The sequence below is a fragment of the Gasterosteus aculeatus genome, chromosome 13, assembly GCF_964276395.1.
Source record: "Gasterosteus aculeatus chromosome 13, fGasAcu3.hap1.1, whole genome shotgun sequence".
NCBI classification, from domain to species: Eukaryota; Metazoa; Chordata; class Actinopteri; order Perciformes; family Gasterosteidae; genus Gasterosteus; species Gasterosteus aculeatus.
The window spans coordinates 15429346-15495634 of record NC_135701.1 but is presented as its reverse complement, the minus strand read 5'-3'; the positions used below and the strand labels follow the sequence as shown (position 1 = coordinate 15495634).

Sequence of the window (66289 nt, the reverse complement as noted above, 5' to 3'; positions counted from 1 at the left end):
GTGTGTATTTTACTAATGTAAAGTAAAAGTTTGAAAAGTAAAACCGTATATAAAAAAATATATTATAATAAGTATTTGTATGCGAGTCATCTTCCATTAATTTCCTATTTAAAGAATACACCATGTCTGGTATTTCTGGCACTGATTTCTATATGCTGTGAAATTCCCCAAAATAAAAGTAATCCCACGACGTTTCACTAAAAAATGTTTCTTTGTAATGAAACAATATGCATATTTTAAAATTTCACAACCATTAATTTCACGTTTTTTTAATCTGAATTGCAAAAATGCACGACATAACCACCTAGTGTGGTATTAAATATATGTACTTAGATATCCTTTTGGGGAATTAATGTTCATTATAGTGTATCGGTTTTGACTTGTAATCAACCAGTTTTGTTCATTCAATTTATGAGATAAATTATGTTTGTTTTTTATCAGCCACACTTTTCACACCTGGAATTATTCTTATATTTGTATTCTTTTTATGGGTTAGTTGCCCTTCATCTTTTTTGGTTCTGAGACAAAAGAAGTAAACATTACAAACATATAATGAAATATCCAAATGGTTCTCTGAGATATTTTTAGGTTGACATGAGTTTTAATCACATTCAGTTTAATTTTACATAAATAACTTACATGACTTCTTACTGTTGGTTCAGTGCATCTGTATTGAGCATCATATTTGGAGTATGATGTACTTTTGTAAAAGCACAAATTATTACACAATAAAATATATTATTTTGCATTTCAAGAATTTAGTCAACTGTCCAAATAAATTATTTACAAATAGTGTAGTCCATGTTTTCTTTAACATTTCCAATTGCAATTTACAACCGTTATATTATATAGAAAAAAATTGAATTGAACTGAATTACGTCATTTCTGAATTATCCCGTGGAATAAAATGCTGGCCAAATTTTTTATTTATTTTTTTAAACCAAATGGGAATATTTTAGTTTTCCCAGAAGATTATCTTCAAAATATCAACAAAAAGTTGGATGGATCGCAGCTGGAAACAAATGATCCATTATGAAACCCAGCAATAACCAATTCTGTTTACTGTGTGATGTGGGGATCTCTCGTTCCCTTCTGCTTCACTTCAAGCAGGCGACGCAAGTCCGCGTGTGAGCTTAAGCTGTTCAGACACGTGAGGAACAACTTACTGCGTGGGAATTTAAAACAAAATGAAACCAATGACCTCCAAATGTCACTCAGCGACATGTATTAGGGACTTTCTTTAATGCTAGATGAGGGACTAAAAAACATTAAATCTAACAAGGACCATTCCACATGCGTCACGGAGGTGCTGAGTGGAGGAGCGGCACGCGATACGGGGCGTTTGCTGTTACATGACGGTTTTCATCGTTACCAAAGTGTCTCAGCTCAGCTGACTTTTGCAGCGGCTCTCATCAGATGATGGAGTTTTTAAGTAGATTTGTCTCAGCAAAAGTAATGTTTCCTCTGATAGAACAAAGTGAAGGCCTTCCTTAGCCTGATGTGGACAGCACACGGGCCCGCTTAACAAATTGGAATGTTCTTGAAGACTTTGCGGCTAAAGTAATGAAAGAAAATTAAAAAACATTGTACATAAAAGTACCAATATGGCTGGAAGGGCTGTTTCCATGGCTCTGTTTTCCAATCGAACTGGTAGCAACTTCCACCACCTTGTTTTATGCATAAAAAAGAACAAAAAATGACAAGTAACATTTCCCAAGTGAGGGAAATTATCTATTCAAACATCTGCATATGAGTGATTTCTTTTCTGTTTCAGTAACACACGCAGGATGTGTTTTCTGTGTACTGAATGCGAGTGTAGGGACACATGTACGATTGTGGGTGTGCCATTAATGGGCCGCACTTCAGAGAAAAAGGTAGAAATCCAGCCAGATGTTTTGCAGCTGGGTGGATCTGGTAGTGAAGATCTAGACAGCATCTGTCACAGGCCAACTTTTTTCAATCTGTCCTGAACATTAGGCAGAGAGCACTAAAAAAAGATCACTGGCCGCATGTGCTGCTCAGTTCACAATGTGCAAACCACCAGCTTTGCAGTTTGGCCCGGAGAAAAGTTCCAAATTAAACACCAAAAAACTGCAGAGCAGCTGAGAGGAAATTCGAAATATTCCTTTACATTCCCTCTAAACTCGCCTCCTTTAAGCGGAGTGTAGCGGCTATACCTTTTTAGAAATCCAAACAAGGGGCTAACAGGCTAACTGAAGTTATTAGGGCAGAGCGCCTGAGGCCGAACACCAGCGCTTTGAACTAGAGGTACAGCCGAGCTTAGTGAGGTCAAGATGTGTCACACAGCGTGCAGAACCAACATCACCACGTTCTGCACTTTAAACAGAAAGTAACACCTATTGGTTGCAGCTGTGATATTCACTCCCATTCACACGTGTAGCTTCAATCGATCACTGTAGCTATTAACTAGCCGCCGCACAAATATTTCTGCAAAACCAAGAAAAATGTGGCAGCAAAACTGCATTTTAGAGCCGCCTCGGACGCGTTCAGCTTCCCCTCTCGGTTTGGGAACTGTGGGAATGGCTATAAGCTGACCTTGATGGTCTCTAGATATTCCCTTCCTGGGTTCGTGAGCCTAGTTACCAGTTGGTCAACCTTGTGCCCCGTGAACTGACCCCGTCCTCCCCTCCGAGGTTTGAAAGGAAAAGAAACCCAACTCCCCGGGGAGCGCTGCTACTAACAAGAAAACTGCTGGCCTGGATCTCTCAGAAGTGCTGTGTTTTCCCACTGGACCACTTTCAGCTTAATAAACATCTTAACTAGCCAGAGGTCCCACAGGGGCTGCTGGGAAATCCTCTGGGCAGCCAGGACTCAGGAGCTGGCCCTTTATTGCATCCAGGTGGCTGTTAAAAAAAAAAAAAAGCCGGCCGGCCGGCCCTAAATGTCCAATAAAATGCAAGTGGCACCTTCAGGGGTGGACAGGGTCAGTGCACCTGTCTGTGGACGAAAGATCCCTTCGCCCCCCCCCTTTGTCCCGAACGGCTTGATGTCAAAGCCGACACTGCGTCGTGCCACAGCCGTGCCCACCGTGCCAAATGGAGCCGGCACAAAGGCCCCGAGGGGTCAGGGGGCAACTGGGCCAGAGCCAGAACATCCTTGTCGTACTAAGAGACGGTTAAAACGGTTAAGATCTATACATACAGATTTAATTAAATATATATAGAGATAGGTATATGTGACTGCAAAGATATATAAAAACACCAAAACTAAATGCAACAAATAGATATAAATGTCTAGAAAGAGAACCGCATGGCAAGACACAATGTGCTGCAAGGGAAGACAAAAGCATGTGACCAAAACAAAGATGCAAAGAAACACAACAAACGACAAAAGAGACGCAAAATATGCTCAAACACAGACATAACAGCACGAAAGCTGCACAACGGCTAAAAGGCCAAAAACCACCACACCAACACAAAGAACGCCACTGTGGGAAGTTGTTGTGTGTCTCTTTCGGTCGGCGTGTCTTGCCCCCCCCATTTGTCTCATAATCCAACCGTGAGCCACGACACTCGTCATTCCACGTCCCCTTAAATAAGTCCTTCTTTTCCTTTTGTCCCGACTTCCCCAGCGGATGAACGAGAAGGTTTCTAATGCGCAGCTGACCGGTGAACTGGAGGTATGAAGTGGAAATGACGCTGATCACTTCCCATTTGTTTACAACCGCTTCACACGTGTATACGTGAACAGTGGCAGCAGCCCCCCCCCCCCCCCTCCCTCCTCCCTCCTCTCCGTCCAGCCTGGTCTCTGTCCAAAGGGAGATTTAATTGTCCTCCAGGTCGGTGGAGAGACCTGGCCGGCGTATTGGGGCTTTGATCTCACTTGAAAGGAGTTAATTGATTTCTGTGTTACGGATGAAAAAGGGGGGAAACAAAGGAGATGCTTGCTGGTCATTTCACAACATGTGGAGAAACGTCTGAGAGCGAAGGGGAGGGAGGGGATGAAGAGAGAGATCACCTCACACCCGACTCCATCCTTGCTCAATTACAATAACGTAACTCACATGGGCCGCTGGGGCAGAGGGGGAGAGGGAGACGGGGGGGGTCCCTCACTCATCTTACTTCGTACTTCGAGCTGAGGTACAGAAAGACAGATTTGACGTGAGCCACCCGGGGGGGCTTGTTAAGGACAGCGCCCAATCTCCCCCCCCCCCCCCGCTTTAAGTCTCCGGGGGGTGGGGGACACTCCGACGTTTGACGACCACAACGCGGAGTGAGGAGACAGCGCCGCTGGAGGTAAGCGGTGAATGACGGAGGAAGTGTTTCCACTTCGCCACAACTTGTGTGTCTCTGATTCTTTACAATCATCATTCTTCCTACGAGGCCTTTTTCCCGCCTTGGGTCATGGAAAGTTCAGCCTTTCCCAGCATGCACTGCGCCGAAGGAATCACACACACACACACACACACACAAGGAAGCACAATTCCGATGTTTTCTGCCATTTTTTTTCTTCTTCTCGTTACGAAAACACGAACAACTTCCGTCGGCGTGATTTGCGACGTAACCTGTTCCCCATGCGTCCATGTCTGGTCTGGAGCTGCTTTGACAGCTTTCCTGCCTTCACTCTTTCACCTCTCTGCGTCTCTGGTCACCCCTGCTCGGGGGTGGGGGGGGAAACGGGGCTGTCAGAGGGAGAGTGGCAGGCTAAGCCTGTCTTAACACAGCGCCTCAAACCACCTCATAAATACAGGCTTCCTTTTCCAATTTCCAAGCGGCCCATCCACCTCTGCCTACGCGCTCCCTCGGTGCCGCGTGTCATGCGCCGGGGTGTGAGTTTAAAAATGACCGACGGGACATCTGGCCGACGCGCACAGGGCGGGGCTTTGATGTGTTGCTCTGCAGTGAGCAACCCCCCCCCCCCCCCCCCACAGCAGCGAGGAGCGCGAAGCGGGTCGGAGATAGCGAGCGAGTCCCAAAGATGCCTTGAAACAGATTTGCCATATGTGGAATAATTAGAGACAAACAGGCCTTTGACGACTCGTGCGGCTTTCAAACTGCCGCACAGCTTACGGACGATAAAACAAAAAGGTTGTTTCCATTTTCATTTTAAAATGCGGTCTCTGAAAATCATTATTATTTTCCATTATCATAAAGTGGAGCGAAAGGAAAAGTGAAAGCATGTGAGGCGGCTTTTTTTTGGGGGGGGGGGGGGGGGGGGGCAGGGCTCATGGCGGCGTTGTGGTTGTGAAAGCTCCTCGGCGACCATCTGGAGAGTTTCGGCTTCACGGCGTCTCAAAGGCAACAAACCCAGAGCCGCTGATCAGCGTCATCCGAACACCCGCAGAGTGACGTCACGCTCTACCTGCTGATGACAGCAACATTCCGAGGGCTGCTCACATTGAGCACAAGATACATATATATATAAAAATAATGGTATGAATAAATAGGATTTGGAAATGGTCAACTTGTTTCTTCTGATGTAAAAACCTTCAAAATAGACCAACAATATTTACCTTTCTTGAGGGAATTATAGTTAAAAAGTAGCTATATTGCTCAATATTGTTTTAATTTTTCATCGTACAAATATATGCCATGAATTACTTCTAAACACTGTAAGATTAAACAACACAATCAAATTTTTTATTTATTAGACATTATTAGTTGTTGAGTTTTACTCACGTGTATCCCTAAGGAGTAATAGTGAAAAGGTGAGGCTTTGCTTGTGTGTGTGTGTGTGCATCAGGATACCCACGGCACACTGCATGCATGCACTCTGTGCACAGCAGGGAGGAGGGCTGTCTCAGCCCGTCATGAGTGTCACCTTCGTGAGGGAGCGTGAAAGCCGTTTCCCTGCAGAGGGTTCTTCAGGCCGTCGCGCTGATTTCAGCGGCAGAACAGAGGCGTTAACGCAGAGGCACGAGGATCGTTGTCATCCGCTGTATAGGCTTCATCGGTCACCTGTGAACGCCCAAATCCAGGGGAAGACAGTTGCTGTGAGTGTTAGCAGACTCACAAACAGGGACATTCATGAGTTTCTAATACTGATTAAATCTGCAGAAATGTGCAAATGGATTCAGACAAGTTAATTATTTGCAAATGACAGATGTAAGAGGATTGTTTTGGTGTCCAAGAGTAAATTCTGCTTCTGAACAAAAAATCATTTTCAGAAATATTTCTGTGTTTTGGATATTCAGGAAATGAGGGTTTGTGGATATAAAATATTGCAAAAAAAATTGGTCCAACCAGTCCAAACACCACACTTGAGTGCCAATAATGAGCCACAAAGAGGTGGAAGTGGGTTCATTCTCTTCCTTAGGGAGAGGAGTCAGTGCTGACGTCTCTGCTAAAAGGCGTCTCTGGGCTCCGCTCGCTGCCCATGATGAACTTTGTGACGGATAGATGCTTCGGCTGGAAAACGAGCATCAGAGGAGCCGGTTTGCGTGTGATGAGGCTGATCTCCGCTCCCTTTCGTCCTCCCTGACTGCTACTCACTGTCAGCACGACCCTGTAAACTCTGACGAGCAAAGTGTGAGTCACAGCACACAGGCTTTTATGAATTAATCCGTGCAGGGATACTTGTTATTAGCTGGTTTGCCTTGGGGATGACATCCTTTGTTTGACTATCGGAGTAAGATAAGACAGAACACATTTAGAAAAGTTGAAAATCTTTTAAAATTTTATGTGCACAGTTGTACATCCAAATACGTCCAAGAATTGAATCACTGTAAAAAATACTTTTGCTGTCTTAAATTACACAATTTACAATCACGGTGTAACTGGGACCTTTTCTTAATTCCAACATTACAATTATTCCGCCTGTAGTGTTTCAGTCTGGGTGGAAAGTCACACAGCAACGCTCCGCTCCGTGGTGAAGTTGTAGTGAAACTGCAGGAGAAGGATTAAGAGCAGAACCAATTTATTATCCAACTGCACCGCCTTAATGATTAATGAAAACAATTATCAAAAACTGGAAACTGAGAAAGCAACAAACATTTCTGCAGCTCTATTAAATGTATTAACTGATATTAAGTTGAGCTATCAACACAACATTTGTGATTGAAATCGGATTCCCCTTCTTCAAGACTAGAGGCCTAATATTACACCTACAGTAACATGCTAACACACGCGCGCGCCACTGATACCTTTACTTACAGTAAAATACAACCAAACACTGCCCCCTGCTGGCATAGCATGGACATGAAACGACAACCACATTCTTTTTTGCTGTTACATTGATTCTGTAAATCATGAATGTATCTGCATTATATATATATATATATATATACACACATTACTTATTTTGTCAAAATATGAGAAATGGAGGTAACACCGTTGTAGGGTGAAAGGAAACATAGATCCACCTCACATAACAATCATTTGTGAGTTTCCCTTCAAGAGGATGTAACAGTGAGCCCTGGTACTGGATCAGTATTTGGTATACAGATGTTAAAGAGGATGGAATAGTGAGCCCTGGTACTGGATCGGTATCTGGTATACAGATGTTAAAGAGGATGTAACAGTGAGCCCTGGTACTGGATCAGTATTTGGTATACAGATGTTAAAGAGGATGTAACAGTGAGCCCTGGTACTGGATCAGTATTTGGTATACAGATGTTAAAGAGGATGTAACAGTGAGCCCTGGTACTGGATCAGTATTTGGTATACAGATGTTAAAGAGGATGTAACAGTGAGCCCCGGTACTGGATCGGTATTTGGTATACAGATATTAAAGAGGATGGAATAGTGAGCCCTGGTACTGGATCAGTATTTGGTATACAGATGTTAAAGAGGATGGAATAGTGAGCCCTCGTACTGGATCGGTATCTGGTATACAGATGTTAAAGAGGATAGAATAGTGAGCCATGGTATTGGATCAGTATTTGGTATACAGATGTTAAAGAGGATGTAACAGTGAGCCCTGGTACTGGATCAGTATTTGGTATACAGATGTTAAAGAGGATGTAACAGTGAGCCCTGGTACTGGATCAGTATTTGGTATACAGATGTTAAAGAGGATGGAATAGTGAGCCCTGGTACTGGATCAGTATTTGGTATACAGATGTTAAAGAGGATGGAATAGTGAGCCCTGGTACTGGATCAGTATTTGGTATACAGATGTTAAAGAGGATGTAACAGTGAGCCCTGGTACTGGATTAGTATTTGGTATACAGATGTTAAAGAGGATGTAACAGTGAGCCCTGGTACTGGATTAGTATCTGGTATACAGATGTTAAAGAGGATGGATTAGTGAGCCCTCGTACTGGATCGGTATCTGGTATACAGATGTTAAAGAGGATAGAATAGTGAGCCCTGGTACTGGATCAGTATTTGGTATACAGATGTTAAAGAGGATGGAATAGTGAGCCCTGGTACTGGATCAGTATTTGGTATACAGATGTTAAAGAGGATGGAATAGTGAGCCCTGGTACTGGATCAGTATTTGGTATACAGATGTTAAGGAGGATGGAATAGTGAGCCCTGGTACTGGATCGGTATCTGGTATACAGATGTTAAAGAGGATAGAATAGTGAGCCCTGGTACTGGATCAGTATTTGGTATACAGATGTTAAAGAGGATGGAATAGTGAGCCCTGGTACTGGATCAGTATTTGGTATACAGATGTTAAAGAGGATAGAATAGTGAGCCCTGGTACTGGATCGGTATCTGGTATACAGATGTTAAAGAGGATGGAATAGTGAGCCCTGGTACTGGATCGGTATCTGGTATACAGATGTTAAAGAGGATAGAATAGTGAGCCATGGTATTGGATCAGTATTTGGTATACAGATGTTAAAGAGGATGTAACAGTGAGCCCTGGTACTGGATCAGTATTTGGTATACAGATGTTAAAGAGGATGGAATAGTGAGCCCTGGTACTGGATCAGTATTTGGTATACAGATGTTAAAGAGGATGTAACAGTGAGCCCTGGTACTGGATCAGTATTTGGTATACAGATGTTAAAGAGGATGGATTAGTGAGCCCTCGTACTGGATCGGTATCTGGTATACAGATGTTAAAGAGGATAGAATAGTGAGCCCTGGTACTGGATCAGTATTTGGTATACAGATGTTAAAGAGGATGGAATAGTGAGCCCTGGTACTGGATCAGTATTTGGTATACAGATGTTAAGGAGGATGGAATAGTGAGCCCTGGTACTGGATCAGTATTTGGTATACAGATGTTAAAGAGGATAGAATAGTGAGCCCTGGTACTGGATCGGTATCTGGTATACAGATGTTAAAGAGGATGGAATAGTGAGCCCTGGTACTGGATCGGTATCTGGTATACAGATGTTAAAGAGGATGGAATAGTGAGCCCTGGTACTGGATCGGTACCTGGTATACAGATGTTAAAGAGGATGGAATAGTGAGCCCTGGTACTGGATCGGTATCTGGTATACAGATGTTAAAGAGGATGGAATAGTGAGCCCTGGTACTGGATCGGTATCTGGTATACAGATGTTAAAGAGGATGGAATAGTGAGCCCTGCTACTGGATCGGTATTTGGTATACAGATGTTAAAGAGGATGGAATAGTGAGCCCTGGTACTGAATCGGTATTTGGTATACAGATGTGCTGAGGGACAGAATTGCTAATGGAAGTGAAGAAGTTTGATCTGCATTCCCCAGAAACCTTTGTAGCTTCCAGAAGTACTCAGACATTTTACAAAATCTATCATCTAAATCCATTTTTTGAATACATGATGATGATGATACGAAAGACAAAGTTCCAAAGTAGAGTGAATTATCCACAATGTCAATGTGAAAACACACACTGAACAATAACCTTTGATTAGGTGAAAGCCGAGCTATAACAATATAATGATTTTGTGTATTGGGAGACAAGGTGGTGCTCAAATCAACAAGTTGGGCCGTTGCATTACTGCAGAACAGCACTAGGTGACGCTGTATGATCACTGAAATAAGTTTCCAAATCTCAAACAGAAGCCACGGCGCCACAGAGGCTCAGACCGAGTTCCTGATCAAAACGCCACCTTCCCAGATTCTCATCTACTCGAGGGGAAGCTGCAAGTTACCCAGAACCTGTCACATATCACAAGCATGTTAGTTGGGAAGAAATTCAGCCCCCCACCACACAAAAATTCACTCTTAACATCTGGCCCGGTGAATAAATAAGGTGTGTGTGTGTGTGGGGATGATGGATGGGGGAATGGGGTGTTATCAGGGAGAGCATGTATCAATGTCTGCCAGTTTTATACACACGCTGACAGGGCAGTGACACACCAGAACATGGGCGGCAGTCACCCAGACGAGCAGGGCTTCATTTCCTGCCCCTGCTCCGCTGCCAAAAATATGTGACATGTTGTCTTCATTAATTGCACCTCTATTTGGAGCTCTCCCTCTCACACCCCTCACGTACCCCCCCCTGTACACTACTGCCCCTCGGTACATCCACACGGCAACGCACACCAGCAAACGCGCAGGCACAGGAATACACACGCAGCCTGGTAACTGCCGACAAACACCGAGAGCCCATCATACACAGGTGCTAATGAAAACCCTGTCGCGTGTGCGTTTCCACACTAGCGTCCTCCCTCTGAAAATCATTAGCCAGCCGCCAACAACATTTTTCAGGGGAGCAAACTACATAAAGATGTCACTTTAAATCGCGTACTAATTAACACTTAAAAAGACACAAATTAGATATGCGTGGCTAAAAGCAATTATAATATCCGCAAGTTTTGTGAGTCATTTGGGAAATGGGAAGAATGCCTAATTGCTGGAACCAACATCATCCGAGACACGGCTTAAGTGATGCCTGTTAGGAAATGCTCTTATCTGCAACTGTGGCTGCGATTACAACAGCTTTCCTCAATTACATGTGCATATGTACAATTCCTGCTATTACATCTCTTTCATAAATCTATCTTTTTTTAATGGGTTTAGAAAGAGGCAATTAGGTTTCTGTGTTCGCCTCCAGTTTAAATAAAAAGAGTCGAGCACAGACACAGTGACCTCTTCTGGACAACAGAAGAAGGAGCCGCTCGAAAAGATGACACCGTTTCTTTCTGGGGATCCATATATTGTTTTGTTTTTTTAATCTTTTCATATTACTTAGAATGAGCTGCTACGTCTGCAGGGGCCTTGAGTCCAGAAAACATTGTGGTTATTCAATTTAGGGGCCAACAGAGGAAAAACAGACAAAGAAAAAGGAGAAAATACCAAGATTCAGACAGGCATCACTTTCCAAAAAAAACACCTCTCCTGTCCAACATGTTTGCGAGAATATCGCTGACTATATGTCCCTCCTTGTTCTGCTGATATTGTGTGCTATAATAATAACAGGGGAGAATTCAAAATAACACAATGGTGAGGGATGTTTCCACTTGGAAACTAATTATCAAGCTAAGCTGTGACTTCATCCTCATCAGCCCGGCCCCGCCATTAATCTTGTGCTGTCGTCCACTTCACTAAATCCTGTGTGTTACACTATCTCACATTTACTTCATCAGCTCCAGCGCGGCTGTAATTAATGATTTCTCATGTCCTCTCCCTTCCCTTCCCCAGCTCAGCTCACCATGTGTCCTTCTGCTAATCACACTCTCTCCGAGAAGGAGAGGAGAGGAGGGAGAGACAAAAAAGACAAGACCGTATAGGATGAGCAGCCAGCCTGTCTCCACCCTGGAAAACACACACACACACGCACACAAACACACGCGCCATTAATACCTTCGCTGACAATGAGCTTCATTCAGATGACCATGTGACAAGATGGCGACTCCGTGTGATTTGGATAGTATGTGACAGAAGACAGAGGCAGAGTGCAGAACAGACACCCGGTTTGATGAGGGAGTGTTTGCTCTGTAACACATCTCAAACCCAACAGCACCTGTTCTTTTACAGTGGTCTGTCACTTCCTGGCAGTTCTGATACCAAGATACCGTGCTAATGAGAGAGAAGGGGGGTTGTCACTCTCTTTAAAGCGCACGCACGCACACACACACAGACGCACACACACAAGCCGACTCTTTCGCACCAACACATGGGCTGCACACAGATGATTATCCTCCTACGAATGCCTGCAGGCTACAACGTTTCATCAGAAACGGGGAGGACTTTGTAGCGCTTTTATTTGCTCTGCATGATCTCAAACTTCATTTTGGCAACTGGACATGAGGTTGATTTTGGAGACTCGAAAAGTTAGACATGAAGAATCTGACCGGAAAAAAAAAGGTCCCGGGGATCTGCAGCACTGTGCTCGATTGAGCTGTTTGAGAGAAGAATTGGAGAAGTCAAGTGTTTTGGAACAGAAGACGGCGCTTTCAAGAGAGAATGGCTGCCTTGCCTGGCCATGCTTTTATTCAATCGGGGCTTAGTGGAGCCAACAGGGCCTCGCTGTCTCAGACACTTAATTACAACCCCAAGACCGTTTGCTTTGCATTCTGGGCCAGCGGCGTCAGCGGCAGCCGAGCGTTGCAGCCTCTACTCACTTCCTCCTCGATCTCTGCCAGGGATTTGATCGTAATGCCCATTAAATTGACTCGCTGCATCTGAAATCAAAAGCAGGGAGAGGAGGAGGGAGAGGAGGACGAAGGAGAAGAAGAAGAAGAAGAAAAAAAAAGCACACAAGAAACATGGCGGTTAGGCTCGTGGCTAAGTAAGCATGCTTAAAATCTTTAATCCTCTCCCTCTCAGTGTCAATACAAACGGGGCTATAGTGACAACCGCTGCCAGCTCGCCAAATGGACTGCATTGAGCCGGCCCTGCCTGACTGCACGCATTCATCACTCAGTCTGGAGGAAAGGCAAGGAATGAAAAGGAGGGCACAGGAAAGGAAAGGAGAGCAAGGAGGAAGGGCTAATGGCCGCGTATTGTGAGGGAGGACCAAATACTAACACGACTACGCGTCGTGTTACAGGAAAAGTAACTTTCACAATCACTCACGCCATTTGTCACCAAGCAACCATTTTGCGTTTGGTCCCTCATTTCTCAAAGGCGTTTTTACCTCTTTGGGGTTTTCATGAAACTTCTCGGCGATCGCAAAGGGCACATCGTCCAGCGCTGTGAAGGAGGTAAGAAAAAACAGTTAAACAAGTTTAAGGTGGACAAATAAACACACAAACATATATTAAACCCCCCGTTCTTGAGACTAAGCGTGGGTTTATAGAACAACAAAGCTATCAAGCTCCCCTCCCTCCGTCTATGCAGAGAGGATGAAAGGCTCCGTCTATTGGAGCACCTCCACCCTCTCCTGCAGCCCAGCCCTTTCTCAACCCTCTCCCACTTTAATTACTCTTGATTATTCCCGATTCCGTCTTGTCGGGGAGATGTTCACCTCGGAAACAAAGACGGCGCTCACACTAGGCACAGAAAAGGGAAACAAAACATTCGCCAGATATCAAATTTGCATGAAAATAAGCGACACTGTTGAGCGGGCGAAAAAGTGGATTGAAATGAGGACTTGCCAAGAGCGTGGTGGTATAATTAGCATTTGACCAAACAAACGAGCTTCAACAGAGCTATAATTAAGCAGGCCTGTAATTAAGTGTATGCCCTTTATCATAATGATCGTGGTTAAAATGGTGCGATGGCTGCCAGTTGATTATTAATGGTGTAACCCCGTGCAGCATGCATCCTGCACTGGAATCAAGGTGTCACGACTGTCAGGCTAGAGAGCAGCTCTTTGTTTATAAAATACATTAGGGCCCAAATTAACACAGGGTGACAGGGGACACAAAGCCTCTCGTTTCCAGACTGAAGGGGGGAAAGCGCAGCTGCTCGGCTTCATTATAAAACTCCCAAATCTGGAGACACAAAACTTGCTGCCTGTTGGCTTCGACAGGAGCCCCCGAAGTATCAAGAGGCCGAGCTTCCTTTTACCCACAGTCCATCGGGCCGCTGGCACAGGAAGAGGAACTCATAAATGTGAGTCGGGGCTGTTCATGAGTCATCGTTTTGGAGCCTTTCCTGTTCACAGCAATATTACAAAGTATGAACACTTCGACACTTATGTGACCAGCTTTCCTTTCTTGGTTATTGCACAAGTCCACGGTTTGGCACTTTGCACACATGTGAAGTAGAATGTGATCTTTGTAATCACAGCATGACCTTCACACTTCTGACCACGGGGAAGCCTATTTACTTTCCTGGCTTTCATATCCCACAGTTAAAATGTGGTAATAAGAGAGTCCACGGCCGTGCGAGCCGCTCCGTGGGGCTGCACGCCGGCGCCGCAGTGCTTCCTTTGAGCTAAATAGTACTGACAACAACAACAAGGGCAATGCTAAAAGTAAAGATGAAACCTGCTTATCGTTAGCCCAAGTTTACCATGTCGCTGCGACAAATAAAAAGCACCACAAATTAAAAAGAACAATGTTGCTCGTATTTAGTCATTAAGCAAAATATTTAAAACAATTGTAATATGGTCATACAATTTTGACCTGATGATGGCGCTGAGTTATTACCATTCATCCAGAAGGGGGCATTAATGTCTGCAACACATTCAATTGGATTCCACTGATTAGGTGCTGTAATATTTCACTTAAAGATACAAATACAAACCTCATATTATCATTATCATGGTGGCTCTTTGGGGTAAAGTCACCAAAACCATTAGGATTGTCCGTACAAATTGATATGACAATCCAACCGCTGTTGGGATATTTACATCAGGGTCAAAGAGGTGGACCAATCTGCCATCCTCGTAGCTTTGCCACTAGCATGGCTGGTGAAAGGATGATCCCCCCCTTTCCCACTCACCCAGGGGCTCTTCCATTCCCCAGCCTTTACACCCACCATGCAGGGCCTGTGGATATGTGGCCATTTGAAGCAACAAATAAAACCAAGGCGATTGGGTAAGTGCAATGACTTGTTCAAGCTCATAAAAACAAGTGAACAAACATGCTCTCGAGTGTCGCTGGGAGCACCGGCGCCCGGCAGAGGCAGGCAGGGAGAATGCATTTGAATCAATAGCCAGCAACGGAAAGCCGAGATTGTAGCGGCTGATGGATCTGCGTGGTGCAGACGGATGAATGCAGAGCTGAAGGCCACAGAGTTCTTTTTTTTTTTTTTTTATTGCTCAAGGATTACATTTAAAACCAGATCTCACTTTGTATTCCACCGCCATCTATACCAGAGAGGCCATCTTCCACCCAGATAAATGGAGACGCGTGCGAGATGACTTGCGTGCTACGGAATGGATACCATGGAGAAACCCGAAGGTGCAAAGGGCAAAAAGAATGTAAATCCAATCTCCTGACCAGGAATCCCACTACGAAGCATGTTGTAGCTGCTGGAACGGCCAGGCTCCAGTCCATTAACTCATGATTGTATCGCAGTGTGGGGAACCGGGTAGTTATTTGGCTTTTGGACTATGTGAGTGCAGTCAATATGAAAACATCTGGCAGGAATTTTGGTACAATGGCGATCATGATGATGATGATGATGATGATGATGGCGGCGGCGGTGAGCGCGGAGGTGGCGTTAAGTAAGGAGGACCCTGTGGCTTGAGTGATTGCAGTGTAAAGAACGGAGTCAGCACGGGCCCCGTGTGGATCATCGCCTTATTAATGACTCCGTCAGGTGCGATGAGCAATGGCTGCATTGTCATCTGCAGCCCCTGGGCACAGATGAATGGCTGTTTCAGGGCGGGAAGGGCTCCCTCGTACGCTGGGCTGAGCACTAATCCCTCACTCTTCCATTGTTGGATGCACTGTCACCCAGGACTTCAGCGGCGCCATACATTGCACCTCCATGGCTCGAACAGACATGGCCGAGCGCACCGGCGATCACACACACACATACTTCTACACACACAAACCACACCAGAGTTGCGCTGAGACACTGACTGATGTAAAAATATGCGTGGGTGATGGAGCATACCCCGTATTAACTGAACCACAACTCAAGAGTAACACTTTAGGAATGTTGATGAACTTTTATTTTACGCTTCACTAATTCGGCAGAATTGCATTGATCTCCGTCTGGCACGATTACCTGAATCTGTCTCGCCTCACCTGCATTAAGTGGGAAGGTCACAGTCGGGGGAATAATATCTGCGAGCGCAAAGGATAGAACTCCTCCATTTCTATTGTTTGGTACCATAAAAATAACAGACATAATAAGTACAGCCGCTCGAAATAACACGTCGGCGCTTCATCCAGATTCTGCTGTAACATCCAAAACAATTGCATGTTTTTCTCTCTTTTCTCTTTGTGCAGCCAGACTAGACATCGCAGTGCCTTCCCTGTCGGTGTGACTCTCAATTGGAGGCGGATTCCTTATGCAGACCATGGAAATGCTATTCTAGACCCCGGCTCTCTGTCACCTCTGCAGATAATGGTGAGTAGAGAGCTGTAGGAGGACCCCCTATGCCCACTCACAGCCCTTAGCCCCTCTCTTGACATGAGAAATAGTGCCCAGGCCTGACAGCATCTCGGAGACATATTGTAGTTTATTTTGTCGCCCGGGCATGCCATCTGTGCCATTCCAATAGAGGGTGTGTGTTCAGGCTGCTGCTGCTGCTGCAAGAGGGCGCGAGGCTCCGGGTCCCTCGTAGCTCTGCAGCCACGGCAGGTCATTAGTCAAATTGCCTAATGAGAGAGAATACAAATGGCCCCCCTACTCTGACAGGGGGAATTTTGGAGGTGTCAGAGCTCCTGACCCGTGCTATGAGAACAGATGATAGCGAGTTGCTATTTTCAGATTCTTTTAATGACTATGGATCTATGAAACCCATTCTTTTTCTTTTATCTTTTTCGAGCCCTCTAGACAGACGAGTGAAGGAAAATTTCAATGTGTTGGAAAACTGGGATTGCAATGCTTAAAATCATTGAAATGTTTACTATGGAGTAATATAATATTGTACAATGTATACAAAATAGATAGCTAAAAAGAAACTACTGAAATTATGTTGAGTTTCTTTTGTTTCTGCCAGCTGTGTGCAGCGTGTCTCCCCGCTCTGTGCCGTGTGCACGCTTCTCTTGCAATTCAGTCAGTTAGCTTTTACTAAAATATTCATTCCATCTCGTCCAAATACGGACAAATCCAAAATGTCTTTAATGCTAGGAGCATTGTGCTAAGATATCCAGTGGAACAATGAAGCTGGGGCTGCTTCAGGTTTAAAGAGAGAAACTATGGAGGGAAAACAGAAGAGACCATTTTACACAAGCTTTCCGTTAATTTACCATTATGACTTAAAAATAAAACAGTGGTATGTAATTGTACAAAATGTCAACTTATTCTGAAAGGTTTAAGAAATGCCCCAACAAGTGAAAAACAATTCATGTAGATGTAGTTTTACTTACATGACGAATGCAAAAATGAGATTAAAAATACTATCTATATATCTATGGTCGCATTTCTCAGTCAAATTCAGCTAATTTCTTTTTCCCTACCAGAGGGATGCAACACGGCCAGCTTATGTAGAATGACCCACTTACTTTTCCATCTGTGACAAGCGGTCCTTGAGATCTGGTTGTGGGTTAGGCAGCCAGCAGGCCGCCCCCGGTCGGGCGCCGCTCCATCACTCTTCCAGAAAGTGGGCAGAGCCAGCAACACCTATGGTGAGTTGGCCAGCGACGCCGCTGCATAACGCAGAGTGCTATAAGGAGGTGTGTGCATCTGTGACAATGTGGTCACTGTACATGTAAAGGCAAAGTGCTAAAAGCCTTAAGTGGCCTGGTGTAATTACAAAACCCGCATTAAGCGTTTCTGAAAGCGGTCCGCCGCGGTCCGGTGGAGCAGTGGGAGAGCCGATCTCGCTGGCTGGCTATTGAAAGCTCGCATGAAATTAAATGGACAATCAGACTTTAATCGGCAGCACGGTGTCTTTTAAGACATTGCCATGGCACTGGAAGTGATCCCCAGCTGTGGCGCCTGGTAGCTGTGCAGCAGAATGTGTGCATAAACGGGCTACGCCTCTCTGGACAAGTGTAAAAGCTGGCAGAGGGCTGACGGTAAATTGCAAGTGCCGGATGGGACACAGCAGAAGGCACAATTACACAAATCCCCTCTTAATTAGCGGTTCTGTGGGCAAACTAACCCGTAATGATGCGAGGGATGTGGCGAGCCCCATGAAATCCTAACAAGAAACACTCACCAGCGCCGGAGAACGGGTCATACGCCCCCCCACCCCCCTCCCCCGGTTCCGCTCAAGTAGCGACTGACTTGTGATCCGTTTCGATCAGTGCAGCTGCAGGAGTCGACCCCCCCCCTGCTCCCCACAACCCCCGGGCCCTCGCCGAGCTGCTTGCCCTCTGGACTGTGGGCAGAGCAGCGGGCCCTGTGCGGTTCTGGTGGCTTTATTAAGTTCTTCATGCTCACAGTAGCAGGCAACGTAAAGTGGCATCTCACACGGTGAGTAACGAACTGTGCCAGGGTGGAAGCGGGAGGGGTGACAGCCAAAGAGGCCTCCTTGGCAGCCAGGAACCCGGGCATCCACTAATTCATCATCCCCTACAACCAATCCACCAATGCTGCGCTGCCATTTGTCATTAATTATGCTAATAAGGACGCCATTACTCTCCGGACAGAACAGGCGACTGTGATTAGTGCGCTGCATTTACATTTACGTTTGATACATATGCTTTCTCGTATTGGTTTTACTGCGTGTAGGTTAGTGGGCCCCCCGATGAAAGACTTCTTACATCACTCAAATATAAACACAATCATTTACTACTGACAAAGGAACTGTTCCATGATTAGGAGATTGTCCTCGGACCTCACCACAAACACGGCTCCGTCCACACGCGAAGATGCTGATGTGTGTGAACTTTTCTTGCAGCACGCCTTTAAGCAAACCAGTCCGATCAGACCTACTTAATGGAGCTTCTGGGAGCCCCAGATGCCCTTTTCCAAAACGACTTCATTCCCAGAATCTCATTGTGCTTTCTAAATCACACCACAGTATGTATTAGAAGATCATTAATTACAAACTTAACAAGTCCGCAGAGCCATTAAAAGATCTTTAAGGCATATTTGACCATAAATCTCCTTAAACTATATTTAATGACTAGATTTTTGTGAAATATTTTTTATCAAGTTCTAATTAGATGTGTGATAACAAACCCCGCTGTACATGGGGCAAACGAGGGAGCCGTGACAGGCTCATCCATTGAGGCTGTCCACGTCTGGACACTGGAACTAATGGAGCACTGCTACTATCTCAGGGATGGATAGAAGGCAATGAGGGATGAGACTCCAGAGTCCAGTCCGGCCTGCAGATGCACAGGCCATTTAAAGTCTCTTATTTGACTGCAATAAAAGGTCCTGAAACCCTGAGGGCTTCAAGGCTGCAGTCAGAAAATTCCATTACCATTCCTCCAGGGTTGATCCCCAACTAGTTGATGGCACCATCACTCTGGGATCGATCATGTTTCCAAAATAACCTCGGTAGCCCAATCAGAGTTTTGATCCAGTACCATAAACGCTGACGGGATTAAAGAGTGTTTAAACCGCTGAATCCTAAAATGCTTTTTGACCGAGGAGACAGAATCTGCATGAAAACAGAAACTTTGATCTTTGTATAACGTTTTGGGCTCTGGTCATACTTTAAATGTAATTTCCTCACAAAAAAGGTTACTTATATAAACGTATATAGTGTTTTTTCTGAAGTTTTCATTTTTCAGATTTGAAAATATTCTTAAAAGTACACATAAATTCCAGAATTATGAAATAGAGTTTGTCTGAAGAAGTCACCAATTTAACTTATTCCATGACCCAACATTTCGTTGCACGGAAACAATTATGAATTTATTATTCCCTTCTGTTTTTTTTTCCTCAGCATTGATTTTTTTTGTTAAAATGTTAAAACTATTCTCCTTTTTGAATAAGTGAAATGGATGAAAAGCTCAAACTAAATGAATAATTAAACCTTTAATTGAAACATTGCAATTTACAAGCCATCAAATATTAAGTCCTTCATATCATTAGTTGCAAAGAGTAGTACACAGTTTGAGGACGTGTGCGTGAGTCTACATTAGGTGTAAATAGTATTTCCCCATTCCCTTTCCCCCTTTACTCCCCCCCACCCCCCACTCTACTTTGCCTTTTGCTGACCAGGGGAATTAAGAAGCAAAACGAGGCTTTTAAGAGCGTTCCTTTCATGTCTTGATGTAAGCTTTGGCATTACTTCAGACATCAAGATCGGCTTCATAGAAATCCCATTCCATCTAAAGTAAAAGCTCGGCAGTAAATCTGCCGATACTCCCCCATAACACTTCCATAAATGATTCATTCAGCTCGGTTTAGCTGATGCAAAACAGAATGCTGGTGAGTTGTGGATGGAGCCCGAGCCGCGAGTGGATGACCAGCCTCGCTGCTTAGTAATTTCATCAATCTCTGCGGCAGAAAGAGAAAGGCGCACACCATAATAACTTTTGTGTCGCTATACGCAGAGATCGTGTTTTTTAATCCCTCAGACTAAAGAATTGTGTTATTCTAAAATATAACCCCAGCGGTGCAGAAGCAGTTTGAGATAAGAGCCTCCCCGTGCACAGCCTCGCCTGGAACTACACAGGCAGATAAGATGGAACTTTTGTTTGAAACCTGATGAGAACCCTCTTAATGAAAGTGCGGCGCCAAAAATAATCTTTTTTCTCCATGTTAGTCAATCAAGAAATGGTGTAGCTGGGGGAAAAAAAAGAGGAGAAATAAAGTAATTTTGCATAATCAGTGAGCACCATCTGGAACAATTAACCAAATTCCACAGAACTCAGAGGATCAGTCATATTGGCTTATTAAAGATCCAGAATTATACAAGTAATAAATCCTTGGAAAAACGAAGCGCACCCCTGCCTGTCACGACTATTTTAACTTCAAATACAGTGGAATACTTGATAAGGCTGAAAAGGGGAGATTAATATATGCAAATTATGTGGAGCATTTAAAAGCCCCCCAACAACTGTCCCGTTTTTTTTTTCTGTCTCTTATTACAGGGCTTTATGTTTTATTCATACACCAACTCACCTGTCATTTCATAAGCTATAATATTATGAGGGTATTATTAAACAGCATAAAGTGGAGCTTTAATTGGAAAGCTCTATTGCATTTTCCAATTATTTGCAGCAAATTAAAAGCAGATGCACGTAGTTTAATAAGAATTCCGATATTGTTTCCTGAAAATCAAAAATCACTGTCATCCTGCCAAGATATTTTGCAAACCCAAGTTAATTTTGAGCCTCCTATTTTTTCCTCCTCCTCCTCCTCTGAAGGATGAACTGTCTGCTGTATGTTAATTGAAGTCCCTCTAATGGATAGGGAAATAATTGCTCTCCATATTACGTTAGATCAGGGCCAATGTCAGGATTTATTTTTGATTAATGCAATAGATATGTAAATGTTGTATTTTTTATTACGTTTACCTTCTGATCAGGTGGACGCCTGCTGAATAGTGTACGTTGTCCCGTAGCTAATGATGAGAGATTGGAACGCAACACGTCATATAGGTCTATTTTAGGGCTTCGCACTTTCGCATTCATTTTTTATCAAACATATGCTTTTTAGACACATTTCATGAACGTGCGTTTAATTACCTTTAAACTCTCCTGCTTTTCCGTCAGAGAATGAATAACAGAGCTAATTGGCGAAGGGACTTGGCGTGGATCAAAGCAGCCCGGTGAAGAAAGCAAAAGGGCGGAGCTGCTATGAAAACTTGATAACTTTTCAAATGAGCTTGAACTGTCAAGTTGAAAAAAAAGGGCTGCAAAATAAATGTGAATTAGTTTTTAATATTCTGGTAATAAATGTCAAAGCTCCTGCGCATCACATCTGTACACGACGTGACTTCAGATGACAGATTTACCAGACGTGTTACCTCTCCTCCCCTCAACTCGCTCTGGGTTTTTTTTTTCTGTTGGGGTTTTTGTTTTGTTGGGAAGTGACGGAGGGTTTAATCAAGAAAGCAGGCAATTCATCAATCCTAAAGAAGGCGCCTGTACAACCCTGACAGAGCGCACATGGTTTTAGACCAACTCGAACCTGGCCAGCTGTCAGCCCACACACATACACACACACACGCACATACAAACACACACACCGGCCAACCACCGGCAACAATTAACACAAATAGGCTGTCGGCTACGACCTCACACTTGGTCCGCAGGCTCTGCCCGGTGTTAATGAAGGCGGCTCGCGTTCTCTCACACGCACAGTGAGATGCTGCAACGCCAGACGAGTACACGGCCTCAAGCAAAAAAAAAAAAAAGAAATAAAGTCAAGAACCATCTCCGGCTGACTCCATTATCATCTCTCCTTTATAACCGCGCAGGGACACGTGAAGGTAGAGTGTGCACAGCTGCAAAGGAGAGTTTTCTACAGATAAAGGATGAGCGCTGGCAACGCGCTGTACAGTATGTGCATGTTCTTCACTGTCACTCAAACGCCGTCCCAGCGGAGGAGTCGCACACCCGGTGCCACGGAGCACTCAGCTGTGTGTAAATGTCTGCTCCTTCAGGGCCACACTTGTCTTGACTAACTTATAATATGGCAGCCATAGCAACAGAGTTAATGTATTTCATTTCTTGTCAATTAAAATGCTTTTTTTTTTATATGTCAACATAAAAAAAACTAAATTAAAAAACAATGAGAATTTAGTCACTTTCAATTTAGATTTTTTATTTATTTATTTAAACAGCAGATTGTTTAATACTCTTTAATTTGGTGTTGTTTTAAAAAGGCCGGCTGTGCTGTGGCATATCGCCTGTGTGTGCCTGCATGTGAGCAGCAGGAGGAATCCTCGCCACATGGTGTCTCTCTCCAGCTGGATAAAAACCCGTCTGCCTGCTTCACCTCGTGTGGATCACACGCTCTCTTGCGTGGCTCTGTGGCCATCACAGCTAAGCTCTGCTTCCTAACGAATTATCCTCCCCTCTGCTTTAGTCCTGCAGCATTGTTCCCTTTCCGAGGTTTCTCTCCTCCGCCAAGAGAAGCGGCGAATCCGTCCGGTGCGACGCACGGTGCACGTATGTAAGTACGCCATGTGACAGATCGTCTTTGACAGCTGCTAAATGTTCTCTTGAGTGTAATGCCGAGCTCCTCTGGGGAAGTCACGCTCGCTCGGATAAGCAAAGCGCTGTACAGTATCCATCACTGAGGAGATCTAGGCTCAGCAGCGTTTGTAGATCAAGCTAACGCCTTCGTGTACACGTGGGGACGGCATTCAGTGTACACAGAGCACATGTGTTCAAACTTCTTCTCCAAATAGCTGGAGCGAACCCCAAAGCCTTCCAGCGGGACGATAAAAGCAAGCTGTTTTACGACCTACTGCATCTTGGGCGTTGCTATTAAATCCCTTTAATTGTCTTAAGTGAAGTCGTAAATAATAAGGAATTGCGTACATTTCAAATGTAACATTTACCTGTCATAGTGTAGTGGCCCCCGCTCGGGGGCTCGTGGTCCGGCCTCGTCGTGCTCCTCCAGCTGGCAGAAAGAAAAGAACAGCGTCATAAAAATATTCTAAATAAATAAAAACTATTATGCCCAAAGACCCGTTTCTGGGACGTTCAAATAAAACGCCTGGAATGTGTTCAGCATGCAGGGACACTCACTCGCTTACAAAAAGGCGTTTTTTTATCTCGTCACAAAAGCAAGCAGATGGATCTAAGAGGTGAAATACGGTAAAAGTTAAACTGGGCCTCAGCTGCCCAGGGGCTTGAACAGACCTTTTTACCGAGGGGATTCGGGGAGGATCTTGTAAATTCTGGAGAAACTGAAAGATTCCATTATTCAAGGGAAGTCTTGTTTTTTACCGTTTCATGGCCTTGTATTACGGAAAACAGCACAGAATGCACTTTGTGGGCAGTTGAAAGTTAACAAACCATATAAGATTGAAATCCTCATCAATCAAGCTATCATGAATTACACCCCGTGACTCACCCCTACGGATCGATAAATCCACAGCAAGCAGGGGAGAAAAAATTATTCACAGCTTGGAGAGAGAGAGAGAGAGCGCCGCATAACATGACACGCTCTGAGGGTAAAATGAGCTCCGGGATTGTATTATAAAACAAATGATCTCATAATGATGATGCAAAGTGGACGGCGATATCTTTATGGAGGGGCTCACTCTGACTGGTGGACACGGCGTCTGAAGAGTTTGTGGTTGAAGACGAATAGAACAAGGTAGAGCAGAAGAACCAAACCGCGATAATTCGTGGAAAGACAGAGAGATCTTGGGAGCGAGCCGGTGTGAAGTTGCAAAGAACAAAGTGTGCCGCCTGCGTCATGTTCTGTAGTTGGCCTGTTTATGGCAAACATAATTCTTATGTGGGGATGTAAAATCCCAAACCTTGAAATTCAAGACTAATGGCAGATCTGCATATGAGAGATGCACGTGAGTTGTGGGTTTCAAAGCCTTATCTCACCGGATGAGACAAATAAATGCAATCATTTCTATCAGAAGCAATAAAACAGGACTTGTGACAGGCTGTGGTATTTATGAGCTGGAGTCTGCAACTCTTTTTATTTGCAACGAAAGGGTCGACTCTTCTTCTCCTCGTCTACACCCGCATTTGGCCACGTTAAATCTGGGCCGATGGCGAATTTTTAAAAAGGTTGGCATCAATCTAGCGGGAACGATTGCCATATTGGAGGCAGACTTCTTTTACCTTTCAAAAGGTTGATTCCAGTGGTGAGGAAGAAAGGTACACGTCTTTCAAAGCAGAGACATCCGATGGACGGGGCTGTCTGCGTGTCTTTGGTGTGTTTGAACGTTTTTTTACGGCGTCTGTGTTGTTGATACTTAATTAACTATGAATAAGCAAAAGAGAGCAGAGAAAGTATGACGCCTGGTTATTCATCCATATATCTGAAAGAATAAGAGGTACTTAAAACCCCAAAGACTCTGCGTGAAACCGGGGAAATGAAATGCTGCTCATGAAATGCTTTTCTGCAGGCAACCTCCAGGGTTGCTTTCCCCATCTGTTTGCAACACAAAACTGTCTCAATCCAAATTGGTGATTTCTAAATACAATTTTAGGTACATTGGAGAGGGTAACATATGGCAAATCAATTAGACAACTAATTCTTAAAACAAAAACATGGCAAATGCATTCGCCGATCAACAGCAGTGTTGGGGCTCCTATTATGTCGGCCACTGGAGTTTTGACAACAATTAATCCTCATTTCAGGCAAAGAGAGCCATATTGACACATATTCCTAATTTGAATATTCAATTACAGTGTAGTTCCTCATCAAATTACAGTAAAACTGGGAACACGGCCTGAAAGATTCACGTAATTAAACGCGGATCAAGAGTCTTATGTTCCCATGAAATCTGCCGGGGTTAAAATCACATTAGTGCGGCAAAGCAAACCGCGACACGGAGGATCGCTTGACAACTCGAATTACGCCTCGACAGATTGCGTTTTGTCTGGTGTCCTCCAACGTGTTCCGAGCGGAGCGAGGAAGAGAGTCGCCTGTGATGAAAACGCGAGGCGGGAAAGTGGGAGAGACGGCCTGGGACAGACGAGTGGTAGTCAGCGGAGAGGTAAAACGGGGGATGAGAGTAATATCGCTGAGGAGCCAGAGCTCTTGTTTTGACACGCATCCAGCCCTTTTCCCCGTGACAACATCTCCGCACCTTCCTCGACGTGCCGACAGAGCTGCTTTCTCACCCATCATTATCCTCCTTTAAGCTCCGTGTCAGCTGTTGAAAAGGAGGATCTCTCCAAATTTGGTTTGCGAACCACTGAACAGTCTGAGCTCATCGGATCTCGGCCGATCATCCGATCACTCCTGACACCTCCGCTTGATCTGCGCTACTTTTTTTTGGGGGGGGGAACTTTTTCCCCCCCCAATACAAGAAAGTAATGAGCGGGGACGATTGTTCCCCCACCCGATGCTTCACACGGGAGATCTGTCAGGCGACAGTCGCAGGCGCGTCTTTCTCCTCTCCGGAGTCGCGTGCAGCGGGAAGTCTTGGTTAACCAGCGAGCGATGAAAGCTGATACAATACTCCTGTGGAGTGTCACAGGTAGAAGACGGCGCCATCCGAGACGTATTGATATGCGCGCCAGGTGTGACACTGATGGGCTCTCAGCCTCACGCGTTAAAAAAGAATCTAACCACGGCAACGGAAGGAGAACAAAGAGACACTTGGCCGTGACATTTTTTTTATCGCGGTACAGTTTTGATTTAAGCAAAAGTGTCTGTGTGTACTATTCGAAGGGAAAACGTCAAAAACCTTGATTCTGAGTGAAGCGGAAGAAATTGCAATATTAGGACAAGGCTCATTTATGCCGGCAGTCGCTGCAGAGGTCAGATATCAGCCTCAGCAGAAATGACAGTTTTATCAGGAGAACAAATGGCAGCGTTGGCCAGGAGAGTAGGGGGGGGGGTACTTTACTGGACACATTAAAAGGCGAACGGATGGCTCAGGTTTTCCACATTATGAAGTCAGGGAGCGGCTGGTGCGGTCGCTCGTGACAGACAACAAGCCAAAGGCTTTGAATCTGGTCGAGGCGCTTCGGACAAACTCGATTAAGACGTTAAACACAACAAGGTTCAAAATGCACTTTCGCAACAGCAGATTGCTCAACGGGCAAGTTCCCCAACGGCTTCAGTGGCACGACAGGATGAGCCAATGACAAGTTTTTATTTTAGGGTTAGTGCTTATCCTTGAACTGATACAACTCGCATGCACTTTTGAAATGTCCGTTCCTTTGTTCCTGCCTGAGATTCCCTCAAAGTCGAAGACTTCCTGAGACCTTTTTAATTCTATGTGGGATGTGACATGAATAAAATAGTTTTTCCTTCCATAGCTGCAAATCCATTAGTTGACTGAATATCTAAAATCTGTAAGGATCCTCTACCTTTGTTTGCATTGTATGAGTGTTCATTAACGTTTGGGAATATTGAACGGACAAGTTGATGATGACCCTTTATTGAAGTTCAACATCAAAAAATGCCTCAGGTGGGAAACCACAGACCAGGAACAAGAACTCGCCAAAAACATTCAGTCTACACCGGACTACAAACACATTGAATGAACCAGAGACAAGAGACACACACGCTTTAAATACACTGGGAAGGTGCAGGTGATTGGACACAGGTGGAAACAATCAGGGACGGAGGGATGACAGAGCAGGAAGTGAAGCTAACCCAGGGACAACGAGGCAGGAAACTACAAAATAAAACAGGAAACAAACCCACACCGTGACAGGGTGATTTTCACATTCCGCACAATTAAAAAGTGCTGGAATAATTGAGGTTTTTAGTAAACTCAGCTATATTGGTAGTACAGTTTTAGTGACAGTAGTGGTTTTGGTGCTGACTAAAACTCAAACTCACTATCAGGAAGCTATTACGCTTTTAGTTTATCCATCCCAACAGCGTAGACACGGAAAGAGAGAGTATTTCAAACTCCAACTATAAGATTATTTACCTTTTACAGGCCTTTTCTAGAAAACTAATTCAAACACAAAAAAAGAGTTATTAATAAACAGAAATATCTAAAAACAACAATTCAAACACAGCCCCTGAGCCTAAATGCAATCACTGCGTGCATCCCATAACGATGCGGCGCCCTGCGGTGACTGCGCCTCCCCAGTGCTGAAAAACCCACAACCCTGCAGCGTACGATCGTACACAACTCCAACAAGCCCCAGCCGCCTGGGGCAACTCGATATTTGAGAGGGATCAATGTAGCTTTCAAAATTATATGGGTCATTCAAAATGTACACATTATTGACTGTATTTAAAAACATCTTTTCCACTGACTTTAAAGAGCACTTAAATTTAAGAGGCGCTATTCTCCAAAGGCCATAAAGCTGTTATGGAGAGAGAAGGAGGCATGGAAGAGGGGATTTTTCCCTTACTGAATATGAATAAAGCATAGAGGGGTGATACTACACACAGCTGCACTGTACTCACATAGGCCATCAGGAAGGACTGGAGACCCGTTTAGAAATCGGTGACAGTAAAGAAGCTGTCTGTGTGTTCTGCTGGCTAAAGTGCATGTAACTACACGGAGAGGATGCCAAACACACAGTCAAAGATCGCCCACGGTCCCGTCCTTATGTGTCATCGCTTCGTGGATGGAAATACTCTCAAAAGAAGACTCTCCGACTGTGAAATGAATTTGAATGTTGATACAAAAACAGCAGCCTGTGATCTCAGCAGGCATCAGGAGGGGGGGAGTGAGTCGCTTCGAGGTGCAATTTATTGCAACCTTTGAGCCTCCCCAACTTGAAAGTGGGCCTCAAAAGGGTCGGAGGAGTAAGCGTGACTGAGGCGTACGCACGCGGAACACCGCCACAGCTTTGACAGATCATCGACCATCGATTTCCAACATATTCATACGATTCATGGCTGGAAGCTCGGTTTGGGAACACGCCTGCTGGCCTCGCCGCCGCTCTGCCTTCTGAACGGCTTTTCCACAGCACAGGATGGCAGAGCGAAGCCCTTTCAAGCTGGCGAACCGGCCCCGCCGACCCGTGCCGAGGCTTCCCTCCTGCCGAACGGAGTCTCGCTTGTTTGCTTACAATTTGCTGTGGAAATCCCTTCAGTCCTTCAGCGCTGTGAATAATTGAGCTGTTTGATCTGGACACGGTACAAAGGGCTGCTCCGATCAGTCGGAGGCCCGAGGCCCGAGGAAGCCCGAGCAGCATGAGCAGAGGAAGCTCGCGCTGCAGCTGCACGTCTCGCGGCCTTCCTCCCTTCCTCCGCAGCTGTTGCTCGCTCTCCGGGCTGCGCCTCCTCCTCTTCCTCCGCCCAGTACGAGGCGCCTGTCACTGCAGTCAGAGGTGCGACCTGCCGTTGCCTCGCGGGGGAGGGGGGGGGGAGCCCGCAAATAGAAGCGGCTTAGCCCTCGTGTTCCCGTTCAGGGGATCCTGTCTCGTTAAGCCTGTCTCTCCCGTTTACCCTCGCTGCCCCGCCGTCCGGCCCACGACCTTTACTGCACATTGCCTGAGAGGGATGAAAACGTCTGGCTCTTCTTTGCCGTATGGGTGGTACAGAGCGTAACAGCGACTGCAGAGAGTCCGCCGAGTTCGAAATAAAAAAGGAAGCAAAGGAGGAAAAGGTGAAGTTCAAGAGGCAGGAGCAAGTGGCGCGGCGTTACCTGGCGGTGTTGTCTGGAGCGTCCCGCTTAGCCTCACTGGACGTTTCCTGAGAGGCCCGATGCTGAGGAACGTCTCCCATCCGGCACCAAATCCCCATGCTGTTCATCTCACTGTGTCAAGACGACGAGGAGACGCACAAAGGAGCGCTTCAATTGCTTTTAAACAGCTACTAATTAGTAAATGCCTCAAATGTAGTGATTGATAGAAAGATACATAACATGGTTAATAACTAATAAATGTATTTGCAGTGCCAAGCAGCTCACCCTATACAGGTGTAGTTGACCAGATTGTATTTGGACTTGGCAACAATCTGGATGTCATACACGGCCGTCACAGCAGCAGCACAAGGGCTGATTTTCATGCACAGCCTCCTCTTCCTCGTGGCAGTTTCCTCTGATGAGAACACATGAGGGTGTCAGATGGGAGTCTCTACATGTCTTAATGCATCTTATGCTTTGTTATCTGGTCACAGAATCAGCTTATGAATAAGTCGCTGTCCTCAAGGGGTAATAACTGGACATTGGAAAGCCACAATATCCACATGCGTTATTAAAGTTTTGTCAAATCTCAGAGGGTAAAAATGACGGAAGCAAGACTATCCTCGATCAGCTTTAGTGCACAGCAGAGATTTAAGGGGGATATTCAGAAACGCATACATAATGTCCCATGGATACATAAAACATGGATCCACATAAAGTAATAAAACATTAAATTACACCATAGCCAAACAAAACGTAATCTCCTTTCTCCATTCTGGCAAAAAAAAAATCATTGCTATGCTTCTCTATATTGCATCTGTGCCTCTCTCATTTATTTCCCCTGCAACACTGGAAAGTGCAGTGTAAATGCAATGATAATAAAAATAATAAACAAGCTGTCCTCCCTTCCCACACCAAAATATTATTACATTTCCAAGGCATGGATAGTGAAGGGGAAATACATAGCACTCAAAAAGCACTAAAGCATTGGGGAATGCATTTCATTAATATTAGATAACCCCCATCCACTCGTCCTCTCCCCAAATAAATACATAAATAAATAAGCCCCTCATAAAGAAAAGCACAGCTCCAGCTGAGATAAACAATGACTCATGATTCTCTTCTCTTGTACCTCCTGGGCAAAATGTTTATTTTATTTCCACAGTCTGCCATAAATTAAGCTAACCTGCACCCATAAAACATTCACTATCTCAAGCAAAGCCCCCACCTCCCCCATGGACCTCTGTGAAAAAAACAACAACAACAAGAGGGCGGGAGGGACTGTTTACTTACTTGTGTCCAGTGTTTCCTCCACAGGTGTGAAGCCCTCTGGCAGTGCGTCCTTAGTGTCGAGCAGCTTCAAGTCCACAACTACAGCGTCAGCCCCCTAACCGACAGAGGGCATTTAAAGTCATGTGTACAAATTCAACTTTTAAAAAGGACAGAGAGCGAGAAAAATAAAAGGTTAGTCTTTTTTTTTTTTTTTTTGCTGGGCTCAGCAGAGAAAATGTAGAGATAATAGTCAATGATTTACTAAAAGCTCGGGAAGTCTCTAAAGAGGAGGGTTGACAAAATAGCTGAAGTAATTACTCTCTAATAGCTTTTTTTTTTTTTTTGCAAAAAGCGAACGCATCTGTGAACTTGTAATCATTCTCAACCTTTTGGCGAGAAGCTCCGGGGTGATGGGAGACAGGCAGCCTAAATCCACGGAATGGGACTGCTTTAAAACAATCAGGCACTGTGTAGCTGACATTTTCAAGCATGACTCTTCCTTGCATCCTATTACATTTTCATTTTTTGCCATAATAAATTGCAATAATACACAGCGGCAGTAGAGAGTGGGGCGAGCCAGGCGTGACTTGATGCGTCCGAAAAAGCCTGGATTTCACTGCTACTGCCGCCCGATAGTCATTACCGTCAGACATTTTTTATTCATACAAATATTTTTTACACTGACTTATGGAGGAATATGGATAAATGTTATTACTATGCATGGAACATTTTTCTTGTGTTTTCCACTTTTTCTGGGGAGATTTTGCCTGACAAAAAGGGTCGTTCCACCTCCAACCTAGAGGGTGATGAATCACAAAATATTTACTTCCACCCACATAATTCAGCGGCTAATTTTACAGAATCTGTTTTTGTCATCGACAATTACAGTGGGAGCCCCTTTGAGTGACAGACAAAATAGCCTTTGTTGATGGCTCTGTCATGTTCCATTTGTGTCAAAGTCCTTAAAACAGTGTGGACACACATTTTAAGATAAAATACAGGAGCCGGCGGAGGGCTATTTGTTTGCTATTTACTAATCTGAGGAGCAGATTGAGCTCTGGCACGAGGCAGCCGCGGCCAAGTAGCCATGCTTTTAGAGGAAACGCTGAAGAAAAAATGATTAAGTCCTAAGATTGAGCCGATACAAAATGATAATGAAAGTGCCGGGTGTTTTTTTTTTTTTTTGCATCTACCTGCGAGCAATGGAAACAAATTAGAAAGCATCCAATAGTAAACTTTATCACGAAGGTGTATTCATGGCCACCGAGCTGAGGGCTGCAGGCAGGAGAAGATCCCAAAACATCTCAACAACATTATAAGGAACACTAACAGCCACTGAAGAGTCAAGGCTGCCCAATTAGGGGGATCTATTTATAGCACCACCATGCTAAAAGTGCTTTTTGTGGGGTCATTTCCTGACATGAAAAGGACTATTTTTACATTAAATATGTAATTCAGCTTTCCAGAATCACTGATTGCAAACCCTATTCTCAACAGGGACACTGTCAAGTGAATAAATTGGAATAGCTAGAATACAGCTCATTGTTATTTCATGAATAAATAATAAATAATATCCTCAGGAGGACGTACACCATGAAAAATATCTCACTGAGGTATTATTCATCTGGAATATGCAGGCAGATCCATTATATGTAAAAGTTCAAAACTGCACTGCCAATGCTTTTTTTTAAATGGCTCTTTCACTGATCAAAGGGCATTAAGATATTCTGGCAGCAGAGAACAGAGCTAATAACTGCTGGCGAGCCCGAAAGATGCAGCGGACCAGGTGCTGGCGTCGAGTGCAAAGGGAAAGGGAGAAGTTTATGTTCACACTTACAGTTTTTCTGGCGAAACAGAGGTAGCGTTTGACCTTGGATTTGAATAAGCCGTCCTTCCACAGGTCGGCGTCGAAGCCATCTGTTGTTTGTGCAACCTACGTGAAAAAAAGAGAGAGGAAAAAAAAACAACAAGGAGAGAAAAAAACATGCAGAAGGTGGGATAAAGTTAATGTATGTATGCCACGAGCGCCTCGCTTTGCCTCTTCCCTTGCATACTAGCTTTAATTAACGCTTGCCTACACTAGCGCTCCATCTCATTAGTGCTCTGCGTGGGTAAAGGGAGTCTTAGCCTCCAAAAAAGGTGGCTAAAAATATCATCCCTCAGGAGCAGGCTGATTAAGGATGCCTTGAGAAGGATCTGCTCTAATAAGGAAACCAAACTTCAATGTGCTTTGGTGAAAGAGCTGGGATTATATTTGGGGTAAATGTAGAAGTTTTTTTTTTAACTACCATGGTACCACTTGAGCAACTTCACACGCATCTTTTAATAGTTCTCATCTCTTCTCCCTCTTTGGCTTTTCTCCGTGTTTTATTGAGACGAGACCTCTGAAAATTACTTTGGATTCAAAGCTACTTTCAAGTGTTTGCCTAAATAAGAGTAAATCCCCAAATCTCAGCAGCTCGTCCTTGTACAAAAGACTCATTGAAAGCTGCCAATGATCAGTGAGGCAAGTAAAACAATAAATAATAGATTGCATCATATTGACAGCAAAGGCATCACAAGTCATGCTCAAGGTCCGACATCACATTGCTATGTAAATGTAGGTATGAACAGAACGCACATCACAGAGGCCCCTCCGTCGTTGCGGCAAATATGCTCGGCTGAGGCGTCGTGTTCCACTGGCTACCGCGTGAGAATCACCTAAAGAACTGCCAGGGTTGTTTTCTAAAGAGATCCTTTACAAAGAAGAGTCAATCTAATGAGGTTCATTCAAATGAAGAAGTCATAGATCTCTGCACCCACCCACACACATTACCCCCTTGACAAAAATGATGAATGACCTCGGTGACTGGGTGGGGGTGAGGGGGGTGAGGGGGGTGAGGAGGGGGGAGGGGGACGGGTGTTCATGAAAAACCTCCAGTGACTAGCCGGGATGAGAGCGGAGACCAGAGCCGGGGAACAGAGATAGATAGCGGGACGAGAGGACGAGAAAGCGCAGGAGACGGTGGGGTACGAGAGGGATTGTGGGGCGTCTCCGACGGCGGCAGCATGAAAAAAGTCCCGGGAGGAGCCGATACATCACCGGCCTCCCTCTTCCTTACAAGACAACCCGTCTTGGCCACTTTTTCCAGGTCAGTAGCCAGCGCATCCTGTCAGCGTAAACAAAGGGCTCGCTTTGTGAAACCCAAAGTCAAGTTGAGGAGTAACGAGGGCACGATCCTCCTCGGAGGCACCTCAGGCATCATCCTGCCACAGCTGCCGGCAGCGAGGATGCGACGCGGCCCGAATGCAAAGGCGCCACTTGCCGAGGCGCGGCAGAGGAGGCGAGTGCAATGTGGCGATGGCTCTTCTCCGATACTCTCAAGTCGGCCACCGCGTGGCTCCGTCGATACAAAGACTTTTTTTGGTCACACGTCTGATAAGAAACATCACGACTCTGATGTTGAAATACGGCTGGATCATTTGATATGAAATGCAGTGACAGATTCCACTGCCACTTCCTCAAATCCGAAGCTTACAGTGATCTAAAAGCCCGCCTATGAAACAAGTCTTTCGGGGCTGTTTAAATAGTCCTATGAAGGATCTCTGGAGACAGACACCACCGGCAAGTTCCTATGAAGCACAGCTGTGAATAAAAAGATATGAAAGGCACACAATCAGAAAGCTCTGGGGAGGGAAACCAGGTGGAAACGACATACGAGAGGTGCAGGGAGCCAAATAAGTCCTTGAATGAAAGACTATTTCAGATCTTTCCTCTGATGTCTCCTCTTCCAACTGGAAATAGATGAACTGTTTATATAGTAAAAGAACTGCAGCTGCAGGTACTTTGAAAAGTCATTTGACTTTTGGTAACAGTTTGGGGAATGTGTTTTGACTGATACGACTCTCAAGTCATTAGGTATGGAGCTAACATTAGATCAAAGGGGGGTCATTAGCTTAGCTTAGCTAATGACTGCAGCTGATGAGGCTTTTTCCAAAGTAAATAAATCCAAATCCAACTAAAACAACCACACAACGAATGGATCTTAAAACTTTGTACATTGTCTCTTTTTTGGCAAATGCATTACACTCAAAACACAAGTGGAGTGGAGAGAGAATCTTGAATAATATATATCTATATATATACGCAGTGTACTTAATAACACTAGTAGACTGTGGCCTCCTAGTTGGAATCAAACAAACAAGGTAAAACATTCGAGTCAGGTGCTCCTCAGAGGGCTGGCAGTGTGAAACAGAGCTAGCTCAGCGTCCACTCTTCATCTCTGGGCCTCCTTGAACCAGCTTTGACAAGACTGAAATAAAGTGTATTTCTTTACCTTCCAAACAACTCATCTGGAGCACAGATGCTCACTGAGAAGCGGACAGGCGGGGAGGTCGCGGTGGGCATCCTGGCTGATCACTGGGCTTCTTCAAACGCACACACTTTTTAAGCCCTTAGCTACCGATGCACAATGTGCGCGAGTCTCCTCGTGGCGTTTGATGTCGGCTGTCTGCTCCTCATCCCAGCGGAGCGGCGTTTGATCTGGGCCTGCGTTCGCTTGTGTTGGAACAAACCTGCCCGAGTTCAGAGATGCGAGCGCATCGTCTCAGAGAGCGGAAGAGTTAATCTGCCCTTTCATCCGCCGTATAAAAAGAATGGTAAGTATGGTATAAGTGTTAAAGGAGGATTTTATAAAAGGCAGTCTGGTGCGAATAACACAAAATGAATACAGCGCTGCATTCGCAGAGCTGCATTCGCACCCTGTTGCCGAGTGATGTTTGTTTGTACTTCAAGTTTGCAGATGAAAGACCGCAGAGCAAAATTCTAAATATGCTTTGAAGATGGTGCAAATGCGTTTGAGATTGGTGCCTCGGACTCCTTGTGTAATGCAGGTCAGTAAAACTTTGCACTAGACTGCACGAGACTATTTTTGTGGTAGCGCAAATTCATAATCCGACCCGTGATCCAAACGACTCATTTAGTCCGAACCGTGAGGGGAAACAGGGTGACGAAGATAACCCTTTAACATCCTGTCTACTACGCATCATCTAAAGTCCAAACTGTTTCTATCACCGGTGTCAGCGCCTACTTTAAACCCTTCAGAATAAGCGCAGTATCGGCGGAGGAGCAGCCGAGAAGGAAGTCAGAAGGGGTTTAGCCGCGTTTGTCACTGCCGTGTGGGGCGAACGTAGTTTCCCCGCCAGAGGCTTCGTTTTGATGCCAACCCACCATCATCTGCTAGAGATTAGAAAAAGCGCGGTGTGTAGGGTGGAGCAGGAAGAGAGAGAAAGAAAAAACAGGAGGGAGAGGGAGGGTTTGGGGGAGTAAGGGGAAAGCAAGAAGAAGGAGGCTGCAAAGGAAGCGAGAGAGAGGAAGAAAGATGTGCCCTTGAGCTAGTTTTGTGCTTTGTTTAACTTACTCGCAATCTTCTCTTTTAAAACCTTTCACAACAATGAAAAGGATCATATAAACCAGCCAATTGCACACTACATCCCTACACATTCCCATCTTTGTTAAAGTTGTTGTGCTAGTTGGTTTAGGGAAAACATGGGCTAAATTTAAACAATTCTCTGTGGGCATCAACCAAACATCATTAAATCTCTGCCTCTGGTGTGTGAGTGTGTGTGTTACACTGTGTCAGGAAGGGAATCTTCCTAATCATCAAAGTAGATTTGATGAATAAGTCATCTAACAGCTCTAAAAAGAACCTTTGGAAGGCTGCCAACATCCGGGCTGTAAGTTCTGCTATACAGGCAGTTACAACAATTACGTGTTCGACCAACAGCAGGGAGCGAATCCAACGAGGGATCACATTCCAGACCAGACCTTTGATCACTGACAATTTGGACCTGTGATTATAATCATCATTTTAATAACACACATTTTTTGTATTTTTTATTTCACTGGCGTTTTTTTACAGTAAAGGAAATGCATTTTTTCATTTGATCAGACTGTTTGCGCTGAGACGGTTCACAGTCAATACTCACAGCATAGTAGCCATCGGGGGCCTTGTTGAGTGAAGCGATGACTCCAACTGCGGAGATCGGGTCTGCTGGCAGCTGGCTGCTCGCTTCCTCCATGTCAAAGCTGCGTTCAGAAAAACATCAGGAAAAAAAAGAATAATAGTGACCAAAATGGTATTATCTCTAAAAATAAACATAATGAAGTTTAATTCACATCACAGTGGAATTGTGGTACAAACCTGTACGGTTAAGAAAAAAGGGATAAATGTCAAAACTTCTAATTCAAAATGCAGCTAGCGAAACCCAAAAAAGAATTTCTCCCTTCAGGATCATTAAATGGACAATGGTTTTTCTTGGCTAAAATGACCCTGCTATTGACTTCTTGATGAGGCTTATTAGGATCTGGAAGAAAAAGTGCCTCCCTAATCCAGGACGAAATGACATGTGAGACCAATGACAAAAGCCACAATTGGACACTACCCAATGACTTCACCAAATCACAAATTAGGAGAGTGATCACATATTTTCGAGGAAGTCCCAATCAATTGCTATCTCTTCCTGTCCAAGGGAATTTTTCCCTAATGGGTATGCAAGCCTTTTTACGGGGTAAGTGGCTTTGCAATGGTTCCCTTACGCAATTTTATTAGATTAACTTTAAAGCATTCTTGTACTAACTGACAAAGTTGCTGCATTCAATCTTGATGTTTACGGAATCTATTGCAATTAAGCTGATCCAATTAGGGGATTCGCTCCAGAAACAGCTGTCTCTTTAACAAATGTTGGATAGCCGTACTTATTCAAATGAAACAGGATAGCAAATTAGCTAATAGAATGAAGGATCTCTATGTAACATTCATTTGTTCAAAACGAGCTTTGTTTTCCAAGCGGGCATCGAGAGGCTCGGAGACTTTTTTTTAATTTTAAAACAGAAATCCACTCAAACTTATCTCCTGCTCCAAAGTCAAACTGTGTCTGTAATATTAAGTTTACACCGGCTCTATGATGACTATACTAAACGGGCATAACGGCGGCTAGAACATCAGGAATGGTTTGGCCTTTGCTGTGATGGGGACTGGGAGCTTTGTTTTAAAGGTAATAAGCTATTAGATATCAACCTGAGAATATCAAAGTGCTTTATTACAAATCACCTCAGTGTTAAAACCATGGAATAAGATGGTGAACGTGAGTATTGGATCTTGACGTTGTCACAATATGTAGCCGGCTCACGTTAAATAAGGCTTGATACACATATCGATATGAATATACGTTTGCTGTAATCGCTATAATTACATTAATTTTTATTTTTTCTGTCAATCAGACATTGTATTCGTTGCTAAACAGGAACCCCTTTTGTGTGCCGATTCACACATTTTGAACTTGCGTTAACAAGTTCCTGGTGTGTTGCTTAACTAAGGTTACTCACGGTGGTGTATTTAATAATCAGCCGATCGCGCTCCTGCACGCTGTATTTCAAACAGCTAATGTTTATTCAGTAATGAAACTAAAATCGCAGGTAAGTTATTCATTTGTTCATTGTTTACCTGGTCGTCTGGTCGTCTCTTTCTGAGCGCTGTCTCCGTTCAACGTTGGACTTTAACCAGCGCGAGTCAATATTTCCGGGTACCACAAATAATTAACTAAAATCCGTTTCTAGGTGCAACGTTGTGGAGACTTTTTTCGGGGAAAAAAGTTATATATGGTTACACGAATTTGAAAGAATCGTAGCCATTTTTGACTTTGACTACATAAGTGAATTGAGCTGATATGGGTCGTCGTGGCGCAGGGGGTAGAGCTGATGCGCTGGGGACCGCAAGGTTGGTGGTCCCGGCTGCCCCATGTTTCAAGTCGAAGTGTCCCTGAGCAAGACACCTAACCCCTAATTGCTCCCTGGGCAAAATGTGAAAAAGCCATGGGTTTAAAGTGTAATGTAAGTCGCTTTGGATAAAAGCGTCTGCTACATGACCTGTAATGTAATGATATCCTCCTCACTTCTCCCTGGGATTTTGGGTTGTTGGACGTTTTGGGGAGTGATTTTAATTTAACCGAAGGACCGGTTTTCCGTCAAACTTACTCACAGGCTATTTTAATAGGCTATAAATAATAAAGTTTTCAGTTTTTTTGCATCCAATCAAAATACTGAACAAACTGCTGCACTGGTTTGTTGAGATGCAATCGAACAGAGAACATGATATGAAAACACCATCGGAAAGTCAAGGAAATGCTTAATGTGCCAATTTACATTGAGAGACTGAATTCTGTGTGCACAGAGAATAAAGAGCCGGGCCAACAATGCCACATTGACTTGTGGGTGTATTTCTTTGCAATAACTTTTGAGATCCAATTTGCTTCTGGTAAGTGAATTAAGGTTGTGCCTCACTAAATGACTATCATTACTTGGATGCATCTGCAGGTCACGCCTTCTGACAGTTGGTTGTCTCTCTAATCATCACATGTCATTACTGTAATCAGATAAAAGTAGGATAAAGCGCAATGTATTAGCTCAGCTGTATCTCCCGCACTACAACATTTGAAAGCCTCGGAGGGGAAACAGATGTTTTCCCGTCGCCAAGTTTATTATTTCCACCCCCATCATACCAATCAAATACATGATTTTATTGTACAAGTATCATCCTAATTTATTCAAATCAAAGACTTGTTGCTGTTTTGTGACGTGGTGCCATGTGCCAGCATGGTGAAACGTATCCATGGGCTTAAAATGGCTGCACATTCAAACAGAACGGTGGAGTTTTGAGATCCCCAGAGATGTGTGAGTTGCTTTTAAGCGTGTGACATGAGGCTACAACATATGATGATACTGTATGCACAACATGCTGCTGTATGCCTATAAGGAAGTGATGGAGACGGTCATTGAAATATGAGAGAGGAGAATTCCACATGATTATTATTGCAGCTGAGAAATGTACATGTTAGAAGATAATTTCTTTCTACTGAAGCGCTGATTGTAAGATGTAACACCCCTCCATGATCACAACCACCCACCTCACACACAACGCCACAACACAACATGCTTCCCCATCAAGGTGTTGACAACCCACTGAAACCAGAATGCTCTTTTATCTAGAAATTGAGGCAGTGTTGAAGTTGATAAGGTAAAATCTCAGGTGTCAGCAGGGAGAGGGGGAAGAAAAAAACAACACATGCTCTAGCGACGAAGAGGTACACCTGCTAAAATAATGGTCTAATTATGGAAAAGGTGATGAAACGCTTGACGAGAGTCTGGAGATATCAGCAACACATGCTAGCTGTGAAAGCCATCAGCTATTACAGTGTTTTAATGTGCTGCATCTCGCATGCTGAGGATGGTGGGGTAAGATGAATGATGGCTTTGGCAGATTTCTGTGGAGAAGCAGCCAGCGTAGGACGCCCGGCATTACGCCTTGCATCGGGAAGAAAGAGCATTCAAAATTAGGATTTTTTTGTCCCCGTTTCAAACTTGCTCAACGCCAGTGAAGTCGACCCCATAAACACTGCATCGTTCTACCGTGGATGAAATACCACACACATATTTAGGTGAGTCTCAAGTTTTGAGCAGTAATCAGTGGATGACAGAGGGACCCCTGCACTGAAATTACACCTCAGTGAACAATTTTGCACCCAAATGATGCAAGAAAAAAAAAAAGGTTTCCTTTTGTGTGTAAAGGTCATTGTCGGTGTTTTGTAATTTGCTGACACTAGTCTGGGGACTGAAGATGGAGATTTCCGTGTTGCCACCCCGAGAGTAATAATATTCCTATCTCAACTTGGGAAATCTACTGCGCCCCAATGTCTCCGTCACCCGTACGAACCCATTATGGGCTGTGTAGAAACCTCCAGGTCTCATTTCATATATGACCCTCACCCCCCCCCCCCCTCTTCCTCCCCTTTCTGTCGACACATAAAAAAACGTCCTTGTGTCTCCTGAATAGCTTATAATAACGAGCCTTAAGAAGCCTTCCCTTAGTGCCCCCATAGGATACGGCCCTGCAAGGCTCTATAATATCATGTTTTTAAAGGTCAGTTTAGTCCAATCCCATTGTTGCCTTGGCTTAAGAATTCTCCCGAAACGTGAAGGCTTTGCCAATTGTGATTTAATTTTCCATCTTTACCCTGTTTTTTCACTGATGTGCACACAATGAAAACGTAGGAACTGTCCGATTCAGTTCCTAACATAGATTATATATATCTAACTGTCTCTATTTGACTTCTATGGTGCATTTCTGAGAGTCTAAGCCAATATCCACTACACCTAGAGACGGTCAGTCTACTGGAAGCCATTTCTTTTGGTAGTACTTTACATACACTCATCTCTTCCCAGTACACACTTTATTACTCAACTTATCATCATACGCACACCCTCACACTCACATGCATCTGCGCTTGCAAACCACTCCACGCGCACACACACACACATGCATACACACGTATACTTTCCTCCGTCTGGTGGGGAGTCTGGACTGCTCCGACTGACTGCGCCTCACTGCCCTTGTGCAGTGGTGTGCCAGTTGTGCCTTCCCCCATGGCTGTGAATGCCACCATCTGGTGTGCCACGTGGACATCATAATCTCCCCTTAATTACATTAGCAGTGCAATCAGTTACTGCATTACAAGGCCGGGCGAAGAGCTTTTAAATCTTGGAGGAAATCATAAATAATTGCACTAAGTACCCAGCGCCAGATGTGCATGCCAACTTGGCCCGCGTGAGATAAATAGTAACCCCGACAACGGTGTTCAATATCGACTTTGCAAACATTTTTTGGGGCGGCGTCATCGCCTTGTCTTGTGCTCCCGTAGCCGTCGTCGTTCTCCTCCCCGAAGACACCGCGTGTGTTAAAGCACACTGAGAGGTCGGAGTCCGTTGAGTCAACTACCTGTTGCCGTTCCATTTCCCCCGCTGCGGTGTGACTGATGGCGTCCAGGAGACGGTTTGTAACAAGGTGTTTTCACAGCGTCACCATGCAGTCCATTACTGCAGCCTGCCGTCATTGCTCAGTCCTGTAATTAGATGTTGCTGCTGCGGTATCTTGTGCTGGGAAATTGAAAGTCTTTATGGATTCTGGATAGTGGGTTAGGGGTGTGAGTGCAGGGTAAAAGGACATTACCCCTGATGAGCCCCCCCATCATCTCTCCTTGGAGGGGATCACGCGTTGTGTTGCGTTGCACTTTTCACTCATCTTCCTGTCGTATTCTCACTTCCCGTGGCGGCTCACCGACGCACATCTCCGTCAATTCAGCGACAGCCGAGAGCACTTCCTCTTACCCACTGGCTGGATGTGGCCACTGCTTTGTGTCAATACACCAGTGGTCACCTCGATTTAAACAGTGATTCCTATTTAAATGTTTATGAAGGCACTCAGGAAACGAGGATGTTTGCTCTCAATGATCCCTGGGAGATGTCTCCTCCATGTGGTTCATTATTCCCTCCTATATTTTCATTTTTTCAAAGGAACAGCCAAAGGAAAGTTTCGGAAGTAGACCAAAGAATACAAATGTGTCTTTTACTTCTGGAGCTCTTAATGCCAGAAATAACAAATCCCAATTTAAAAGAATTGATTTTTTTTTTTTTAATTTTAAATGTGTCCAACATTATCATGAGTTACATTTCATAGAATAATATCCTAATAATATTGAAATATATCCTTTGTATTTAAGATTGTATTTGTTATGTGTCCAATATGTGCCATTTACTTTTTCTTTTAATTTAAGTCAATGGTGGAGATTCTCCTAGAGTCGTTTTAAAGAAAATTTACAGTATGAAGCAACCATATACGCTTCTCTCCCTGTAAATAAAGACACATATTCAGAAAAGGCCACCATGACAATCTATCTCCTGGGTGAAGATATTGATATAAACATGTACAATGCCCATTTCAATTTGATCACAATCTGGCCTTCAAAGTGTTATTTAAATGAACGGGTGTCTTTTCAACTAAACAATGTGGGGGCGACACAGCAGAGTGAAGAGAGAGAGAATTACAGATATTGACTAAATATGTCTTATCATTTATCATAATTTCTCCATCCACTTTGTCACGGCTTCAGCGCTTAAGGAAGATAGATGACACAAGATGTTGTCCTCTCTTTCATACTTTCCCTGCTCTGGGAAGTGTGTCCAATGTGGACTCACTTTACCTCTGAGCAATTTGGTTGGCATGCGTTTGTCACTCTCTCAACACACTGTTTATTTTGTGCGCGATATTCTTCTCTTCTGTGTTAGGGGACATCTGGCATTTGGACCTTTAACCTGTGATAAAGGATGCATTTCACCCGCAGCAATATATCTCACTAACACAAAACATCTAGAGGGCAGCTTGTGTTAAATTACCTCACAGGCGTTTTAGTCGACTAAGCGGCTGATATATGTTATTGGGGGAGTTTTGAACAATGTCGGAGTAGTATCGTTAAGGAGCAACGTGTGGCAATTGCTTTTTTTTTTTTTGGTTGTCCTGGGCAGGCTTTATGCTGAGGTGGTCGACTCGGCAAGGGCGACCATTAATATCTCAGAGGGAACGTTCCCGTGGCGAGGGGACTGCTTGGAGAAGGTCCTGCTCCAGAGCAGACACCTTCAACACCAAAGTTCAAAAGAAAAAGTGCTGAGCGTGAGCTCGACTAGTCGCCGCCATCTGCTCCCCTGCTAACCAATGCAGAATATTCAACACGGACAAATGTCCAGGAGGGATGTGATCCGCCATCCAGTCGCTCCTCCGCGAAGGAGCTTCTTCCATTCAAATTTAATGATATCGCACATACAGTGTCAGACGTCCAAAAACAGGCACCGTGAAGAGTTATTAGTTTAATAAGATGTGGTGATGGGGTTTAGCTCTCCCAAAAGCTTAGTTCTTCTTCTTGATATCTAGCGATTCTCACATCTACAAGACACACAGGACTCTGTCACTCAAATCTCTGATGTATTTGAGCGTGTTGTTTGCCCTGATGTGGTGATTTAGAGAGAACATTTTATCAGAGCTGGCCAGGCAAGCCCGGTGCACCGGGGAGCGAGGCATTTTATAAGGGTATTAATAATCAATGACACTGCATCTGTAATGGCCTGTAATGCAGTTTGTTAACCCTCCACCCACCCAGAGCGCCGCGCTTGTTGCTGAAGCAAAAGGAACGGATTGCCACCGCTAATTGACAAGGCAGAGGAATCTCTCCATCCCTGCGTGCCGTATATACATGTTGCACAGAGTGGACAGCTTGAAAAGGTAATTAAATCCATATTAAATAATAACTTGCGCATACACTACAGTCATATTCAGTCATATCTGATTCTCATTTCAACTGTTAGTTATCATGAGCGTCAATCTTAGATTCCCTTTAATTGATCAATTCTAAACACCAAACCCACAAGGGGCTTAAAACATCTACCGAAAAGTTGAATGTTGTGAAATGACATAAAACTAGTACATAAACCTCCTTTGATGATTACGTTTGAAGGTTTCCAAAAACCAAATAGGTGGAGCTCCGTAATATTTGCCTTTAATAGTATATTACTTTTACATCCATGTCTCATTTTTCACATAAAAAACACCTGAAACGCCGAGAATCACGCACGCACTCACCCACCCCGCCCAACGTGATGCGTATTTTGAGCTCCACCCCCCCCCCCCTCCGATCTCACCCATGAGGCTCTGATTTCCATTATTATTAATATCTGCCTGTTTAATTTTCAGCTCAGTCATAATGTGTCGGCCTAAACTACAAGAGACAATCCCTTATTGATTACTTTCCCAGCAGCCCCGGCGCATGCCCCAGCTGATCACGCCTCTCACGCACAGACATCTCATGCATTCCAGATAATAAGCTGCTGCTCTGGAGTTGAAACAAATTGGATGTGCAGTCAGTCACTGTCCAAGTGAATCATGTTGCAGTCAGTCAGTGGACCAGGCTTGGATTATCATCCTACCCAAGCGAGGCAAAAAACAGGGAGAGAAGAAAATGCCACGAGCACCTGCCGTGACGACACGGCGGCACATTTCAGCAGGACTCGTGCATTTGGGACTGTTGATCACTTGTCTGTCTTTGTTTTGTTTCATTCATAATCACAAAGCTACGCACAAACGTGAAGGAAGAATTACACTTTCTCTCTGTTAACCAAACTACAACAAAGTCGCTGACTAACTTTTAAGTGCAATTGTTCTTTTCTTTATTTCTTAATGCTTTAACCAAACGCTGTTTCCCGTCAGTTTTCATGGTAAATATATGCTTCCGGGTATTATGAGAGCAAAGCACCAGCTTTCAGCTGTTGGCATTTAGAAAAGTTCCCATGAGAAAAATGTGTCAACATTTACATGAAACAAGTCATTAGTCCTCTGAATCAACGAGGGGTAACGGCCTTATTAGAAGCATACTTTTGTGTACACGACAATTTAATACAATACCAGAAAGTCTTGACACAAAACAGAAGGTTCAGCCGTGGAATCTTTTGTTCATGCACTCTATTTTCAGCCCTGTCAACAGCTTTTTCTATAGCATGACAGCACTTACAATAGCATAAGCTAGAACTGCATGCACATGTTACATGGACGAGGCATATACTGTGGCAGATAATGTTTCCAAAAGCAAACAATGCCGCCATTGTATTTACAAGAGCAAATAAAGCATCCTGTCACCTCGGACCGGGCTCCGTTTCAGAATCACTGCACTTTCCCGTTTATAAAAAAAAAAAAAAAAAAACTCAAAATGGGAAATTCTTTTGGAGTTTCACGGGAAGACATGATTAATAATACATTGGGATTATAGAGCACAGACTGTGCTGCACTGACTTTAATAGGTCCATGGAGGGAAAACAAGCCGAGACCATGAAAACAACCACGCTTGCTGAAAAACATCTGCATTTAAACACCAATAAATCAGCCTTTTCCACCACAGCGTTAAGAATTAGTTGCTCACGATCGAAATATGCCAAAATGTAGCGTAAATGATAACTAGCATAGATGCTAGATCGTTCAAATTGTATGGAATAATAGCGTTTTTTGCAGAGTACACCTGAGCTGCTGTGGCTTGTGTAAGCCCTGAGAAGTAGAATAATTGGCACCCTGGAGCAGCGCTCCCTCTGTTTGGTGCCAGCTGTTTAAAATATGGATGATATTGTTTTCATTGCTAGGCTTTTATCGAGTTCCACTTGGTCCGTGCAGAATAATCCTCTGACTCTGACCTTTTCTCCCATGTGGGAAAAGTAAATAAACAAGGCGCTGATGTATTTCCACGGTTACCGGAGGAGCTGAGCAGCAACATTCATAGTTGATCATATTCAGGTGTCTGAAATCAGAAAGCTGTCTGTGGCTGCCTAAGCGAGAGTGGCGAGATGCATTTCTCTGTGCAACAGGAGGAGGAGAATGGATGACCGGGAGGAAGAGAAGGAGTTATTGACAACTGTGGATGGTGTATAGCATGTTTTCACTATTGGGATAATCCCCCTGCTAGCACAACTAGCAGCTGTTGACCGTGAAATGTTTGAGTCTCAGCATCCTTTAAAAATGTAGCACCTCACGGAGGTCAAACAGAATTGAATTGAAAGTGTATCTTCTATGAATTACAAACACACACATGCCAAGTTAATGAAATGAAAAAAACAACAACGAGTTCTGGCCTGAAACAGTAAATGTTGCTTCAGCCTGCACAGCGCGTGGATGCCACACTAATCCCAGGCTCATCACATTATTCCATTCATGGCCGTCCATTGGTAACGCTCGCATAAATACATAGATAAGAAAATGATTAAATTTAAGTCAAGTCTTTCTCGTTCTACACTGTCTCCTTAAATCATGCATAAATGTGATAATTACCCGCACTAGGCCAAAAGGGCCCATCACTGCCACTTTAAATCCAATAAACGCCACGACCTGATCACTATAATTGACCATCTATCAGGGTCATTGGAGGAGTCCAATGTTGTTAACCGCCGCTTATAATCCCTCTTGATCATTGCTAATTACACAAAGTGGGAGAAACCAATATTCCAGATATCCAGAGAGCAGCTGCCAACCATTTCAGGGAGGCAGGGCGAGACGTTTTAAGATCACTTAGTCTGAAAAATGATTTCATTGTATCGAAACTTTAAAGACCCTGAAAACTTATTTTCTCAATCGGCTTTGTGAAGCATCTGTTTGGGGTCTCAAAGCAAAAATGGTCAACCAAAGTTGGAATGCTTTTTGTTACTCAACCCGATTTCTTTTTTTGTTTGAGCTTCTTCTCTGTATTCTCTGTCATTTAAAGTGGGGATCAGTTAGAAAACGGGGGACTTTTATACTTAAAAGGATTAGTTATTTACTGAGAATTATTAAATAACAGAGGCAGATGCTCCAAGTCAAGCAGCTTTAAGGAGTATTGTGTTGTTTCCTCACCAGTGTCAGCACCAGTTTGCTTGAATATATTTGATGGAATTTGCATTAATTTAGTTTCCTGCAGTAAATTGAGACATTTTACCTACAAATGTGTTATATTGTAATACATTTACCTTGCTGGTAAATGTTACACTTAAAGGTGTATTAAATGGGAAAGGCTTCTGATTCACTCAGGGGAGAAGGTCCATCTGGTCGTGAATTTTATTCAACTCTCTGTAAATGTGAGGCGCAATAAGCCGTCAATTTTTACACATGTGTAGACGGCCTCCAATGACATTTTATTAAATTAGCCTAAATATGCAAATACCTCTAAAGCATTTTGCTACCTGTTTAACACGTCACATTTTAAAATGACATCACCTCTGGCAGCTTTTCCACTGCATTCCTTCCAGTCTGTTATTCTCACTGGGGCAACAAGTCATTGAGGAAATGCACAATTTATTGAAATTTTATGGAAAGACCCCTACCCCCTTTCACCACCGCACAATTACGTAAAAGCCATGTAGCCCTTGAGTAACCCTTTTTATAGTGATTCATTTATGACTCTGGTTACGGAGGGGATGCCTCTCCTGCCACAAACCCCCTAAAACATGTGTGGATGGCATGAGGATGGAATTCACAATGCACTGAAGGGCACAGCTTTCATCAAGACACTCTGCCTTCTCTCCATAAGCACGTCGTAAAATGTTCCATTGCTCTTTTACTATCGACTTTGTTTCATGCCAAAGTTGTACGTTTTATTTCATCAAAGAGGAATGACACAAGCAGGGCTCATTTGGGTATTTCACAATGCTTCCCCTCGATAGAAAACATGCCGTGCAGATGTGTCATTTCAGTGAGGGGGGGGGGGGCATTTGAGGATGGGCAAACCGAAGAAGCCGGAAAACGATGCGAAAGACAGACAAATGAGACAAAAAGATGAAGTGAGTGGCTGAGAGCCGGCTCTAGTCTCTCCCGAGATGAGTGTGATGATTGCACCCACATTCTACTGCAGAGTTAAACCCCTTGGAGGCTTTGGGAATGTGAAAACCTACTTCTTCTCTGTGTAGTACAACACTTAGGCCACTTTTTTTTCTCCACCCTGAACATTGCTCACATCGTTGTTCCCTGAAGCTTGAAAGCAACAACATTTCTCAGCCAGCAACTCCCACTGGGACTAAAGCCCAGGGATGGAAATGCAAAGGATATGTTTTATTGGACAGTTGCAGACAAATAAATCTAAATATGTATTTTGGTTATGTTTGTGTGCCGACTACATCCTGAGGGACTTGAAATGATTATATGACATAAATAACAGCGCTGTAGCATGATATCAGGTCACATGTTTACATGCGTGAACCTAAGGTCAGGCAAGAAAATAATTCAAACCCCATTTCTCTTCTTTTGATGTGAACATTGTTTTGATCCGCGGGGCTGGGAGCCATGTGCACGGACTATTAATGAGAGATGGAACCGTGCAGTCAGGTCAAATATACATACTTAAGTGGATAAAAGTCATAGCTGCGTTGAAGCCTGCCAGCGAGGCACAAATCAACCTGTCCTGTGTGTGTGTGTGGGGGGGTCACCCTGAATGAAATGGTTTAGGCTCAGTGATCTGCGTGAAGGGAAGTCAATGGGAGGTGTCAATGAGAGGGCAGGCGGGGGCTCCAGCAATCATCCGTCCTGTGACTGACATGGCCTAACCTGGGGGGCTGTGTTAGACGCCGACGTAGTGCAGTCCCCTAATACGTCCTCGGAGGAGCACCGTGAGTTATGGGCAAAGTCTGTAGGTCAGGTGACCCTATCTCTTTGACATAGACGCTTTACAGGACTTTATTTCGATTGAGTGGATTTCTTTATGTTGGGATGCAGTTTAACTGAATATTATGAAATAGTACAATCTGATAAAGTATCATAATCCCTTAGTTTGGAGTTAAAGGAGAACAGACAGAGTTCCAGAGCTGCTTTCACATCACTAATGCAACAGCTAGTGCCATTGTTTATTAGTACGGGCATATCCTATGTCCCATCTAATAAATGAAGTTGATGGAAAATGTTATTCTGTAAAAGGAAATTGCCAGAAGTGTGCCTAACATGACACATATTTTTCAACATTGCAGCATTGTTAAATAGCCTATACCTGTTACAAGTCATTTAGGCAACTATTGTACATACATTTTACAGCTCGGCTATGTTTAATTTGTCTTATGTGGCTAATTTTCTAATTAAATTTGAAAATGTGTCTAATATTTTAACTTCCCTGATTCCCCAAATTCCTCTGCAATAACAAAGAAGGGAAAACAGAGCCCTCTAACTTGTGTGTTTGAAGGTAGCGCAAACTTGGGGAAATAAAAGTGGCGGCCTATGGCAAACTGCACTTCAGAGAATCCAGCCTCCTTTTTCGTTCCTGACACATGTGACAAGTGAGCCATGCAGCTTTGCAGAATTATATAGCTGTGTGTCTAATTATTTCTTTTCAAGTCCATACAATAAAAGACTGCTTGCTTTTCTGTTGCCTGGGCCAGGACAGCAGGAGGAGTGCCCTCCAAAATATTCTCTCTCATGCCTCTGACATGCACATCTGTCTGCACGTCAGCACAGCAACTTTCTTAGACTGCTTTGGTTTTAATGAAAGGGATCTGGGAGCTACAAATGCAATGGGTGCAGTGATGACACATTTCAATTGCATTGTGCAAATAGAATCCCTCAGACTTTCTTTTAATCTGTATATATTTCTTCAATTCTTTTTTCTTTTTTTCATAGTTCAAACTACAGTGAGGATGTAAGACAATTGCCCTTCAAAACAAGTCATACCACACAGACTCTATTGTCATTAAGGTGTGTTACACAGAAACCAGCGCACAACAATGGACGTTATTGTAATATTGTGATGTTGAAAAATGTTTACTTTATTCTATTTCTTTTTGAGATTCCCTCCCGTCTAAACATGGGGTTCTTTTGTTGTTTCTCCAGTATTTCTTGGGGTGAAAGATGGCGGTTAGGAGAGGATTCTGCTGCAGTGCGGTCACAAGGGGGTAGCATTGACACAGTTGTTTAAGCCCTTTAGCCGGCAGCCCAGCAGCAGGACAAACTGCTTTTGATGTAATTGAGGTCTTAGACCTCTTAGAAAAGCATATATTGGTTTGTGTGTGGAAATGTTCAAGGAACAATGGATTTCCATAAGTGGATGTAAAATCGTATTTGGAGCGTCTGCGGCATGCTAACCACTCTCTAAACAATAAGAAAAAGGACTCATTCCGGATGGGACGGGTAATTCCAAGGCACTTACGGGCTGGAAATGTAATGCAATGTAGCATTAGGATTAAGTGTGTGTCTGAAAAAATACAGCCTTGACTAGTTTTGGGCCCTTTTATAGATGATTCATTCCAATAAATTTGGAGATATTCTCTGTTCTGAACGGCAGGACTGTGCATCCTAATAGAAGCAAACAAACCCCTTTGTCTCTTCTTAAGGGGATTTTAGCTGAAGTAGATTTTTGGACGATTACTTAGAATTACAAATATGAATATTTTTTTCTCTGCCTTATAAAAAAGTGAGAGGAAAGCCAGATTATGACGTTTGTAGATTAAGCTGTTAATTATCAATCATTCCATGGCCACACAAGTATTTCCCTAACTAACAATTTTTGTCCATCCATCTTAGTATCCAAAGTAATACTTAAGAGTACGAGTCTGGCAGGGGCTCATAAATAAAGGTTACCTATTTACATATTCAGTTTATCATGAATATTGCATACTCTGTACATAAAAATTCAAATGCAGTGTTTATGAAATATGATCATGCAGCAAATGTGAGAAGACATAGAGCACAGCCCATTCACACACAGAGGGGATTTAGAGCAGCCCTCTGTGATTAATAAGGAACTGAATTAATCCCAGCTCAATTACTTTTTGTCTTGATCTCAGCTTTTCTTTTAGAAAAATTAAACTTATCAGTAACAATAAATATTTTAGAAAAGCCAAGACAAAATTTGATAATTCACTATTGTTACATCAACACTATAGATGGATTAATCTCCCATTAAGTGAGGGATGTATGCAAACCTTTATTTGTAACTCACGTACGCAGTAATTCAGTATGAAAATAATGACAGCTGCATTCTGTTTTCGACTTAATTCTCAGTAACCATCACGTATACTAGACAAAGTCAAACAAGTAAAAGTTCATCAAGCCAAACACATTAACAATATTTGAATATGCCATGTTGTTTCTCATCCAAGGAATGTTTTAACAAGTGAGTGCAGATATATGGACTGAACAATATCACATAATATCATATGCATATATGTAAAGTAAAAATGTGTACTAGAATTCTTAAACTCACTGCTCATGAAATACATATAAATGAGCACAGACACAAACCCTGCAGACGCAAGGGAGGCTCTTTGGTTTGTACTTAAACCAGCTGAGGGGAATAATGGTACAAAAACGCAAACACTGTGCAGCAAGTGTCTCATCTTCTCTCATGAACTAGTTAACCTGAAAGAATACGATCTACAAATGTGTTTCAGCAAAAGCAAATTACCTGGGTTTTGTGGAGGGGAACTAATCTCTCCAAGCATGACACTGGACAGGAAAGGCCTCTTACTGTTATTATGATGTGTCGGCTTGTGTTAGATGGAGGGCCCTTGATGGCCGCATCAGGAAGGAGCATCGGAGCTCCTCCACCTTGACAGCCCTCTGATGGATGTACAGGTGGTGGAGGGGCAGGGGAAGATGGAGGTTAGAGAGCTGCAGATGAGGAGAAGGAGGGTGACATGAGGTGCTGTTGGGGGGGGGGGGTTACGCTCAATAGTAAATAGCTACAAATACAAAGCATTAGCTGTATAGGTGGAGAATGTGAGAAAACATAAGTATGCGCGATAAAGCCTCGATTCGACAGGCCATCTCTGAAACAAATAAAGGCCCCGTGTGGTGAATTCAAAACTATTCCTGGTGCTGCGGGAGGATTTCTCCTCTGAATGAAACAGACTGATTACAGCAAATTTGAATATAATATAGGGAATCCAAATATGTGTACATCAACGTTTGACACATTATATATCGCCATCTATATTCTTGACATCATATTAAACAGAAAATAATTATATCTATTAGCTGATGTGAATTTAAGGAATGAAGGGAAACGTGGCATTATCTTATCTGTTGCCTTCTTATAGAAGTTATGTGTTTAATAATACAATAGAATTTGGAAAAATAGTGTGTGGATTGTCTTTGAGTTAAGGAAACAGCCTTATTCTTTTTGAACTTTATTCAGCTACTCTACTAATATTAAATTAGTGCATTATAGATGGTTCTTTCCACAGCAGCCTCACAAGCTGTACGCTGGTTACCACCGTCTCCAAGTGTGTGTCACTCCCAGCGCAGTGGTTTGTTACACACTGGTGGGATGGAGGGGCTGTAGACGGGCACTTGTTGGTGTATGCTTTATTATTCCCTGAATCGGAGAATTATCTCACGGCTGGAGGTGTTTGGCAACCAATGCCCATACTGAAATAACAATATCCTGTTCTTTCTCCATGTCATGCGAGTTGTAATATCATTTCTGGTTTTAGACGGCATTTCACCCCGTTAACATCGGTCCCCTGGTTGCTCCTCGTCCTGCTCCTTTTGGGAGACAACGGCTTGGGCGTCATGGTGGGAGATGGTGCTCCTCCTGGTAGAGGTTGGGGGGTGTCGACGCGCAGAGTTAGGGTCTTCTGAGCTGCACGCGGAGGAGGGGGGTCTCACCGGGCTGCAGTGCCTGGCCTACATCCATCTCTGTACCTGGGGAGATGAATGGAAGAATGTGACCCAAACAGTCCAACATTACAGCCATGGCGTGTTCCAACAATGGGGTTCCCCCGTATCATTACTAAGAAATGAGACACGCTCTACAATTAATTCCAACCCTAAATTAATGTCTACTGCTTGCTGAATGCCTTTCTCTGGCAATAGAAGTAGATTAATAGTGCAGAATGGGAAAAATAATCTTATTCGGTACCATGCTGCACCGATATAAAATGAGCTTCAATGCTTGGCTCATTTCTTGATCAACACTTTTTTTTTCATCTTGCAAACCCTACTTTTTTTTCAGCCTTTATTGTATAAAATGGTGTGATCTTTCCACTGCCCTTTGTCTTGGAAGAAAAATGAATTCTCATTTGCATTACAACGTCTAAATGTCAGCCACCGATATTTTGTTAGACATTAGTAAAGCTGGCAGCGAGAGGCGTTGGATAATTGCACTCAGCCTAGCAAAGGGATTTACATAATTTCAGATAGCAATTAAAGAATCCTTGGGAATTTTCATCCAGGCTTCTCTTTCCAGCTGACTTTTACGGCAGTACAAAAGAAGCATTCGTTTACATTAAGCTCCATGCTCCTCGCGGTTCATTTGCATGAAATTAAAGGTTTTCATGATCTTGAACAGCGGGGTAACATTTAAAATGCTGTTTTAAAGCCCTCACCTTGGAATAATGAAACACTTCTATTTTTTTCAAAAGGCAGTGGGAGTTCATTGACTGCTTGTCCACTGTAAAACTTTTTTCATTTGCCATTCACTCACACAATATTGTTAGATAATGCTTTCAATTAATTAAGAATACAACTTTTTTTCAAGGTCCCTTTTTTCTTTGATCTGAACGTGCATCCCACCTCACGTCTCATTAAGCCCTTTAAATATGAACTGATGAAAGAAAAATCACTTTAAAATGCATCATTCAAACGCATTACTGAAATAAGAAACTGAACATACACTTAATTCTACTTCCTGCCTCCTTGCCGTGATAAACCGGTGCAGGACTTTCACCAGGGCTGCGAAGATAAAGCTCTCATGTACAGTATCTTTAATTAGGTCCCTGTGGGTCCCAGTGTTATCTTCCATGCTGATTAGAATGAACATTAACTCGCTTTAGCCCTAAATCTGATAATAAGCATCGGTGTGTGCTGACAAGAGTGAAAAAACATCCAATTGGAATTTTCTTTGCAAACTCCAATTCCCCTGTTTTTGTGCATATGATCTTTCTTTGAGCCATTACAGGTATTACTTTGCTGCTAGGAGCAGGAAAAATCACATTGCTTTAAATCCTTTAAAGATAATCAGGATTAGTTAAACCCAAGCCTTCTCTTGGGAGGTATGTGGCGGCTAATTCAATGTGCATATTAACAGTATTAGCGGTTTGCCAGCTCTCACGTTTCCAATGGAATAGAACTAAAATCTAAAAAAAACATCCTGATGAATAGAAGGGCTTTGTTAAGACAATGAAGCTTTTGTCACAGACCTCAGAAATAAATACAAAGCCTCATCTGAACAATACCCTTCACACTTCTTCCCTGATTCCCCTTACATCCTTAAAGCCATCAGAGAACATTTTCACACTGGTCGTCCCATCGCTGTGAAATAAATTGTGACAGTAACTCAATATGAAGTGAAATAGCTGAGAAAGCCTTGAGTTCACTTGCGCTGACAGTGCGGTTTAATTCCATCTTGTGCCAGTCTGACATTTCTGCTGCCACTAAATATTAAACATGTGTACCCGTTTCATTTGCATCTGGTAACGAGGTGGTGGACGGCGGCCCGGCCGGTCGGGCCTCGCTTCCTCTCGGGGTTCTGCGTCTTTGCTACCTGGACAAGGGTAGACCAACAGAAATATTTAGAGTGGAAAAAGGGAAGAATGGAAAAGGGAAAAAAAGGGGTTGGGTAGGGGGGGCGGGGCGGGGAGGGGAGGGGAGGCGTAAAAGACAGAGCACCTTTTGTGTGTGTGTGTGTGCGTGTGTGCTCTCCGGAATTCAGAATCCAGTCTGAAATGACCCCGGCTCTCAAGCAGTGTCTGCTCGGGCTGACATTTCTCCCTGAATCTTTTAAGATGCATCCCTTGCTGCAAAATGCATTAGCAGAGAGAGGAGAAACAGAGGCACGAGAGGAGAGGGTTAAATGTGATTGCTCTAAATGTCATCACATCCTCATAATGCAATATATATTCATGATCTGGCGGTCCAGGAGGGCAGACATCACAGTTGTGTTCTGTAATTCAAATGTTTTATCCCAATTTTGATTCTCCAAACATTTCAGGGCAGATATTTGGAACCAGGGTGCGCATCCTTTTTTTAGGGGTATAATACAACTGGATAAAGCGCAGGCGTCTGACGCCAGTGTTGCATGAAAGGACACTGGGACGGTCACATACTGGGGCAGGTTGTATCTACCATCTGCCTTCTCTGAGCAACCAGTAGTGATAGAGGGAGGTGTTCTTTCATTGAAGACGCTAAAATGATTGTTTCATATTAGCGACGGCTCAAATGAACACTTGTATGTGCACATGAGAATAATCACTTGAGTCCCTTTAGCTGACTGTCTGGGTTTTCGGGCACACTTTCACTGCTTTCAGATCAATGTCCGACTTTCCTTCAGGAATGTGTGGATCTCTCAAATCAGCCATAACAACGTAAATGGTGATAATATGTTGGTTCAGTTTGTAGTTTAGTTCCGCTACAATATCAGCACAAACATATGAGTGTTGAAATACATTGGACTCTTCAGATCATCACTGAAGCATTCATTTCTCAGGAATTTAATGGTGTAGCTTTTAAAAAGTACCTCACAATTATTCTGTGCTTAAACATAATGGCTCATTTTCAAAAACTGAAAAATACGGTAGGAATATTAAATAAAATATATTTCCTTCAACTTGGATGACATATTTGCCTTTTAATGGTGTTATGTTGATGTGGGCAAGTTATTAAAGGCTTATGTTCATGTCTGGTACGCAATATTGATTCTGCATTGTGCTCTCCTCTGTTTTCAGAATAGAAAAGTCAGGTTTTCTGATGTTCTTGAAATGAAAGCACAAAGTTCCCTTTTCTCTTTGAAAAGAAGTCAACACCGGTGAGAGGAAACTTCACACGTTCATTTTGCTCGTATGACTTCTCAGGTACGGATCTTCTCTTTGCGGCCAATGTGAAGCGGGGCGGACACACCTCTGCCGTTGCCCTGTTCGCCGTACCGCTCTGCAACAGTTAACGTCTGGCGACACCCTGCCTCCCTATGAGGGCACGTATCGCTTTCATCAAATATGTCACAGGAAATCAAACCTTGATCAAAACCCGGGCTGACTGTCGAGGAACAACAAGGGAACATCAAAGCGCTTACAGTAGAAAAGCATGGGCGGTTGAAGGTAGGTTTGTGTGGTTATTGTGTGTGTGTGTGTGTGAGCTTCTTGTTAATTTACTTTATAAGAGTCGTTAAGCTCATTCAGCAGTCATCCAGAATCGTGTCCACTCCAGGGCCTCCGGTGGGACTGCGTGTCCTGAGGTTTACTGTTGCTAGCCTGTCATGTCCAACGTCAACAGCACTTATCGCCTTTTGTCTGAGTGCTGAGACATTTCCCAGGCATTTAGCTGCCTGTTTGTCTTCTCTTGATTCCCCCTCCAAATCTGTCACATATAGTCTTCACCTGACACCTCACAGAGCGTTCCTCTCTCAAACACTGTCAAAATAGAGAGATCCAACGGGAAGAGATAGCAGCGGGGGGGCCACAAATTGCCAAATGTTATACAATGATCAGGCGCTGAAATTCATGACCTGTGTAGGTGGAAAAAACCCGTCTGGGATCATTTATTTCATCAACTCGCTGACTGGTATGCAAATGACCCAAAAAGGAACAGTTTGTGTTCACAGTTCGTTTGGACTGCGAGTTATCAAGCGCTGCTTTATGCTGCTCGCACATTGTGCTGTTTGTCAATAACGGCGAGTTACCGAGGCGCTCTGTGTCCTTTTATTTCTTGGAGTGAAAGCGCTGGCATGAAAACAATGCACTTCACAGTGAAGGCCTGGCGTAGAATCAAATACTTCTCTTTGGGTGCTTTTTTTGTTGTTGCCTTTTTGCCTTTTTTCCCTGACGAACCCCCCCCCCCCCCCTTTCTATTCTTTCAATAAGCTCTTGGTTTTAATACATTATTGATCTTAAGGTTGAACTATGGGCCACTGCATTACCAGGATTCTAAAGCCCATCATGGCATGACACTCATGTACTTGTGAAAAATTATACCAATTATGAAATCATCCAAAAACTACCTCAAACAGCAATCAATTGTCACATTGGAAAGCATTTCGTCCAACAATGCTATTGGCTTTGTGGTTGCAAAGAAGGAGTGGGCGTTGGATGTTTAATGACTTCCAAATGTTGTCTCCTCTCTCTCTTCTTTCAAATACTTCTTTCTATTCTCCCTGGGAAGGTTTTGCTCTGCAGCAAGCCTTCCATTCTGTTTGACGCTGAACGCTAAGCGACCGCGCGCCAAGAAGACAATAACATTTTCCCATTGATTCGCCTTAATGAGCACCGAAGGCGCCACGCCACTACGTGCACTTAAAAGGCCGCGTTAAGGCTATGAATTCATCTACAAGCTGTATGCCAGCGCATTACCAACACATATATTCATTCGAATGGGCCGCAGAGCAAGCTGAGAGGAGGAAGCCGTCGGGAAGGGGGGGGGGGCGGGGCCTGAGTGCTTGCGGGGTCAAGTGCGAGCGGCGTCTCTGACAGTGGCTGCCTGCCTGTGTTTCCATATCACACCGTTCCATCATGCAGTGCCCTCATGCAGAAACCTTTAACTCCATGCTCATAAACGCAGGGAAGCAAAGCCTCCTGTCTGCTGCAGACAGGTTGTGTTATTTATTTCTATTTATTTGTTACACCTGCTGATAAAATGTGCAGATTAGAGAAAAATCCTAAACAGTGCTATCCACAGAACACTATATGGGGGGGATGAAAAATAACTACAATTAAAGCCCCCTTTATTGTTTCCAATCGGAGTCGCCGGTGTGACATCTAAATGACATTTTAATGAAAATTCTAGACAGGTTATTTTGAATAGTTTCCTAAAACATGCAGAAGGTTGAGCGGTGGTGAATTGCAAGTGTCTTTGGGGGAGGCGGAAGGGGGGGGGGCCTTGGTGTCTTGACGGGCGACGGAAATCTGAGCCAAATAAATGAAGTGGAGATGGTGATACAGTGTGTTACAGCGGAGAGTGACAAGCCCGTTCCTCCCATGAAGCAGCTGAGCTGGCATTAAACAGACAAGACATCCCATTCACTCAGTTATCGGCCCAGGAATAATGAAGGAACGGGCCGGCAGACCAGGACGAGTCACCCCAACCCAGCCAAGTGGGGAATTTAATTTCGTGCAGGTTCCTCTGCAGCCGAGCGTTTCCCCCATCGGAGGTCCACTGGTGCCTGGGCGAGCGTGGACAACTCAGTGCACCCGACTCCGAGTCTCTCCGGCACGGACAGAGATGTGTGGTGATGGATTTTAGAGTGGCTGGGGGGAAGCGGGGTGGACTCACTCAAGTTTGGGCAGGGCTGTTAAAGAGGAGGTGGTGGGGGGGGGCGATGACAAGCCAACTTCAGAGAAAAGTAAAAAAGCAATCAGTCGTGCCGCTCATTTTCCAGAGTACGGGTGTATTATTGAATCAAAGACAGTGAAATGAGAAATGGGTCCTGTCTGACCCGAAGATATGTAGAGAGGAAATAATGTTGTCTGTGTCTTAATGTTACCCCGACTCCAGCAACCTAACAGGGCCGCCTGGCCGCTACATTTAAACCTTGTGATCGAGCCGGGTCCCTCACAGGAAAGCAGTTGTAGTTATGTAGTTATCTCCACATTGCACATGTTGTATATATTTTATTTAAAATGTATTACTCTTTGTAGCGAACGCTGCTTTTTGCTAGGCAGATCAGGCAAACGTGAAGCCCGTTCATTCCCCTGCGTAGTCCTGTGTTTCCTCTTTGTTTGAGACCGGGAACAATTGGTGATTGTCTAGTGTGAACACTTTGATGTAATGTTGAAAATAGTACAAAATGACCTCTTTGGCTGTGTAAAAATAACAGTTTGCCAATTCACATTGCACAGGCTGTCTCCTGGCAAAACCTGTGAAATGGATTATAATACATGAGGCCGCCATTATGTGTTCATGAAAAACTATTCAGTGAATCCTTTCACCAGAGAATTGGGCCAAATAAGCAGGGAATTCTGCTCCAAGTCTGTACAACCAAAATCTAGCTCACATTACTAAACACATGCATTTCATTATGAAAGAAGACAATGCAGGTTTTCTGAGGTTCTTCATTTCACACGGGGCATTAGACCCAGGTGGAAAGCCACCACTGAAAAATGATTACACTGCATTTCATGATACAATACAAATATAACTAAACGCTAGCATGCTAGCATAAGAAAATATACCTAACAAGTTAAATCTCTAGTGTTTACTGCATTCAAAGCCCAAAGTGGTGCTTTTATTGGGGATAGTGTGCTGGTCTCCTCCCTGGTTAAGAGCAGTGACTCCGACGAGTCAGGAAGAGCTATTTTATTGACCGCTGCTGTGTATCTCACTCCAGACACGCCGTGCACCGTGCTTTCAACAAACCCATCCGCGTTATTATTAAACGCTCAGAGAGAGTGACGTAGGATAAAGCAAGAGATGGGTCAAACCATCCAGGAGGCCATGGAAAGAAAATGACATTTTTACAATATGGGCATGTTGAGTCACAGCAGTGCGTTTTTCGTATTTAATCAAGTGTTTCCTCCCACTGTCGTCAGGTACAGAGACGACCCACAATAAATCCATCTCTCCTGCTCGTGTCTTTAATAAAGCAGAATACCTGTAACCACATCCGCTGACCCTTCCCATAATCATTGTGATACATTATTATCATTCTTTGTGTTGAATCGTCGTCACAGTCTCTTCTCGGGCCAAACGCTGGACAGAGTCATGCCATTCGCGCCTCTCCAATTCATGTTGTTCACCATGGATGTTGTTAGGGTGGTTTTTGTGTGTGTGTGTGACTCAAGTGTCTTGACTACAAAACAGTTTTGGCAGTGGCAGCTTTAAATTCCCAAAGAATCCAACCATTTCCACAAAAGATGGTGTCACATTATAGTTTACACTCTAATTAAAGCATTCTATCCCTTAAAATGTGACATTTCTGACTTTTAATACCGCATATGATGTACGTATTATACATCATTTAAAAAGAAAGCTGTCCCCAAGCATCGTTTGCAGCATGCCAAGCGAGACGATACTCGACTTGTGAAGGAACAGTGAAACGCACACGCTGAGGCTTTGGCTCTAATGTGAGCCAGACAACTGTAACTTCTTTTACTTCATATCATTTTGGTACTTTCACAAGTTGGGTTTTGATCGCAAATCTGTGGCAAAATATGCTCGGCTCATGCTGAACTGCAACAGTGTCTTTGTTTATTTATGGCTGGCTTCATTTAGAGAAGTGTAGGAGGATCTTTCTGATGTTTGATTATGTGACCTTTCCATCTATTTGATGTCAGAGAAAATATCCTCACAGACAACAGCCAAATCTTTCATAAATGATCCCCATAACCTGGAATCGTGCTTCGCTTAAGAAAGGACTGTGGCAAACACTATCGCTTCTTTCTCACATTCAATACCTCATCAGACTGCGTAGATAAGAAGACAGCTCAGGCAAATATTGATCCTATCTGGGAAAATATCACAGGATTAAAGAAGTTTCCAAGATTTGTCCTATTAGTAGTTCTTTGAATTCTTTTTTTATACTTGTAAAAAGACAAGGCAAGGCATTATACTTGAAAGCACCTTCTGGGCTGTGAATCTGTTCAGTGGTGCTGCTGCCAGGCCCAAGTCACAGCCAAGCTTTCATGGACAAGTTGTTTTTGTAAATTCCTATGTGTGTCTATGTGTGTACATCTATGTATATATATTTATATATACATAGATGTACTGCTCAACAGCCTGGTCTTCTGCTGCAGATAAACAGGCAGACTTCACACCAACAGTGACCACTCATTTGGAAGCAAACCAAACGCCGGTGGCTGCAAAGACCTGCCCCGAGTTCAGGTTCTTAAAGCGGAAATAATTGCAGAGGTGCGCGCACGCTCCATTAAAAGCAACTATTTAATACAATAATCATTCAATTAAAAACCCCTTGTAGCAGCTGCCATAGCTGATTTGGATCAAAGGAACATGTTATGTGCGGTATGAAGCAAACTGTTTAACCAAAGGGCCACAATCTGCTCTCTGCAGAGAGGATTTCACCTGCAGACTGCATCGTTTAAAAACAATCTCACAATGATTATTGTCTTGGATTCTTAGTTAGAACAGAGTTTCTGTTTTGAAATATATGAAAAGCAGACAGACTCTATTGTTGCAAGAATATTATATATATATATATACACACATGTAAACATATATGTCCATTGTATTTATTTGTTATTTGACCATCACTCAGCCTCTTTTGCCAAGAGATACTATTAACTGTTGTCTCCCTAATTAAGATGGCGATTAAGACCATGACTATAAAAGAGTTTATTGATATGGATTATTAAAGAAGTTAGTTGTTCACTGGCAACATTCTAAACCTAGAAAGAATGGAACCAATCGTAACCTTGTTTGGCCATCTTTTGTTTTTCACCAGGTTGTGGGAATTATGTTAGTGTATAAAATGAACATACGTTAAGAGTAACAGGGACATTCTGTTGAATGCTGCTGCAAGCTAGCAGGGGACAAACTGTGAATTACCAGTACCTCCTCACCTGCCTCATCTCTAGCTTATTTATATGGGCTTTAATATGTGTAGTATGATGTGCACTCCGCTGGACAATAATTTGCAATATGATGCAGCATTGCAACAAGGTAACTGGGTTAATTGTAGCAAAGAAAATAAATGATTTTGAACTGGGAGACAAATACAAACTAGAAGTTTCAGAAACAAAAAAAGGCTGAATCTGTTTTAGTTGCCAAATAGCCTTTCACATTGGAAACGTCAGACATTATGCTGCTGGTTTGCATGCAAGCCCATTCCTCAAAACAGAGATGCCTTTGTGTTTTTATCTTGTTGGGTGCCGTTTGAGCAAAGGAGCGCATTACGTTGACTCTTTGTTTTATTGTGTTCAGCAAATTAATAAATGGGGAGCACGGTGGGAAAAACAGATACGAGAATGTGTACTTTGCATTATTGAAAAGCCCATCCACTAAAGGTTACCAGCAGCTATTGTAGTACAATCTGTGAAATGTAATTAGAGCGCGTGTGAGGGAGCCGCACAGATAAAGCTGCCTCTGCCATTATGGACTCGCTCATAACATTTTGCCTCCCCCAGAAACTTATTCTCTCTGAACTAATTCTCCATGACATATTGCATTTCTGCTTCAGCTATCATGAGGCTACCTGTGAATTAAACCGAGTTTGCAATACAGCACATTTCCAGATCACATGTTGGACATGTAGATATCCACATTGTTATGATTTATTAATTCAAGCCTGACAAATCTCAATCTCAACATTACTTAGAACTGTTACTCTGGTTCTATGCCCTGTGCATGGTGATTCATATGGAGGTGGAGGAAGTATTGGAATAGATAGATAGATATGTAGCATAGATATGTAACATAAGGGAATATGGAAGCGATGTAAGGAAACGGAAATGTATCCAAAAGAAAATATTCTCACTTTCACAAGTTCAAATTGTGCTGGAATGGCAGGTCAATAGAAAGGAATTGCTTGGGTTGGTGTCAAAGTAAAGAGACAATTTGAATGGAAAAATTATTTCTGATGGATTTTATTAAGTCGATCAATTTAATATTGTATTCATCCCCCACCTACCTAAGTATTTTTAAGAGACAACAATTCCACCCTTGATGGAAAAGAACTGGAGGCAGTGAACACTTCAGTTAGCAGTAGATGTATAGTATACAGCTAAATATACTCCCTATACATTGTATACATTGTATAGGGAGTATATTTACTCATTAATTAGCATCTGTGGTTAGATGCTAATCAAATAAAGAAAAAATAAATAAAATTTACTGTGCTTCAAGTCAATTGTCACCAACAGAACAATAACTTTAACGAGAGTAAGCTGTGCCGTGCTTTTATTGTTGTTGATATTGTTTCCTAAGACATATAGTGGTTCCACAAAATGACAATGTACTGTGTACTGTGTTGTGGAGATGTCTGCACATTGAAATGAGCATTCTAAGCTGCTTGCCCCATCCTGTCTTACCACTTCTGCCCTCAGTCCAACTTGAGTGGATGAGGAAGTAGAGCTTATCAATAATACATCCTTGGCCGTGTGCCTTTTGATAGGTTGCCTACTCAATTCAATTCAAGGTTGCTGAAACAAGAAAAGAACTGGTGTTGTTGTTTTGTCCCCCCCCCCCAGTTAATGCAATAGTAACAGTGAACACACAGAGGATTAATACCACACATGAAGATTATAAGACAGCAGTGTTATTTACACTGGCTATGAAGAGCTTCAGTAGTTTGTTGAGTGTCAGCCTATTCTGTCAAGCTGCTTTTTTGTCTTTCAAAATGTTTTTAACTGAAATGTGATAATGTGGAGCCAGTGGGAGAAGAAATGCTGCCCCCTATTTCTTTGGGATCATTGATTAGACATTACATGTCTAAGTGTATGCTAGCAGATTATATGTTATTCTTTGACTTAAGGAACATTAAGAAATGTCCCTTATAGTATTTTTAGAATACGATATTTCTACTTTTACTTATGTAGAGGTTCTGAGTACTTCCTCCATCGCGGTTGGTTGGCAGTATACATGTTATCTACAGCAAAAAATGAAATCCTATCCTATTACATGTGCACTCAAATACAAATCTTTTGATATTTTGCAGCTGATCATTTTGAGCTAAAAGCCCAGGTCATTGTTTTTGTTACAAAACGTCTGCAGAAATTCCTAGAATAGTGCTGAGGATTTAGGGACAGTTGACGGGAGAGACTGATGCATATTGGTGACATTTAAAACCAGAAAACAACACGGTATCACATTTGCATGTAGGTTCCCCGGAGGTATTCTATCACATAATGACCCAATGAATTTCTTTTCCTTTCTTCCTGTTCATAGATAAGCCAGCTCTTCCTTTAATGGTGCCTCTCCATAAAGAGAGTGATAATAGAAGCCACCCGGGCCAAAAGTTGAGCAAAAAGGAGAAATGATTAAGGAACCTTATTAAAAGCAACCTTGTAGATTCAGACGCGTGATGGAGAGCACATTATGAGGCCTGATCCTTTTCAAATGACACCACGGTTTCCCGAACACGCCGAAAAACCTGATTAGGGTGACAAGCACTGAGTGATACTGCAAACCTGTTAATAACATGAAAATTAGAAGGGGCTCATGCAAAGAAAGGAGATTAATTTAGCTGGAGTCCATCTTGCACAAATTGCGAAGTTGTGAATATGTTTTCAGATAATGAGCCTTCCTACTTGTCAGCTCACTTGTCATTTTCTGTAATTAATGTTAAGGAAGACTCCTTCCTGATGGTTCATATTACTCATGTACCAGGGAAATTTCTCTCCAGAAATAATTTACATTTATTATCATCAGTCTGTTTGTGTGGTTTATTTCACAGTGGAGTAATTTATTGCAGCACCGTTTCGCTCGCCTTGATTAGTCACTCGTCAGACTGAGATGTAATTTTTTTTCTTCATATGTCTCGTCCACGGAAATTGAAAGTGTTTTTTGCTCAGCGTGGTACCTCAGCTGCATCTTTTCCTATTTTTTCCCCCTCGTATTTGTTTGTGTGTGTGTTTAGCTCTTGAGTCCTTGCAAAGCCTGTTTTTGCTTTGTGAACACAATATTTCCACCAGATGTAAAAGTGTATGTATGAAACACTAACTGGCCGGATTTAGAACCGAATTCATTGTTTATAAATGTGTATATATATATAATGTGGCAGAGGTCCAGTTGATGCCTCACCAGATCTTAGTCAAATACTGTGCATTTCTACAGAATTACAGACGTTATCAATTGTAAACAGTATTTTAATCTATCATACAGCATTGAATGTACATGCAGCATTGGGAATAATGAAATAATACGTTTGATTTCTTAACACAATGCATTTTATACCCCTGAGCCCTAAGAGATAGCAACCAAACAGATTTACCCCACTGTGGTGCGATCATAACTCAAAGAAATGTTCATTTAAGACGTGATATTTAAATCAGCCTTTCTTAGCTACTAAGCTTTTCTTTTCTTTGTGCCAGTAAATTTACAAGCCCACTTCTTAAATGTATTATTCATTCAAGCATGTAAATAATGCATGCCTGCTTCTACAGTAAATTAACCCTTTACCTTACCAGGGATACAAGAGTCATTGTTTTGAAAGGCAATTATGTCATTTAATTAATGTTGTAATTAATACTGTAATTAGCTTAAACACCCTGCAACTGGGTGCCACTACTAAGCCGTCTTAATTAAATAGATTGAACGGTTTCATATCTTTTTTTGCACTGTCATGTTGCAGGGTGCAGAGAAATATGCTATCTCATTTGCATTTTTTTTAAGGCAAACCAGGCGAGAGAGAACTCATTCACAGATAATGTGTGTAGTAAAAGGGACGGTAAGGTTCGTGTGCTTTCCTTCTTAAAAAGCTTCTCCTCACAAAGGAAAGTCTAACTTTCGTTCAATAACTACTATAGTAAAGTACTATTGAAAATCCTGTGTGTGTCTAACCTGTTTGATAACAATTTGATACTCCATCGCATTGGGAGTCAAAATGATAAAACAAAATATATACGATTCCCGATTCAGTTTTCAAACTAAAGGTAAGAGAGTTGTGCTGGCCTGTGTTTTATTGCTGCGGTACAGCGCTGTGAGCGGGCAGACATCTAATCCTCTAATAGAGAGTTTTTTTTTCCGTGCCCGACCTGACAGTGATAGAAAGTGTTATCCCCAAACTAGAAAAATAGTTGAGAGAGGATAAAATAGCAAAGAGGTCAGTGAATACTGAAGGATTTCCACGGCTCTCTCAACTGGCCCGGCTGCAGGTCCGGCTTTGTATTCATGAGCTGTGAGCATCCGAACAGCTCATCTATTGTGCATGTGTGTGTCAGGATCATTTTTGGAGCCAGACGCCTCGGCACTACCGGGGAAGCAATAAGGAGGAACTCCCTGCTTGTAAAATTAATTCCCCTTAGTATGTCAGAGTGTGGCCGCAGATCCCGGGAGTTAGTGGGGAGATACGAGCTGATTTAATGCACAGGGTTTCTGGTTCCGTGGAGGTGGCGTCATATTTTCTCTCTCGAGATGTAAATATTGTATCAAAAAATTTGGAAAGCATGAATAATTGGAAACATGTTTAAGTGAATTTGTTCCTGTATCGTGCGTGCATCAGTGGATTACGCTGGCTTTCTGTTTGGTTGCAAGTGATTTTATCACTGTCATTAGACCATTCATTGAACTAAGTGAGGAATCCATCAAAAGCTGACAGGAAGCTGAAGACTAATGGCTGTTAGGCGGTAATATTCTTTAATATGATTTTTATTTGATTTTATTTTAATTTCATCTTCTTTTGCACAGGTCCCAAATCGGTGGAGAGCTGCTGAGCGCCTGAGCATATTCTACAGAAGCTTTTGTCTCAGAAGCTTCACATTTATTCTGCCTGAAATCTACAGCGCCCGGTGAACTGGAGTGAGAGGCACACTGTGTGACAATTGCGTTTCCCTGCAGGGACACATGGGAAGAAAAAAAATGAGGATGAGTGTATATTATGTGGTGGCAAGCGGGACAGCAATTTGTGCACACGTGGCACCAGTGCACCCTTTTCCTCTTCATACCCCTCTGCATTTGGAGCCACTTTCATCGTACACTCCAGCACTCCAAATTAAAAATAGCGCAGCGGGTTTCAATTTTGTGCTGACACAAAGCTAATTTTACACCTCCTTTCAGTAGTTTCCCCTGTTCGTGCACTTCATATCCTCAGAAACAATCAAGCGCAGCTTTGAA

The 66289-nt window shown here is 43.3% G+C and overlaps 1 protein-coding gene across 4 annotated transcripts; it reads right to left on the bottom strand.

Moving 5' to 3' along the window:
• Positions 1 to 6608: 6608 nt before the first annotated feature.
• Positions 6609 to 41147, bottom strand: mvb12bb (multivesicular body subunit 12Bb). 4 transcript variants are annotated; one of them, XM_040196130.2, is made up of 10 exons: positions 41042 to 41147; positions 36198 to 36297; positions 32068 to 32163; positions 30252 to 30345; positions 29244 to 29373; positions 28980 to 29090; positions 23277 to 23338; positions 12927 to 12982; positions 12412 to 12471; positions 6609 to 6845 (listed from the first exon to the last, which is right to left on the bottom strand). In XM_040196130.2, the coding sequence occupies exons 2-10, from the start codon at positions 36288 to 36290 to the stop codon at positions 6804 to 6806; spliced, it is 744 nt and encodes a 247-aa protein (XP_040052064.1). In that variant the 5' UTR covers positions 36291 to 36297; positions 41042 to 41147; the 3' UTR covers positions 6609 to 6803. The 4 variants fall into 4 exon arrangements, with proteins under 4 accessions (XP_040052064.1, XP_040052062.1, XP_077943015.1 ...); XM_040196128.2 differs by lacking the exon at positions 41042 to 41147 and adding an exon at positions 37715 to 37770; XM_078086889.1 differs by lacking the exon at positions 41042 to 41147 and adding an exon at positions 37597 to 37663.
• Between the last annotated feature and the right edge of the window lie 25142 nt (positions 41148 to 66289).

Coding starts and splice junctions, on each gene's coding strand:
- mvb12bb (XM_078086888.1), bottom strand. CDS start 36,290: ATGGAGGAAGCGAGCAGCCAGCTGCCAGCAGACCCGATCTCCGCAGTT. Junction 29,091..29,243: donor GTCAACTACACCTGTATAGG/GTGAGCTGCTTG, acceptor GTCTTGACACAG/TGAGATGAACAGCATGGGGA. Junction 12,472..12,926: donor TTCATGAAAACCCCAAAGAG/GTAAAAACGCCT, acceptor TTTTGATTTCAG/ATGCAGCGAGTCAATTTAAT.